Raw genomic sequence first — 72,089 nt, 5'->3', positions numbered from 1 at the left:
TGGAAGCTGTGACATATAATTTTACCTACGATGCACATTTATGGAATACACACCATCCCCAAAAGCTCAGGTTTTATTTATATGCCACCATCATTCTTTGATTACTGGCATAATTCATTAGATTTTTCTACAAACAACTATTCTATTTTCCTAAATTTCATGTCCAGTTGTGTGTGTTTGTTAATTCAGTACTCCCTAGCATTATACAGTGAAATTAAGATTCTAAGCTCTAATCTGACATGCTTTGTATGTTCTTAGTTTTACCAAACATCTCACTACAATAATATGAATCCTGGATTGCAGGAGGTTGCTAGTAATATCTGTTGAACGTATGAGACACGAAGGCTTAGATTCTTCACATTCCCCTGACTTTTCACCTGTTACTTGCTCTTGCATGGAATATCTCCATCAGGTGACCATCTGGCACACCATATCTTTACTTGTATGAAATCTTTAGGACCTTTTTAAACTAAACAATGTCTTGCCCAATATTCAGTTATGGCTAAAGATAATCAACTGGTTTGAGAAATACTTTTATCTCTTGTTTTATTATGATATTCATTTTCGATCTTATATACAAACTAAAGATTCATAGATAACTGTTAGTTAAAAACAGAATCCTAAGCATGATTTTGTTACACTTCATCTTGCTGAATTTTTATGTTTTCTTAAAAAGTATAATTGAGTTCCATGATTATTTTCTTGTTTTTTACATTCCCATTCTCTATCCATATGCAGCAACTGGTACATCTGGGCTCTCCCTGTCCAAGTTGAATCAAACCGGGTCATATTGATGAAGTTAATTCTTTCCATAATGTCTAGGGTAAATGAGACAAAAGAAAAGCTGAACTCACACAGAACCTTTCTGAAGCCATTTCATAAAGAGTTTCTGCCCTACAACAATTAAAATGGCACTCCAAAGAATGGGAAGTAGTAAAAACCACAGTCAGAATTTAGCAAGACCTTGACTTCAGTAGTGATGGAAAAGAAAGATCAGATGTTGATTTTTAAATTTTTGTATCTCTGCCATTTCACAATTATTTGCAGTTGAGATGACTTATATTCTATTTGTGTATGTTCTTTGGGATGAAGAAAATGTTCCCACAAATCATGGTGAGAAAACGACCCAGTTTGCATTACTTGGCAATAACAGTAATTAAAATGAGTAATGAGACCGCTGATATTCCTCTCCTCTGGGTACTCCACACCCAAGAGATGCTCATAAAAGCAATGATCTAGTTATTAACATCACACCTTTGGCCAGTGTTGCAAACACTACAATTCCCTATTATAAACACAGTTTACAGTTGCTACATGACTTATTCTATCTTCCTTGTATAACAGCAGGTCCAGTAATGATTACAGTGCATAAATGTGAGCCAGCCTAACTAAGTGTCCCTTTTAATAATGACTACACCAGCTATAAATAAGCTAATTTCACTCTTAGTAGCTCTGGATCACCAGCAAAGTGTAATTGGCTAAATGTCTGGGAGAATATCAATTTCAATGGTAGCTGGTCATTATTTCTTTAATTATAGGAGAATCCAGAGGAAACCAGTATTAGGCTGTGCCCCTAAGTTCTTCAGAGTAAAGAAAGCCTGGAAAGGGTATGTGTGAGCTGTGTTGTTCCTGAGGTTAGAAAAGCAAATAATGCTTCTTTCAGAGACACCTGGTCTCCGTTTGCAACCACTGACCCTCCAAAATTAGGATGAAATAGAAATAGTCGGACATTTTGGGAGTCAGGATATATTGTATGCTATGGCATACATTTCCTGGCCCTTTCATGAGAAGAGAGATGCAGCACTTGATTAAGGGGAAAAAAAAGATAACCATCTCAGACAGAGCTGTGCTTCTACAAATCATATGAAGCATTGAAAAGGTACCTGAGCATTGAAATCCGTAAAAAGACCTACAAATCCTAGACTTTAAAACAAGCAGCAAGAAGATATATGATGGTTTTGTCATGACATGTGGTGAACTTGAATTTTTATGTAACATTCAGTTATTACAGGCTCACAACTGATGCAACCATTGCAAGTCTCAGCAGTAACAAGGAAATCAGATTGTTACAGGCAGCTGAGCTAGTTAGAAATATTATAGGCAGTTAGACGGAGTTAGGTCCTCAAGGAAGCTGGCAGAGAGGACCAGATGTCTTGTGATCTTAAAGGAGATACACACACACACCTCTTGCTGTGGGCCAGATCTCAAGACAGAAGGCAAAACAAATGCAACCGTGCCCTAAGTATAACCATTAGGGGTTAGGTATGGATCACCTTGAGGAGCCAGGAGTCATCATCCCAGCTCCCTAAAAGAACAGTCAGAGTCACTGATCCATAAGAATGCTTGCAATAAATACATTCTGCTCTTAACCTCCATTGTTCCTAAAATTCATTTTTCAATTTTAGAGAACATGAACTCATACCAGACATCTAGTAAGTAGACTGGGAATTTTGTTCCCCTATATCAAAAGGATTACCAGTTCCATTAATTACCATGATCAAGTGTTTTTAGATTTTAAATATTAATTGTTATGATAGAAACAGTGCAAAAAATAATAAAGATTGAAAAAATATTATATTTAATATTTTCCATAAGCAAGGGAAATAATTCATTCAAAACCACTTTTTTTCCTGCAAGACCTAGTGGTCAGGGGAGAAAAAAACAGAAGGAAATTGCAAGCCTACAACTTGGTACATTTTATAGAGTACACTTTGGTTTTTTCTAAATTTCCATGTCAAAAAGAGCCAAAGGAATTCACTGAGAAGGACACTGGACTCAATATGTAAACCTTGTAGAACATTTCCCCTCAATTTCTTTGCCTCATCTTCTGTACGCTATTGGGTTATCACTTCTGTCTCTGCAGATTACCATTTATCTGATGTAGACTGAATAGCAAAATCAGTTTTCTCTCTTGGAAAAAAAGAAATATATGAGATGTAATGCTTTTAGATTCCCTCTTCAGCATTAATCTAGAGTTCTTAAATTACCAATAAAATCAGGGAGTGCTTAATCAGATATAATGGCCTGGCACTCGATTGATTGCCATAATCAAAGGCCTGAGGGGTTTGTCAGCAATGAAGTGTCATGGTTCCTCCACCTCAAAATATCATTGGGCCGATTTTCTTTTTGGAACCATGACAAATATTGAAAAGTTTGAAATTTTAGCAAGCATAGGAACTATGGTATAAGAAGTAAACATTCAAACATTTGAAATAGCTAGCTATTTTTTTTCTTTTAGATCTCAGATAGGATGTAGTATGATATGAAGATGAAATCTCAGTAATTTCCTAGATAAAATGATAGAAAACTGAGGCCTTTGTATGAGTTGGATTATGTGAGGTATATAGTTTTTAATTCATTTCAGTTTATCTTATATTTCGTTAACGATCTGTATTGTGATATCTGTTACCTGAAGTAATAATTCAGCATTTTGAAAACTTAGGTAAGGAAATCAAAGTTTTGCTAATGCCTTAGAGAAGAAAATGTAAAGACCTATGGGTATTAAAATGAATTCAACTGTCAAACTAAATTAATGCCCTTGTAAGAGAAAGGCGACAAGAGGAAATAAGAGATCCAACATGTTGTTAATTGCTTATATCTCATTGTTTGAGAACAGAGTACAAAACTCGACAGCCATTAAAACCATTGCATTGTGACCTACTGCCATTATATAAATACTTTCTAAAATATATAAAGTAACTTATCTTGCTATTTATATATTTTTCCTAATATTTTATTCTGCCATTTAGTTCTCCAAATTACTTATTATTAAAGAGATCCAACTATCCAAAATCTATTTTGTTTCCATTTTTGACAATGTTTATTCCTTTCTTCCTTAAAAATAAATATACAGAAAATATCATACACAGATGTGCTTTTATTTTTGCAAGTGCTTTTAAATAAAAAATCAGTTTGATTCTCCACAGTATGAAAATTTTAAATGATCAAATTGTATCCTGTGAAATTTATTGCGTTGTAGGTTTGTGATTTCTTTGTATGTTGTCTGAATTCTGGGGTTTTCAAAAAGAAAAGTCAGCGATAGCTACTGTAATGAAATCTGTGCTCTTTAAAATCCTGGAAATTTTAATAGGGTATTAATAGTGTAACAGTGTATTACTAGTGAAATTTAAATGTGTTTTCTTTCTTGTCTCCTACAGATGGCTCTCAAGAACTGCATGAAAGCATGAGCTTCTATAGGACACCACCAGAGACCTTAGAATTGCCTGATTGTAGACAAGAAAAGGTGAACTACAAGATCCAAGGACAATGTGAAGCATCTTGGCCTTGGACATAAGAAAACTAATTCCTGTGAAAAAGCAGTGTACTTTATTAGCTCTGAACCCATTAAAAGCCTTACACCGTGTGAAAAACGCAGGCAGTTCACCAAATGTCATAGATAGTATAGAGATAACCATGCTGAATCCTGTCTGTCTTAAATCTAGCTTGGCATGACTTTTTCTTAGATTTCAATGCTCAGGTACACACACAATGCCTCTTGCGCCCTCCAGAGTCAGTGTGTTCCTGCACCGGTATGCAGCTGCCTAATGGTCCATTATACAGATGTACATTACTTCATTATTCTACATTGTTTACCCATTCAACAAAGACATTTGCTTCTTTCTGTTTGTTAGCTAACATGAATAATACTGCTATGGACAATCATGTACAAATTTTTCGGTTTGTTTATATTCTTTCTCTTGATATTTGCTTAAGAGCTAAATTACTGAGTCATATGTTAACGTTATGTGCTACCTTTTGAGAAACTGCCAGACTGTTTTTCATTTAAAGCCCCTTCCCCAGTAATGCATAAGGGTTTCAATTTTGTCACATCCTCAACACCAGTTAGGTTCTAACTCTTTGAATGCAGACATCCCTGTGCATGTGAGATGTGGGATTTTGAGTTGCGTTTCTCTGGTAGCTAATTGGTGCTGAATATCTTTCCATATGTTTATTTTCCATATCTATATCTTCTTTGGAGAAATATCTATTCAGCTCCACAATTTATATTGAAATTGGATTTTTTTCATTAATAAATGAGGGAGAAAAGTTCCTTATTTTTTCTACGTAGTCTGATAAGATGTATGAGTTGAATTTCCTCCCTTTCTGTAGGTTATCCTGATTATATCTAATGAAACCAAAAGCTTCTAATTTAATAGTGTTCCATTTATTTCTTCCTTCTTCTGCCACTGTTGCTTTTTTCTCTAAACTATGAAAGCTCTGCACAAAGTCACAGAAATCTAATTATGTCCTGAAGTTGGCGATTTGTCACATCTGGCCTCTAATCTGCACAGCTCTGTGATGCAGAACGTTATCAGCACACGTATCAAAAGTTATACTCTAAAGGCAAATTATTTTCTCTCCTGGTAATTTCTCATCTGCTTAACCTGTCTGTTAATAATATTTTTATGCTTTATTCACCCCTCATAATTTTTTACATACTTCTATTTGCCAAAATACAAAATCTAGCAAAAAAATGCTTCATACTTTTCAATGTTTTTGAAATTTCCACCCTTCGTTTAAGTTTTATTGGTCTTGTTCTCTACTGTTTTGTTCAGCTTTATAATACCTAATGAAACAGACAATTCTTTTTAAGGAAGCAAGAGACATTATGGTAACCATTGTTGATAACCTTGTACTCTGTTTTTACATCATGTGCTATGTCTATCCTTAGTTTTGACTGACAGCTTTGTTTTGCCATATTTGACTTTATTCTCTTCCAAAAAAAAAAGTAATAAGAACTAAGGAGTAATAAAACCCAAAATGTGTAAATTTTGTTGTAAAAAAGAAAGGGAAAAAAAGTGCCCTAAAGGATACAACTGCAAGTGTGTTTAGGGGTGTTAAATAGCTGACCATATTAATGTTTTTGGTTGGATTATTGAACACAACTGTTTGCAGTCTCTCTGTTTGAATGTTCACTTTGTATGCTTTGATACTATGACTTGAGCAACTATCTCTAAGATGATAATGTGTAATCTATTAACTGGTGATTTCTTACTGGTTTTTTTTTTTTTTTTTTTTTTTGTAGTTCTGTATTACTTGCACCCTTACACTGCTTTGTTTTGTTTTGGTTTTTTCTCTTTTTTCTTTTAAATAAAATTAAAAAAAAAAAAGAAATTTCCACCTTTCATTCTGCATCTCTTTCCATGACCAAGTATCACTCGTCTTTTGGTGAAGGACCCAAAAACAGCCCTATTCAAATAAAGAAATGACACAGAATATATATCGAATCATTTTAGAGAAATTCTGTTGTGTATATTTAAAATATAGAATGTAATGTATGGAATACATACAAAGAGGGAAAGTGCTGCTATGGCAAAGCAAATCAATCAGCATCCCACCGTAAATTTAGTAAATTTGTTACAAGAGCAACTAAAGTCAATCTTTTGTCAGGAATCCCAAACACTGCATCATTCTATCACTTACACCCTCGTCCTGTATATTGTCTCTCTCAACTCCCTGCCCACCACTTTACATCCAGTGATTACAATCTCCCAATTTCCTCCCACCACTCCTATACCATGTAGAAATACAGTTGTGTTCTCTAGCTCTCAATATTTGACTGGGATTTTTGTTCTTTTGTTTTGCTTTGTCTGTTTTGTTTTGGTTTGGTTTGGTTTGGTTTGGTTTGGTTTGGTTTGGTTTGGTTTGGTTTTGGGTTTTTTGGTTTTCAGAACTTGCATATAAGCAAAATCATACACTAGTTTTCTTCTGAATGTGGCTTGTGTAACTTAGCACAGTGTCTTCTAGGTTATCCATGCTGTGGTACTAGCAAGAGCTCATTACTAAGAGACAATATCAACACAAAGCAGTCACAGGCAAAGACACATGGCTGCCCATTACTGCTCAGGTACCAGTTCGCATAATAAGTTTCCCATTAGCAATAACCCAAAAGATGACCTGGCTATGTCCAAATTCCAACTTTGTCATTTTACCACTTGAGAAATTTGAATAGATGAACTTGTGTCCTTCAGATCCCTTGTTTTCTGTTGAGAATACTTGTAGTAACTGCTGAAGATTAAATGAGCTAAGGTATGAAAAGAATTGAGAACAATGTCGGGAAATGACAATTTCTATTAGATAGAATCTATAGCTATTGCATATATTAGAAACAATTAGAGAGAGAGAAAATGATACATCCTTACAGCCTATGGCACTTCAGAAGTAAAACAAATATGAACTAGAAAGCCAACTAAAACAGTATTATTTGGTTATATATAGCACTGATCGAGAATGCAAATAAAGACCTATAGGTTTATGAATTTTTTAGAAGGAAGTATTATTACCACAACTACAGATTACTTGAGGCAAAAATCATATGCTACTATTAGAATTAACACTTAGATTTAAATATAAGATTTAGTTAGCAATCTTTGCATATAAATAAGACACATATTAGAAATTCTGGAGATGAAACACATACAAATAAGTTACTTTTAGTGTAAGATAATTGTTAATTAAATACTTTAAATATTATTTTAGCTTTGAATGAAAACATAAAATGTCAAATGACACTTTTCTCCAGGAAAAGCTTGGTGGAAAGTGAGAAATAAAATTCATTTACTTTTCAGAATTTTGCATTTATAAAATGGGCTAATATGGCATCCATTCATGTTTTCCAAAATACATAATATGGGGATATAAAACATATTATTCTGAAATTGATGTACATAATATGTTTTGAAAGGATTTATCACATTCTATTAGCATTTATAGAATTTTCGTTTCTGTAAGTAATACAAAAATAAGGTATCAGCAAGATATGTATTTGAAAAATTATTTTTAAAACTTATGATGGATGTGAAATTCCTAATCATATTTTTAAATGAGAAAAGTTAACATGCAGGTTAAAAATTGTTAACCTGGACTAGAAGCCAACCTAAAGGTCATTCACTAGCTGCAGAGAAGAGAACAAGAAACCAGCCCCTTCCTGTGAATCTGCACCAATCGTGGGCCACGGAAGAAAACAAGAAGCCAGCCACTTGCTGTAAACCCGTGCTATGCACAGGCTGCAGGGAGGACAACCAGAAGCCAACCCCTTTCTGTTAGCCTTTGCCATTCACAGGCCACAGGGAGGAGAACAAGAAGCCAGCCACTTCCTGTGAGTCAGCACCATGTGCAGGCCATGGGGAGGACAAACAGACACCAACCACTAGGAGCATGCATCCTCGGAGACAAAAAGAGCTAAGATTCACCCACTGGACCCTGTGAGCAACCAGCTGACCCACAGAAACACAGGCTGAGATGATAGCTATTAAAGTAAAACGCAACTTAATGCTTGTGGTAATTAGGGTTTCACTGACTTTGCAAGCCTAAGGCCAGTAATCTGATCATCTATTTAGAGCATAACAATATGCAGTATAGCGTCTCTTTCTGAAGATCTCTTTCTGAAGGTGATGTCCCTTGTTAATTCCCTATTGTCTTATTTTAAAATCCTGTACCATTTTCATTGTAACATGTAACAGCTTACATGTCTGAAGTCAGATACTCACTTTGTGTGTAGACAAGCAGATATAGAAAGAGAATGTAAGAATGATCTTTATGTACTTCAAATTTGAAAGAGACGCCAGTCCCTGATTTCACCAGCCCCATAAAGCACTTTGTTCTGATTTCTAATAAAGGATCTGCAGCTGAAGCCAGCTACAAACCTCAGAATGATAAATCACTGGGAAGCTAAACAGTACAAGCACCCAGCTCATGAGCATCTCAGTCTCTTTTATTCAGAGTCAGTTCGGCCTCCTTTTAATCTACTTCTGACATCACTGTGACACTTTGCTGTGCAGAGTATAACTGACAACACATAAAAAGTAATAACACCTGGATAAAGCATTACAGTTCCTGCAATGAAAGGAGTTGTGCCATAATGGAGACTCAGTTTCCATGTGCTCATCAGCCATACGCGGCATGCTGGAACACAGCACACTCTGATCTTAAACATACCTTATCTTAATACTCAACACCGCAGGCAAAAGCAGTCTCATAATGTATTCTCCCCGAATAGACAAATAGTAATAGCATTTTACATGAAACAGTGCTTTGCAGTTTAACAACTTTCATGAGTATAAAGTAGTACAATAATATAAAATTAAGTTTTCTATTTCACAGAACAGAAAACAAGGCCTAGAGACATTAAACTACTTTCAGACAGCTAATCAAATAGTAAACAGAAAGGAAAATGGCAAAAAAGCTTCCTTTTTCTGCTGTTTTGTTTTGTTTTTTGTCATTTTGAAACAGGGTCTCACACTGCAGTTCAGGCTGCCCTTGAGTTCATTCTGTAGCCCAAGCTGGTCTCTAACTTGCAATGACCTCCTGAGTGGTGGAATTAGAGATGTACACCCCAATGGCTGTGATTTCCCTGCTCTAATGTACGACTCTTTCTACAGTCATACAAGACCATATTTTCATTAAATACTCACCAAATTATATAAGCAAATTTCTGGTTTTTCATTATGATTGTATGACAAGAAAATGCATTATATGAACTACGTACACATTCATGCAATAATAAATATTAATTTGAGTGTGCTTTGTGTATTAAATCCTGGAAATGCAATAGAGACCCTTCCTTGAAGAATCAGATACGTGATAAACATATAAGTGATTTGTGTTGCTCAGCTTTCTATTCTTGTGACAAAGTACCTGAGATAATCAACATAAAATAAGAGAAAGTATGTTTGGCTCACAGTTGTAGAGGTTTTAGTTCATGCTTATTTGACCCCATTGCTGTGAGACCATGCACAGAAGAACATCATGGCAGGGAACACGTAAAGCAGTGTTTCTCTGCTCACAGTGGCTAGGAAGACAGAAAAACTGAAAAAGACAGAACAAAGGGTAATGGCCCCACCACCCCCTTTAAGAACTTGCCCTCGCTAACCCAATTTCTCCAAGTAGGCTCCCGCTCCCAATACTTCTATCATCTGCAAACACAGCTGTGAGCTAAAGACTGGCCTCTCAGAGACACTTCAGATCCAAACCACACCAAATCCCAAGGTAACGAGAGAAAGCAAGCAGACAAATAGGTGCTAAGTCAAAGTTGATGGTCCAAGAGGATGAGCAAACTGCTATGAGACCAAGAGTCAAGGAAAATGTTACAGGGAAAAAGAAACAGTATGTAAAGATAAAAACCAAGAACAGTCATGAAGCAGTTAGGGTGCAGCGAGTACACTGACCAGAAAGATCCAGAATTCGGTCTTTGAATCACCTTCTTCTTCTGTCTCTCTCTCTCTGTCTCTCTGTGTCTCTGTCTCTCTCTCTCTCTCTGTCTCTCTCTCTGTCTCTCTCTCTCTCTGTCTGTCTCTCTCTCTCTCTCTCTCTCTCTCTCTCTCTCTCTCTCTCTCTCTCCTGTAGTCAGCTCATCTGGTCTCACGTCTTCAACCTCTCTGTTCCTAAAAAACCAGATTGTCCTATCCGTCCCATCATTTAGCCAAAACCTTGGAATCACTCCTAACACTTTTTTTCTGACCTCATATCCAATGATTCAACAATAGCATACATTCTACCTTGAAATCTCATCATTCCCATCTGTGAACAGCTAAGTGCAACAACCTTCTAGCTGATCCTGCTTTCACCATTATCCACCCCTATTCTTCACAGGACCTCATCAGTGTGTCAGCCAGAGAAATTCTGTTAATACATGTAAAAATGTGTCACTATTCTTTCTACTTTACACTCTGCGAGGAAGCTCCGTTATATGGTTAAAGCTGTCCTTGCTGTTCACTCTGCCTCAAAGAGTCACCCCAAAATACAAGCATCCCTTTCAAGATTTTCTTTAATTCTATCTTCTTAAGCAGAACCTACTACCCATCTTATCTAAACTTTCACTCTCTTCCATGATACTACTTCACTTATTGCTTATTTTTCTACCAAGTCCTTTTCACCATCTGACATGATTTCTTTTACTTATTTATTGTAAATATCCAATGAAAGGCAAATTCTTTAAGTACAGTAATTTGGTTCTTCTCTACAATTGTCATTGGCATAGAACACATTCTCCGTGTTTTCTAGCTTAATGAGTAAATAATGGGAAATTGTGACATATAATGAAGATTCACAAGGCATGAGACGTGAGAACTAAGCATTTTTATAAAATATTGCTTATTATATGTCCATACTTCCTGGTTTTCTGGAAACAGATCTCTGTGATTTTGGTGCAATTAAGATTTAGGTTAGGATTGGGGTTAGGGTTAGAGCAGGGTTGGGGTTAGAATTTCATGGCTTAAATTTTTACTTTTTAAGCTCCCTTCAATCAATTTTGTATATGATGTTCAAATAGAGTCCCCTTACATCACTATATTTTCTTGTTGTATATATATTCTTGACATCCTTTTTTAACATTGGCTGATCATATATTTATTCGTTCATTTCTGGCCTCTCATCTATGTTTCATTTATCTGTGAATAAACTGCATCTATTCTTACCTTCTTAGTGCTTCTATTTCTAAATTTTCCTGAAATCTCTCCACTGGATTCATACACTCTCACAGAGACACTTCTGCCATGGATGTTTGTCAGAATTGATGGTTTTGTTTGGTTTGGCTCTGGTGAAGGTTTGGGGTGTGTTTGAGAGAAAATTTGGGATGATTTGATAACGAGAATCTTCTGTCATCTTCCTGGTATCCTAACAACTTAATTTTACTGGGGGAGATGTCTGTGTTTTAGTAAAATTATTTCTCTGTTTTTGGCTCACATATTCACCCCTAATATCATTGTGTTGGATTTAAATTAACTTAATGGCATATAGTAAGGTCTACTTTAAAAATTATGAGGAAGATAGTTTATGAAGCTACAAACTATAAAGCTAAGTAATTATCTTTTTACTACTGTCAATCTATGTAGATGAGAAGGAAGATACTATTTTGCTAGCTCTAACAAAGTGATAGACTGAAGGTTATACATAACCACCAAGGTAAAAAGCTTCTCTTTCTCTCAAGCAAAAGATAAAGAAAAGAAATTTCCTCTTCAACTCTTGATTTGAAGATTCGGTTGTCGTTGGCATAGATGTATTTACATTGAACGGATCTCACCAGCTGAAACATAAAATGATGCTTTCTGAAGAGTTGCAGAAGTAGATTAAAATTGTCTGCTATTGTATTTATAAATTAAATCTTTACATCATTGTTGCTTTAAATATGACCTTTGTTATTATTTCAGTATGATAAGGCCAACAGGACAGGAGATAACTTCCACAGAAAACACAATTTGGCATACTATCCATCCTAAAAGAAAGAGCCATGCCTCACCATTGTGGGCTGAGAAGCATGGGGGCCCTTCTCAAGGCAAAGAAAAATGAGGATGAGGAGAGCTTCTATGGCAATTCGTGTCTGAAATAGCAGGCAAGTAGACTAAGCTGGTTGGTGGTTAGTCTGAATCACTTCAGTAGGTTCTGAAGCTTGGAGTCCCTGGTTGTCTGGTGCCTGTCTCTGGAATCATGTGAGCAGGCAGACAGTGGCCCATAGTGACAGAGCCCAATTAAATAGCTCGCAGGTGTGAGCTCTGGGTTGGAAGGTTTACATTTGAAAGTCATGCTGCTGAATGACCTCTTTACTGTCTCTAGGGATTGGGTAACCATTGCTGACATTTAGCATCGATAAGAACTCAAAAGTTAAAGCATTAGAATGAAGAAAATAAGAGACGTGGTCAATGGATTTGCCTGTACTCAATTCCACCACTTGACAAAACATCTCTTTAAACATTATATAGTAATGGAGCCACTTTACCGACTTTCAAGGCAAATTATGAATTATTTGTAACTCAGATTTCACCAAGTGCAGCATTTCCTCTAGATTAGAATGACAGGAAGCAAAAATGATAAAAGAAATGATCCTCAAATTTGGTTTCTTTAGTATTTAATAAAACATATCTACAAATAATCAGATTACTGATCTACTGGTTTCATCTGTCAGGTACAATAAATAGTGTTTTTAAACACCGTTTAATATGTGGTAAATGCTATTCCATCTAGTTGGAAACACGTTATGTAAGAATAACAGAGAAGTTCCAAAAGTTTCTTTATGTCATGTAGTTTGTGCTTAGCTAAAGGATAATGATTTAATTCACTCACTTCTTCTCTGATTATAGACAATAATTCTGTTATTCTATTGTGTGCTGTAATTATATCCTGTACCAAAGAAATGAAGGGTGAGAACAAAAAATCATAATGCACATAATTACCAAGCCATTCACAGCTTTCACCTTTTTTTTCATTGTCATTGGCAATGATGATCACTTATTTTTACAGTTTCCTTTCTACAAATGTATTTTTCAACAAATTCACAATGTTATTTGTTACATGAGTTGCACAGATTTCTCGGCAGAATAGAATCATAGTAGGTATCATCAATGATGCAACATTTTAAAATGTTTCATTATTTTTGCAGGTCTAAATGCTTAATGTACACAATATGAGAATCACCAATTTAATAATACCATGAATCATTTGACAAAAGAGTGTAATTCAGGTGGAAAATTTTCTAAGTTAAAATTTAAATATTTTCTAAAAGAAAATCTGAGTCTCAGGTTCTAGATTAAAGGGCAACAGGATTACTTAGAGTTATATATACACTGGGAAATTTTCTGAGGCCTTATTAGAAAAGAAAAATATCAGACCCCAAACCACTGAGCTTGACACAATTATGGCATCTTCAAATGATTTGAATCCACTACTAAAATTGAGATACAAGGATCTACATAGCACACACTTTCAGTGTATTTGTATTAATTCTAAATGTATTTATTTATTGAAGTGCTCAGTGGTTCTTAATAGTTTTGATCCAAATATCAGAACCTTTTTCAATCATCAATTATAATTATGGCATATTTCTCATATAATCAGGAATACTTCAATTAACAGTATTTCAATATATAAAATATAAGTAATTCAATTTATTTCTGAGCTATTTGCCTCTATAATAAAGTTAATGTTCAGGCAATAACTACAAATCTCAACATGTCTTATTGATAAAACTGACATTGTCACACCACAGAAAGTCTCACAAGAACAGGAATAATAGTCCAGAAGCAGCACAATAAGGTCAGTGTGAACATTAGGGTAACGCTAAATTGATGTATTATATACCTAACCAATACATTCTCTTCCTTTTGCTCTTAAGTTTACTTTAAAACGAAGTATCTGCTTATATAAGATACAGGCAAGCCTGTTTCCAAAGTATGATCCAGAATATGCTTGCCTTTTGTTACTTTTTTTCTGATACCCAAAGTGAACAGAGGAAACATTTATTTTGCTCAGTTTGTAGCAGTTTCAGTTCATAGCTGAGTGATTCCGAGGCAGGATGGCGTGGCAGAGTGGCACCACACATCACGTAAGAGAAAAACTTCATGGTGGCAAGATTTAGGAAGGCGGGAGTAGCAAGGAAGCAGGGAGCAACAGCAGCCCTGTTTCTGTCCCTGATACTCTATCCAGGCCATGTGCCCTCAGAGTAGGTGGCACGCGTGCCAAGGGTGGGCGCCCTTAATCCCAGCATCACTCAGAACCAACTCTGCATCACATTCTTAACCCCAGAATCACACACTCTAGGTTCAATCACCTGTGAAACGCCCTCTCCTTGACCACATGGGGTTTAGTGCGACATCTAGACACAAGCTGTAACAATGCTGCATCCTCCAACCAGGATGAGCTCTGCCTCCTCAGAAACAGGTGTGCCCACTCATTTCTGTTAAGTTCTAAACTTAAACCCAACGATGATCCATCATTGAATAAAATGACCAGCCTATGATTCTTCCCATCACATCTCTCTTTCTATCTCTCTGAGATGTATTTTTAATGAGGTATCAGGGTAGCTTAGAGGAGGGTTCACCAGCCACTGTGCTTGGATTGGTTACGAGTGTGTGTCTGGTTAAGAACAGGACCATGTGACAGGAGGTGAATGTCAAGCAAGTCAGAGAAGTGTCATCTATAGCCGCAGTCACACTGCTGACTCACGTTACTGCTTGACCTATGTATCCCGTCCCATCAGTGGCAGCTTTAGAAAACCCTACTGTGAACTGCACCTGGGAGGGATGGAGTCTGCATACTTCTTTGAATTATCAAGGAACACCAGCTCCAGCCCCACCACAGAAAAACAGTCACTAAACCAGTCCCTAGTGTCAAAAACTTTGGGGCCACTGCCATAAAGAATTAAAATTCTTTACAAACATGTATTTGTAAATGTGTTCATTAAAAGATCTTATGTGCATAATTTCAAATTTCATGGGAAGCGAGAGATTGCATGTTCAATCTAATTTTGTCTTCTTGAATTGAGTCTAAGTTGAAAGCCATCAGAGCCAGTTAATGATCATTTAACATTCCTTGGCAGTCTTTTTTGATTTGTCATAGTCAGTAGAAACTATGACAAAATTCCATAGACTGGGTAGTTTATGAAGAGCAAAGATATTTTTCTCATATTTTACAGGCTGGAAGTCCCAGGTCAGGAAGCAAGCATTATTGCATGCTTGTAAGGATCTCCCTCTGGGTTGCGCACTGCTATCTTAATGAGAAGTACTCATTTAAAGGTAAGAGACTGACAGAACTGAACTCTTTTTATAAGGGAACTAATCCCATTCCCAGATTGCTCCATTCTCATGATCTAATTAATTTCCAGAAGTTTCTCCTCCTAATATCATCACATTGGGGGTTAAAATTTGAACATGTGAAATTTTTGGTAACACAAACAAACACTTAAGCAATTTCAGGCAGAATTCCAAGAACTAGAGATAGTGAAAGACTGAATAATTAAGTAATGGTTTATTTTTTTAAAGCTTTGCTTTCAACAAAATTGAATGATAATTTAATCAAGTTATCAATTGAGGGGCCATTTAACATAATTTTGTTATTAGGTAATTATTCATTTTTTGGCTGACAGCTCAGAAGGAGGTCACGTAATCAAGCAGAATTACTATAACAAAACTTCCTCTATTCTTGTCTACTTAACTGAATAAACAAGGCCTTGAGTGTTTTTTATCTAAGCAACCAAATATAAATAAAAGATGCTCAAATTTATTTCATTCTAAAAAAGAGTAAGTTATTTAGAAATCTGTAAAACAACAAATTTAAAGAATGAGTTTATTCAACTATAAGGAAATATTTATAAATTATTTTTATTCTTAGTAATTACCTTTTATAATATTCTTTCAATATTTTGATTAATATTGCACTAGTGTTTAACCTAAGTTTCAATCAAATGTGTAGCAGTCTGTTATTTTATTTAACATTAAGAAATCAGAATGTCACCAATCAAATGCGTGCAATTTCAAAACCTGTGCAATGTGAAAATGTCTGTATCTAACGACCAATGAAATAGAGTAACAATTATAATAACTACTAAGCATTGAATTGTGTCCTCTAAAATTTATATGTTAAAGCTCTCACTCCTAACCTCAGTATGACTGTGTTTGGAAATAAAGTCTACAATGAAGCAATTAAATTTAAGTGAGATCATAAGAGTAAGGTCTTGATTCACTCTGGTTCACTAGAATTATGTCCTTGTAGAAAGGAACAATTTCATTCTCTCTCTTTCTCTCTCTTTCCCCTTTTTCTTCTTATTCCTTCATGAGAAGACAAGAAGGGTAACTGTCTACAAGTCAAGAAAAGAAACCTCAGATTTAAACCTATCTTGCTAGTACCTTGACCTTGGACAGTCTGCCTGCAGAATTGTGAGAAATAAGCATTATTTAAGGCACCAGGCTGTGGTAATTTGTTATTGCAGCCAAATTCTACTAAATTGATAACCTAATCCAGGAGGAAAATTTTAAGATGTAGTCCTATAGTGTTGGAAAATAAAATTCATTAACAAATGAAACTAAATTTTGAAGTCATCATGTTCTCCTGGCATATGTATTTTAAGGAGATGCAACATAGAATGGTTAATGTCATGCAGTATTTTTAAATACGTGTATTTTATTTATAAAATATTCTGTGAGTAAAGAAATGGCAAGTTCAGGTGTAAGGAGATGTTGAAGCTGGAGATCAATCACACATGTGGGGCTAAAGCAAGAGCAGCCCTGAAAACACAGACATCCCGAAATGAAGCCACATAAACAAGCTGTTCCAGCTCCAAGAAGGCAAGGAGCCCAGGCCAGCCAGGCAAACAAGTTGCTGGGCAGCGGGGTGAAACTGACATTCTTCTTCAGGAGTATATAGAGTATTAAAAAACGTGCTATGAGTGGCTGAGCAGTTCCTTCTCCCCATCAGGAAAGTAAGTGCTCCACCTGACCCCAGCTTTGTCTCTTTATTTTCTCAACCTCTCACCTTCCTTCCCTGCAGGAACATCTAGAGCTACAGCCGGTCACTACATTCAAGGAAGAAGGAAAGCAAGAATGTTCTTCGATATTGAGATATTGGTTAGGAATGTTTTCATTGAACAATATTGCACAAGAGATGACTATTTGTCCTTCAATTTTATTGGAAAATAGAAAAGGTAATAATTTAATTTTAAAAATGAAAGTGTTTAAAATATACTAGAAATTATATTTATCTTTGTGTTGGTACTACAACAAATATCTAAGATAATAATGAGCTTATAAAGAGAAAAGGTTTTATTTGGGCTTCAGGTCTTAGACACTGTAGTTCATGATTGCTTGGGCATGTGCCTCTTGAGCCCATTGTGAGGCAGCAGCTCATGGTGGTATCACGGGGCAACATCACCTATGGCCAGGATGCAACAGAGAAAGAGATGAGGGCTCACAGTACCCTGCAAGGGTGCAGGACCAATGACTGAAAACTGCCCATCAATCCTACCTGTTAAGATCTCCGCCATTTGCCAGGAAGGCCTCCCACTTCGAACCTACCCTTTAACACCTGGACCTGTGGAAGACATTTCAAATCCAAATTATAACACTATATAAACATTGATCTATTATTTTAGACCACCTCTCACGGAAGTATGAGCCCACATATAATTTTTGTAGGATTATAAGAAACAGTGTGCTGGTAAAGGTCAGAAAAATCTGCCTCAGTCCCAGCCCGTTTTTCTTCACTCATTTGTCCAATTCTGCTTTTCACAGACCTTAAGTGAAAAACACCGATAGTTGTTTAACCTGCATGCCATGCCTCCCTGCGGGTGGCCTCACCATCTGACTGAATGACACAACAATGGTGAACTCAGCCAACAAATCAATTTAGGGCAAAAGTCACCACTGTTTTGTAACTTTCTCCTCTCACCCTGTTTGAAACACTATGAGTTTCAATTTTTTTCCTTCTGTTGAGCTGATATAGTGCAGCTTCTGAGAGAAACGTTTTTTATTTAAAAACACAAAAATGATGAGACATATGGAATTTTTAAAAAAAATAAGAAATTAACAAAACAATATATCACATTTTCTCGTCTTAAAAGTAATTATTCATATGACAAGATTTAGGCATGAAAAAATGATCAAACAATCACACAGTGAAAACACAAGCTGTTCTTTTTGATTAACTAACAGAGATTAGCATTATAGTTATCTGCCTTGTATATAAATTTATATATATACATGTATATGTGCATACATACAATCTTTCCCCTTTCTCTTCTCTTTTCCCCTGTCCCTGTTGTTCTTTTCTTTTGAGCACTTTGCCTCTCATTTAACAATATCTATTGTATACTTTTTATCTTATTTACTCTTTCAGGTTTTTTTCACTAGGGAGACAATACAATATTTACACATTCAAGTCTGAGTTATTTCACTTACAAGTATGGTCTCAAGTTGCATCCATCTATCTACAAAAGCCTCAGGGTTATCCTTCTTTATAGCTGAGCACTACCCCATTGTACAGAAATACCACATCTTTTTATTCATTCCACAGTTGGTGGGTGTTTGGGTTGTTTACAAGATTTAGCTATTACAAATTGTGCTGCTGTAAACATGGGTGCACACGTATCATTGTGGAATGATGTTTTCAATTCTTCTGGGAAAATATTCAGAAGGATAATAACTGGATTGAATGGAAACCGCAATCCTAGTTTTTGAGGAATCTTCACACTGATTTCCACAGTGGCTGTACCAGTCTACACTCACACCAACAGTGGAGAAGGGCTCCTTTTTCCTCACAGCACTACCAACTTTCGTTATTGGTTGATTTCTTGATGCAAGCCATTCTTTCTGGACTGAGATGATAACTCAGTGTTGTTTTAATTTGCATTTCTCAAATCACCAGTGAAAATGAACATTTCTTCATGTATTTACCTGTCACTAGTATTTCTTCATCTAAGAAATGTGTGTTTATCTCAGATGCCCATGTTTGGATTGGGACTTTGAATTTAGAGGGGCTTGATGTTTTTAATTCTTTGTATGTTCTGGATATAATTCCTTTGACTAAGGTACAGTGGGATAAATTTTTTCCCATTCTGTGGGTTCCTTTTCACTCTGTTGGTGATTTCTTTTCATGCACAAAATCTTTTTAACAATATGAGATCCCAGTTGTTAATTCTTTGAAGTATTCCCTGTGCAGTGTGTGTTTTGATCACGAACTCTTTGCCTACCCCTTGTCTTCAAGATTTCTACCTACCTTGTCTTCCAGTAGATTTTTGTATTTCTGTTTTAATATTTAGATCTTGAATCCATTATGACTTTAGTTCAGTGCATGATGATAGACATGGATCTAGTTTTAGTCTTTGGTTCGTGGAAAGTCAATTTTTCAAGCACCATTTATTAAAGAGGCTGTCTTGCTTCCAGTGAACATGTTTGGCCCCTTTTGTCAAATATAAGGTGACTGAATGCCTCTGTAGTTGTGTTTTCATCTTGTAATCAGTTCCACTGATCTTAAAGTCTGGGTTGTTTTTTTGCCAGTGCCATGCAGATTTTATCACAGTAGCTTAGAAGTATAATTTCAAGTCAGGGATTGTGATGCTTCCTGCCTTACCTTTGCTGCCCAGGATTACTTTTGCTATTCTAGGTCTCTTCCATTTCCAAATGAATTTTAAGAATGTTTTCTCTAGAATGGAATGTTTTCTCTCTAATGGAATTTTGATCAGGACTGTGTTAAATGTGTATGACAGTTTTGGGAGTATACTACAGTTTTCAATATATAGATATTTTACATACTTTATTAGATTGAATCCTACATATTTCCTTTTTTGAATGCTATTTTTAAAGGTGTTGGAAACAATTTTTTAAAAAATAAATTCAGGATCAGATTTGCAATACTTAAAGGAATGTACAAAATATTCATAAATGTGATGTTCTAGGAGGAAAACTGTGGGACTCTACCTTTGATGATCCACTTTGTGATAAAATTTTACCTTAAAAATTATTCACAAGCCAGTAGCTATGTGAAAAGAATCCTAAAAGTTTTTACTAGTTGGGGAGATGAAGTAAGAACCTGGAAGAATGAAGTTTAGCAATGTTTAAATATTTTCTAACAACCAATAAAGAAAAAATGGAAACAAGTTTTTTCAATACAGTGAAAAAAATGATGTCTAACAAAGAAGAGAACATTCTATAAGCTGCCAGGATAAGCCAGAAGTATTTCAATCATTGGGGATTTCAGAAACTTTACCTCAAGACTTTCTAGTTTGGAAAACTGTAGTAAGATAGGCACCTGCAGAAACCAACAAATCCGTTCAGAAGCTAGAACAGATGATGTCAAAAAGATCGGAGAGAAGGGATGTGAGCCACGCAGATAGCCTAGAAGGTAAGAGTTCAGACTGTACAAGGAACAGACCAGACAGCTCCTAGAGGAATCTTTCCAGGGGTAAAGTAGAAATAATCAGTGTTCTGATTTGTGCAATCTCACAGGGAGAAATGTAATAGTTCTGGCAAGAAGTTTGGAAAGGGCTTCATACTATATATTTAGGCAGTTATTGATTCCTAGAAAATAAATGCAATTTTAATACAACATGGATTTAGAATGAATTGTGTTTAAATAATCCTATGAGTATAAATCTTCCATGATCTTTCATGATATAATCCTATAGAAAAGATGAGAATGAATAACATCATGGGTCTTGGGTGAAATATACATATAAGAAATAAGTCCTCATTTCATATTACAGGGAGTCAAATTATGTATAAAACCAAGAAAACAAAAAATGAAAGATAAAGTTATTATGGAAAAGTTATTAAATATGAAAAATCTCTTAAAGTTCTGGAAGGTAATGGTCACTAGGTAGAAGAAATTAAAGGTGAAAAGTATGCGTTTTCTTTCATATAAGTTACTTTTGAATCATTAGTTTAATATTTGGATCATCTTAAATTAAATAATAACTATGAAAAATAATTTTAATTAATAATAAATGCTGTATCCCCTTTCTTTTTGTACATTTTTGCAGTACACAATATTTACATTTCTTGTGTGCAGTTGGTAAATGTATGTTTAAGGGAGAAGGAAGAAAAAGATAGTAAAAAAGGAATTATGGTGTGTTACATATATGTAACTTCTCTCTACAAGGAATGTAAACACTATACACAACATACATGTACTAATAAAAAACTTAAGTGGCCAGACACAGTAGCACACTCCTGGCAATCCCAGCACTCAGGAGACTGAGGCTGGAGGATCCTTTCAAGTTTGGGACCAGCCTGGGCTGCATAATAAGACTCTGTCTCAAAAAGACAAAGAAGAAAGAAAACTTAAATGATTAAAATAAATGTGTGCTATAGAACCTGGTAATAAATGCAAGCATCTTATGAAATGTGATCCAGGTTCCCAGGAATAGTTTATTTTAATGGCAATGGCTCAATATGAAAATTTAATTTGTATTCTGAAGATTAAAAATATTTCTGATCTTTGATTCAATGCACTGACTCAAACTGGAATCTAGAACAAGAAAACAATCAAATATTAAGAACCATGGTTTTGCAATGGTGTTCAGTTAATTAAAATATCAGTGGTGGGTGATTGAAAATATCCTAAACATGTAAAATTTAGATAAAGGTGGTTGTATTTAATAGATTAATATGAGTAGTCATTTTAAAATTTATATTTTCAACTAATGTATAATTACATAAGAGAGTATTCAAAACCTTCTTAATGGAGAAAACAAAACATATTTTGTATATAGTTTCACTATGAAAATAATATTTCTAATTAATGAACAATATTTAGCTTGTTCTAGCTTTAAGTTCCATATTGCTTGCAAGAAGCAATTTTCAATTTTAAAAAATACACGTAAAATATTTTGATTTTTCTACAAAAGTAAATCACAATCCATATTCCCATAATGTTTTTCAAGGAAGCTCAACTTCTTTCCCTTTAAAACTTCTACTGTTTTTCTCTAGATTCTCCCTCCATTTTCTACATCATGAATAAAATCCACATGATGCAGCAGAACCAATATTTTAATAAGAGTTTGGACAGCGCCATCGAGCAGGAGGACTCACTGTCACTTCCCATGTGTCGAATTTCTACTAACACACATCTGTATCTGTTCCTGTTTAATTATACTTCAAATTGCTCATGTACTCCTCATGTGCAACTGGCCTCATTTCTGAATTCATTTTTCCAACCCAGTATTTCTCATCCTTTCCATGGTACTGCCTCGCTCACTCATTTATATGCTAGATTTCAAAGATTCTGGTTAAAAGATCTTGTTTCTTTTTTTTTATTTAAGGAGAAAAAGAAAAAAAAACAGAAAAAGGGTACAAGTAATACAAAATTTAAAAAATAAACAGTAAGAAAACACTAGTTAATAGATTACATATTCTCATCTTAGAAATAGTTGTTCAAGTTACAAAATTGAAGCATATAAAATGGACTTTCAAACAGTGAGAGTGCAAACAGTTTTGTTCAATGATCCAAAAAACAGTAATATGGTTATCTATCTTATACACTTAAACATATATGCAGTTATAACCTTTAGAGCGCTTTCTTTTCTTTTCTTTTGTACAATGACAATTACACATTTTGGGTTTTATTACTCCCACAGTTCTTACTACTTTTTTTGAAGAGAGTAAAACCAAATGCGACATATCAGTACAGAGTCAGTCAAATCAAAAGGATGGACATAATAGATAATGTAAAAACAAAATACAAGGTGATCAACAATGGTTACCATATTGCCTCTTGCTATTTTAAGAAGAATTTCCAGTTATAATAAAATTTAACTAAACAGTAAAGAATAAAATCAAAGCATTGGAGACATTACAGGACTTTAAAAGAAAATAATAGTCAACCGGAATGGTCATCATAATGATTCTTATTGTTTTCACAGTTTTGCCTATACTTTCGAACTTGGTATTATCAAGCAAAGCAGAATAGAGGAAAATCAGTCAAAACAAGATGGTGAGGGCAATACAGGATTTCAAATCAAGTTAATAGGAAATTAAAGTAGGTTACTATAATGTATCCTGCTATTTTTTATTTATTTTTCCCCTAATTAAAAAGATAAAGAGAAAAAAGTAAATAATTTTAAAAAAAGAGGATTGAGATAAAAGAGGGCATAACAACAGAACAGCACAGGTCAAAACATAGCCATTTAAGCAAAATAGTGTTTCACCACAAGATATCCTGACATAAAAATAGTTACCATAGTGTCTCTTTGCTTGAAATCTTTGAGTATAACTTCGTATACTGTAGCACCAAACATATAAAACCATTCATTGATGATCACCTTGTATTATGTTTTTATATTACCTATTATGTCCACCCTTTTGACTTGACCGATTCTGTCCTGTTATGTCTCATTTGGTTTTACTCTCTTCCAAAAAAGCAATAAGAACCGTGGGAGCAATGAAACCCAAAATGTGTAATAGTCATTGTACAAAAGAGAGGAAAAGAAAGTGCTCTAAACTATATAACTGCATGTATATTTAAGTGTATAAGATAGAAAATGATATCACAGAGTTTTATTGGATCATTGAACAGAACTGTTTGCAGTATCATTGTTGGAATGTCCACTCTACAAGCTTTAATTTTGTGACTTGAACAATTATTTTTAAGATAGCAATATGTAATCCATTAACTAGTGATTTCCTACTGTTCATTTTTTTCTTCTGTAAATCTGTATAACTTGTACCCTTTCACTTTTTTTTTCTTTTCTCCTTAAATAAAAAAAAATTCAAGAAAATGACATTATTACAGGGTATTCAGAACCAGCTAACAGAAAATTAACAATGGTTTCTGTATAATCTCCTTGTCTATAGAAGTTTTTGCTTATATTATCACATATAATAAAATCCAATAAGATACAACCTTTTAAGACCAAAGGAGACAGAAGAATACAAGTTTGATGGGACTTCAAAACAAGATGATACTAAATCAGCACTAGCTATTATGATGTCTTGTTTTCTCCAAAACAGCTGTTCCTACCATCCAATCTTCTCTGCCTCATTTCTGTTGAGCTCTTTTCTGTCGTTTGTTGTCAGTTTGTCTTCTTCATTTCATTTTCTGCTCCATTCATCGTGGCCTCTCTGCCACTATTTCTGGAATCTTGGTATTTTCTTTTTTTAGACTATCCTACAGTACTCTCTGTAGAGTTGAATTGGTGGTTGAAAATTCCCCTAGTTTCTCTTTATCCTGGAAGCACCTTGTTTTTCCATCAATTTCTAGGGACAGTTGTGCAGGATATATCAATCTTGGCTTGAATTATTTCCCCCCACGCTCTTCGTGATTTGATGGTTTGTGCTGAGAAGTCTGCTGTAATTCTGATGGGTGTTCCCTTGTCAGTGATCTGTTTCTTGTCTCTGAGGGCTTTTAATATTCTGTTCTTATATTGGATTTCTGGAATTTTGATTATTATATGCCTGGGTATAGCTCTGTTTGGGTTGTAGGTGGCTAGAGTCCTGTATGCCTCATATATCTGAGTATCTTTACCATTTGCTAAATTAGGGAAATTCTCTTGGATTATTTCTGTGAATAGCTTTTGTAGTCCACTTGTTTGTGTCCCTATTTCTTCTTTTATGTTCTTAATTCTTAAATTATAAATCCTCTTATCATCTTCTATCCTTTGTATTTGTGCTGTTTGTTTTTTTGTTGTTGTTGTTGTTATTTTTAAGAAGTTTTTCATTTCACGCTCCCACATTACAAATCTGCCCTCCAGTTCAGATAATCTATCCTTAGTTTCTTTCAAGCTGTTATGCCAGTTTTCGATAGAGTTTTTAGTTTCCTGGTAATTGAACCTGCTTCACATATTCTATGTTTTCTCTGTTTTCTCCATCAAGCAATTCTCCCCTTTTTTCCTGTTCTTCCATTCCACCATCTGTTTTTTCTTGGGTGGTGCTTAGCATTTCTCTAACTATTCTGCTTATGTCTTGCTTTAGGTCATTAATAACTTCATTTCTGAACTCGTCTATGAGGCTCTGGAGACAGCGCTTTATGTCTATTGGTGCCGTGTCTGCTATTGCATGTTTCTCAGGATTGGGGGCCGAGGACCCTTTCTTGTTGCTGCCTCTTCCCATATTCTTTGTTCCTTATATACAAGCATATGTAGGAGGCCCAGCTTCCTTCCCTGTTGACCACAGTCTGTTTGAATTGCACCGGCTGGGTGTTCCCGCCCACCACAGCTCACCTGGGAGATACGGAGCGGGCAGCCTATGCCAGCCTGCCCCTCCAGGTCAACCTACCGAAAGCTTCACTGCTAGTGCGCACCTCCAAGCTGCTGGGACCTGGGTTGGGCTAACCTACTGGGTCTCAGCCAGTGATGTCACGCAGGCCAGGCACTCTCCACCAATCCCACTTGAGAGGAGGATATGTGACTGAAGTCACTGCAGCATCTCATTCCAGGTAGTCTGCCCATGTCTTCCGCTGAAGCCTCCTTCTCTATGGAAGGGTCCCGATCCGCTCAGTCACCGCAGGTCGATGCAGGACACCCAGCCAGTCCCGCTCCCAACTCCATTCAATGCTTCCCACTCTCAGAGCTTTCGCGCCTCTCTCCCTGATGTGCTGACCAGGACGCAGCAGCAGCTGCAGGAAATTCAAATCGCAGCTTCCAGTAGTGCCGGGTCCAGCTTCCACACTGAGATCTTATCCGTTACTGTTATATCACTAGGATTGCGTTTCCAGTTGGTTTCTCTTAATTTAGTTCGTTCCTGGGTCGGCAAAGCATATCCCACCTTGCCTAGGATTTCCTGCCCGGCACCATTCCTGGATTTCAAGTGTGGTTTCTCAGAGAGCCTACGAAGCTGCTGCTATCTATCTGCCATGTTCTCCCAGAAGTCAACGAATTCTTTGTTCCTCTGTGCCCTTTCACCAGATGGGTTGTCACACACTACTCTGTCAACTCCGAGAATTTCTCTCCAGAGTCTGAGCCTTTCACAAGGACCCGGCAGATAATCTCCACCTGGTGTTTTTCTGGTTTGGTCTTAAGTTGTCCAACCAGAGAAAATGGCTCAAAGGCTCCAGTCCCTCAATTTCCCCAAAACACAGGTGCAATCCCGCACATTCAAAAGATCTTGTTTCTAACCTCAAGGACTGGTAATACTACCTGTTCTAGTGACACTGGAAGAATGTGGTAAGTCCATTTCTTTATCTTTGTTTATTATTCAAAAGGTGATGTGGGTGAAAACTACTTGGGAACCATTTCATACTGGTAAAAAAAATTGTCCATAAGTGTAAATCAGTAAATTCTAGATATTGAGCTGTAATCTATGGAGGCAAAACCCTCAAACATGCATTTTTTAAAAAGCTGAACTGGAATTCTTGTGCATACTCAGATTCAAGGCAAAGTTCAAGGTTTTCTAAAAAAAAATTTCACATATTTCATATACATGTTGGGGTTAATAACACACTTTTAGAAACTGCCAGATTACCTCTCCTTGCATTTCTTCTCTTTCAAGAACTAAGTCAAGCAAATAGAAATTGATTCCTATCCCAGAATCTGGAGCTTGTTCTGTGCTTAGCCTATTTTAAACCAGACAGTGGAGAACCTCAGCAAACTCTATATATGAAAAACCCAAAGAAGCCCATTTCACACAGCTGTGCCTTATGTGATTCTATTCACATCCCCTGGCAAAGCTATAAAGAAAGATAATAGGTGTTAGCCGAAGCTAATGTAACGGGTATGAATACAAAGGGAAAGCTTAAAGTGATAGACCTGCATTTTGATTGTCATAAACATATGCGTGTTTATTTAAAGGTCAAACTATACATTTTAATGTCTGTTGCTTTTCTTTTTAAATCTTAGCCCAGCTTTTTAGTGAACTTACCTACAAATACAAGAATCCATTCATTCATATGTTGTAGACCCTCGTGATGCTGTTACATTTTTCAAAAAGCTTTAGATCTCTATTATGTTGTTTTTCTAGCTATACAAATGTTTTCTACAGTGCTGTAGACTGATATTGCCAAATAGGAGACTACTACAAACAAATTTTAGAAACTCATTATTGTGTTAGGTTAGGCAATGTTCTTAAAGTGATATTTAGCAGTAGGGAAGGTGGTATTTTTTTAAAAAATTATCACATGGAAACAATAACTTGAGGAAAGACTGTAAAATTAGAATTAGGAATTATAAAGAGATCTGCATGTTATTCTGGAACTATCATTTCAGGTAGATTTTGACCATCTAACAAAGGGAATTCCTCTGCCATTTATCTTTCATGTCACTTTTTAAATGTTAAATTTGGTGATTCGAGAATAAACATGTATAATACAACTCAATATAACAAAATTCACCTTTTTTGACCTTTTGTAAATATTTAAATGATTTTAAAATGCCTTATGTAGTATCTAATAATAGTTAAGAGAATAGCCTTTCATTTGCTTGCTGTATATTTGCCAACCTTGCTTGTATTTACCATCCTAACATCTTTGAGATTAATTTCAATTCACAGCTTTCTCCCTTTGTTGCAATAGTTTAACTATTAAACTCATATAGAAGACTCAAGAAATCAGCCAAAAACTCAAAAAGCATACTAAAAATAGAATGTAGTGGTCATACATTGGTTATAGCTTTTTAACTTTATTTTTGTTATGTACATTTGAGGAATACAACATAACATTTTGCTATAATATGCATACAAGATGATTACTTCATCTGCTACTACTGTCAAACTATTTTACACATCCACTACCACAAGTAGTTACTCGTGTGTGTGTGTGTGTGTGTGTGTGTGTGTGTGTGTGTGTATTCATTAAGGACACTTAAAATCTATCTATTTGCAAATTTCTCAGCAAACAATACAATTAGGTATTATTAACTAAAGTCCTCATGCCATACATTAGAACTCTGGAATTACTTCTTCTACATAGCTGCAATTTTTATGTCCTTTAATTGACATTTCCCTACTTGTTCACCACGACTGCTATGTTAACCTTCGTCCTCCAGAGTTAATATTTTGTAGATTCACATAAAAAAGAGATCGTGTAATAGTTTTCTTTCTGTGCATGGTTTATTTTCCATAGTATAGACTTTCTAGTTTATCCATGCTGCTATAAATGGCAAAACGAAAAGGATTATAAATTTTAATGTAAGTTCCATATGCTGCCTCTAGTTGGTGGTGTAAATACCAACTGGAATAAAGACAATAGAAAAATGAAAAATATTCTTGAAAAACCAAATCTCAGCCAGGTGCAATGGGAAACACCTGCAGTCCTATTACTCTAATAAAAGGCTAAGGCCGCAAGGAGCTCAGCCTGGACAACTCAGTGATTGAGAGAGAACCTGTCTCAGAATCAAAAGGGGGTATATCTCAGTGCAAATGCTATGGGTTAAAGCCCAATAGTGAAAAGAATGTTAAATCTTGGGGACTGAGGGTGATGTAGCACTTGCCTAGTATGTTATTCAGTTTTCTGTCTCTGTCACTGTCACAAAATAACTAAGAAAAACAAAGTAAAGAAAGGTTGATTTTCAAAGGCTTCCGTCCAAGGTGGGTCAACTGTTTTGGGGCTGGTGGTGATGAAGAACATCAAGGCATAAAGCATGTGGGGAAATGAATCAGCTCATCTCTGGGCCAACAGGAAGCAGGGAGAGGCAGAGATCATCCAGGGACAGCATACAATCCCCAAATTCCCATGACCCACTCAGTTAAAAGAAGTCCTGCTCCTAAATAATGCCACCAAATCATGGATCCATTGGTGGCCAAATTCCCTATGAACTCAAAGTCCTCATGATCCAATCACTTTCCCAAAAACCCACTGGCAAACACTACTGTGTTAAGGACCACAACATCCATACAGGAGACTTGGGGGGACATTCCAGGTGCAAATCATAACACCTAGCATGTGATACATCCTGCACTTGATCCCTAGCACTGGAAAGATACAAAGCTTTAAATCTCTTTATCAAGGCACACAAACCCAGTACAGATTAGAGAAATAAGGCATTACTTAAACCCCAAAATTTCTTATTTAAGATTATAATTTCAGTACGTGAAGAGCCTTGTGAAAGGTCACTATGCTTCATTTGATTATTTCTTTAAACCAATATTCCTTTACGGCATAGAATGCTGAGACTAAAAATCTATTTCCTCACTGTAAAATGCAATATGAAAACATAGTCATAAAGAGAGAATCAAGAGAAAAGAACTAAAGTGAGAAATCACATTTGTAGAGGTAAGTATAGTTATTAGAATGTGAAAGTCAATGGGGAATACCACGATTTGGGGAAAACCTTGTGTGGCACAGAGTATAGTGCAGTATAGAGAGCTAGCGTGCACAAGGTCCTGAATTCAACCCACAGTACCACAAAAAAATGAGGAAAGCATGAAAATAAAATACATTAGAAGAATTTGAAATAAGGTACAGTATTCACAGGAGAAAAACTAAAATTTCTATTAAACTTCAACCCATAAAGTTCATGACCACCCTCCACTGAGCAGTTAGATTAACTGAGAATATAAAATTCAGATTTTATCACCTGGTTAGTTGTCCTAAAGCATCACTTCAGTTTTGGCAGAGACACATTATGAAAGACACAATCAGAAACAGAGATTGAATGTCTGATTTAGTCGATGGTCGAGAAAGCCACAGCACCTATATCTAAAGGCATAGCTCACCAGTTGAGTGGGTATTGTTATATCCGGATCCAACACTGTATCCCAGCAGATCCCCACAACTGTTTGAGTGAACCCAAGATAGATGTTATCACTAAAGAAACCAAAGATCACTTTGTCTGGAGTTGAACATTTAGTAGCAAAGTCCATAACTTGCACCATCTGTCCAAAGCATTTTATACACCCCTGCTAGAGGCTGTGGTGACCAGGAGTTTCTTAATCTTTGGAATCTTCACTGCTCTTAAAATTGTTTGAAATTTACTGACTGCCTGATTTCCTTTTAATGCATTTAGTGCCTATAATAAAAAGCTACAGAAAATGCCACCCAAATCTTTGTTACAGGAAATCTGTAATTTAACCATCAAAAATCAGGTTTCTAAATAAGCAGAAACATTTTTACCACATTAATTATTCTGAGATTCAAGGAATATTGTGGATTCACAAAAGGGATTAGCAGTACTGTATGAACTGTTAAGTTAAATATATGCAAAGATTTTTCTCCTCACAAAGTTTTCATAAATGATGGAGGCCATTGTAGATATTTTCAAAACTACTGCGAATTTTCTATTAACCACATTCCATGGAATCCAGAAATGCTTATTCCTCATTAGAAATGTTTAGATCCTCATTAGTAATCTACTCCACATTTAAACACTAGTATTTGGTGTTTAGGACTCATTTGATATCTGTCGATTATGAGGAACTGGGTTTTATAGTTTTGTGTATTTAAGGATGGCCAACACCTTCACTAGCTTTTTAATTAATTTTTACCTTCTTCAGCATTCTCTTTTGTAATTGAATTATAAACTATGTTTAAGCTCCAAGCTTATAGAGGCATTGATGTTAACCAGCATGAACTGGGCAATAGGAAATAAAAAATAGAATGATATGTTACCAAGAGTCAACTTTGTGGCATAAAACACAGTTTCCCTTAAGCAACTATCCTCAAGATAACTTTCCAGATGAGCTCACCATTCTAGGTTCTGTCAAACACCTAACTGCAGACCAGCACTCAGAAAGACAGTAGAATAGTACCTCAGTCTTTTTAATAGATACTTACAACATTTGTGAACAAATTCTTCTTGTTACATATAGTTAAATCATTCAGGCAACTGATTTACCTTATTTAATTGTTCTCTAGGATAAGATTAGTACTATTGGGAAAGGTCCAGTCACATGATTTAAACACAAAATAATGTATTATAACCTGTAAGTTAAAATCAAACCAAATACATTATATCAGCCAGCTTTCTCATCGCAAAAATAAAATACCTGACACCCACAACTTAAAACAGGAGAGAGGGTTAATTTGGCTCATAACTTCAGGAAACTCAATCCACAGTTAGTTAGCTCCAAGCTAGAAATCTTATGATGGAAGAGCATGGGGAATCAGAGACACCTCATTCACAATGGCCTGGAATTAGAGCAGAGAAAGAGCTTAAGCCAGAAAACCACATAGAATGCCAGGAACCAGTAAAGTTCCAAAGTCACACCTCTTTGGTGCACCCTGAAACCTCCAGAAATGTCTTCCCACATCCCTTGAATGATCCCTTAGCAAATCAAGTTGCCACTTCACCCTAATCACTGCAAATAGTTCTTAGATTTTTACTTAAGTCCTTAAAATGTTTAGAGAAGTGCAACCGAAGATGTCATGGAGCTCAGCATGTATTTTGGTAAGATTAATGAAAAGGATATATTCAAATTCCTATTAGTCCTTTGATTTATCAGATTAAACACACTTTAATACAGAAATTCAAATCTTAAAAAGAGTATCAGGGAGGCCATGACTAACATTAAGTGGAAGAATACGGTATGACCTGTAAAAAAGTGTGCTAATGCATTTATTTATTTTCTTCAATAAAAATGTTTGAGAATATCCAAAGGGTATTCAATTGCTTATATTTCTGGTTTTGTCATTTTGTCATTTGTGGAGTGTAATTTGGTCAATATATTATATAATGAACAGACCTCATAGTACAGCCAGGAGATCTGAATTCAGGGTTTAGCCCTATATACTGTTTGTCTGCCCTTACACAATAACACCATTCTGTACCTCAATGGCAAAATTATAAAGAAGTGGGAAATACCTTGACTAATTTGTGAGGCTTTCTGAGGCTCTAAGATAATATGAATGAATGTTCAGTGACATCATAAGGTACCATATGAATACATATTAAAATTGGGAATTTTGTTCACCTCAAATTGAACTCTTCAAAATGATTAACTACAATTATTCTATATTAATTCAATGAACCAATTTATTTGATATTCTAAGCAGTGTTTCTTAGGCATGAAATACTTTGGAATATTCTGCTGCTCCATTGGTCATGGGGGGAAAAGGAGGAAGAGACAAGGGAGTAGTTTAAAACTTTCTCTGTCTAAATGTTTCTCCTTGATCCTAATGCTGTTGCTGCAGTAATGGCACATTAAAAAGCGTGATTTTAGAGATGCATAAAAAATGATACTCAATTAATTTTAATTGAATTTCAAATTGAGCTAGTATGTGATATGCTGGTCAATACATCCAGTCATTCTGTAGTATTTGAGATTCAAAAGAAACTGGTTAGATTTTATATTTGGGTTTGAATACTAACATGTAAATCAAACTAGCTGAGATGTCACCAAATCTCCCCTTTAATTAACTTGAATGACAAGGCTGTCTTTTAGTCATATATCAAACTCAGTCTCTATTTTACCAAGTTTAAAATACTGTTTTGATTGTAGGATAAAACTGAAAATACAACTATTATATAAATTTAAACAAAAAATAGACATTCAAATCACATGTTCCATGTTAACTTGGTTAGTTTTTGAGAAAAAGTATCAGGAATTTTCCTCATGACAAAAAGTACTGGCAAAAGCACCACAGCAGTGCATATTTTAAATAACAGTCAAGACCCTAAAGGATGAACTTCCAGAAAGTTCCAGAAAGTTCTAGAAAGGATGAAGGTGATGCATTTCAAAGTGGGCCTGATCTACTCTCTTCAGAGTCTGCATTTCATCAAGCACCAATTTGCAACCCCCCAAAAAAAATACAATCAGACTAGAAATGAACAAGGATGCCCAAAAAGTTTTGAGGAATCAAGCATACAAGTCTGGTACCTTTGACAGCAGCAGCCTGGAAGAAGCTGCTGCCCATCCACAGCATGTCCTGTGACCAGGGAGAAGCCCATGATGACCCTAGTATGAATAAGAAGGAAGCTTTCAGGGAAGATTTCATGACACATTATCTAGAGGAGAACACAGTAGCAAAAATAAATAGAATTTATTTCTCCTATCTAACTATAAATTATTAGCCATGAACAAATCTTTCCTCATTTCTCCTTCCTTTGTTCTTTCCACCACCTCTGGTGACAAAGATTCTCTGATCTACTTTTATGAGATCAGTGTTTTTAGATTCCACACATGAATGAGATCAGATTGCATTTGTCTTTCTATGCTGTTTATTTAAATTAAAATGTCCTCCAACTCCACCCACATTGTTGCAGATAAAATGATTTTATCCTATTTGGCCTACTACTATCCCACTGGTATACCCCATATACCATATTTTTAAAACCTACATCTGTTGACATACACCTAGGCTGATTAATTTGGGGGCTGTTATGAATAATCCTGCAAAGTATATGAGAGTTCAAATGTCTGTTGGATATGGTTATTCCATTTCTTTTAGATATATACCATTTATTATTTAGATCAAGGGAGAAATCTCTTTAATTTTCCAGATCTCATTGGAAAAAAAGCAAGAAGAGAATATCATTCTTGAAAGAAGTTTGATTGACTAACTAGCAAAGCCAAAGAAAGGTTCTTCTTTATAGATTTTAGTCCCCATAAAGAGAAGTAACTGCAGTGTCCTCAAAGTCTTCATTTAAATCAGACTCCAAATTTAATGCTCCAGTTATAATACTTCCCAGCAACAGCAAAAAACCATGCCAGTTGTTATACCGAAACATGTTTTTAGTCCATAGGAATTTACTGAATGTCCTCTTGCTTCATAAAACATCACACCAGTATTTGAGATGTAGATATTAAAGAATTTATAGATCAAAAAATATCTCGAGCTAGAAGCCAAGTCATTACAGACACACCAACAACCAATGTAAATATATGCAGCTACCTGCCATCGTTATAAAACGATGAGTGAATTCAGTGCAATTCAGGGAGTTGTAGTACCAGTGTGAGGACATGTAAAATGGTGCAGAGGAAGTGTACTTCCGGTTCTGACTTAAGACCAGTCAGGCTGAGGCACAGTACACAGATGGCAAAGGAATCTTTCCTTTTGCATTGTAAGCAAAAAAAGCAAAATTTTATTACTAGTAAGAATACACCAAAGCCAGGATACCTTTTTCCTTTCCCTTTACTTTTTTTTTTTTCTTCACTAGCTTTCTGTTTCTGGACTGTGCAATTTTAGACAGCTTACACATCCAATCATTCTAAGGCAGGGCACAAAATCAATTTTGACATTTATGGAGAATCCTATTGCAAAAACACACCGTATTTGATATCTGCGAATCTCTCAGAGACAGTTGTATGACTGACTGTTCCTGAGAGAGCTGGAGGAGGTGAAATTGCACAATAATGTGATTTCTGCATCCTCTCAGTAGGTGGCGATGGAGAAGTGACCTCTGCAGCCCATGCCTGCACCTCATTTCAGATCTCAGAGTCTACAGTCATAGACTGATTCTTAGATACCACTAAAAAAGCACAAGTCAAGTAGTTCCATCTTGAGACTTGAAAAAATTATTTTCAAAGGCTCTCCATGTCATGGGTGGGATACTTTGAATTGAACATCAAAATAATATCTTCCCGTTTCATTAACAGTATCTTTATTGAAGACCTAGTACTGTGTACGACATTAACATCACACTTTAGTTTGTGACAGTTCTGAATAAAACGAGTAAGTTCCCTTCATGGAGTAAGAGGTCTTCAATCCTCTCAGAGGCTACAGGAGTCTACCCTGATTAGTAGTGAGTAAAGAGCAAGGTTTCAGCCTCAAATTGACGCAGACTGGAAACTGCTTTGTCATTTTCTAGCTCTGAGACCATAAACTATCATTAGAGCTTCCTGAATTCCAGGTCCTCATGTGTAAAATGAAGATAGTAGAAACCAGAGTAAAACTAGCCTCATGTGATTTTTGAAGTTATAATGACATGTCACAAGTCTATCAATAGATTAGATAGTAGTTCTTTTCGTCCCTTTGCCAATAGTTTTTTCATGTAAGTGACTTTAAAAGCACACTAGATTGTACCTAAGATGATGGCTTCAGTTAAAGTCTCAAATAAGCCCACATTAGATTTTTAATGTCATAAGACACCAATAGATAAAAATTTATACTTTGTATAAATTACTCAAAGGTAATTGTGCTCTATTAAAGATGCACAGAAGGTCCATTGGCAGGCTGCATGGCTAACTGGCTGGTTGGTTGACTGATTGGTTTTAGCCTGTGATTTATTTCCACATGTGTCAGCAAAGAGTCATAGGTTGTGCATGTGCCCTGGACAAAACACTTTCAAAAGCTCTGAGAAAAGCCACGTCTCAGTGGAGAGACACTTGTAGAAAAACAAATATCGTATGCGCATGTGTATGAAGTCTTCCTAGTTTCTACTGTGCTTCCCACAGCTGAAGTTATTGGCAAAAGACCAAAGACATAATTTCATTGGTTAAGGCAGGAATTACATCTTAGAGATTTATTAAACGTCAGCACCATTCATTTATTCTGATGATTCATGAAGACTGTCCATGCTTATCTTTGCAAAGGAAAGAAAATTTGTGAATTGTAATGGATTGATCATCTTCCTTAGGCCTCCATTACTGGGGAAAGTTATTTTTGAGAAGGGTTGTTGCCTTGAATTTTTTTTTTTATTTTTCATCTGAATGGCAGGGCCAGCGTGAATCTTCGGAAGTATGGTGTCTTATGGCTAAGATTCCTCTGTGCTGAGAAGGATCCATTCTGGGTCTCTCTGGTGAAAAATTGCTCGCACATCGACATTCAAACAAATTTTAATAAGATCTACAGAAGCAGAGGAGAATCCTGTGATGCTAAGAAATTAAAATTGAGAACAAAGCTATAGAAGAAGGAAACAAATGCAAACAAATGTCAAAGAAAGAAGGGTCAAAAATCATTTGATCCTTTCTTATACGCAGAAACAATGAAAGTACGGTACAGGACCCCTATATCTATTTGATACTTACTGCAGTTCTGCTATCTTTATATTCTTAACTAACATAAGTTAATCGTAAACACCTTTATTAGATATTGCCATTAAATACATGGGTGGCAGAAGGAGTGTCATTTAGAGAATGTTTGTCAGCCAACCTTGTGATAGTGGACAGATTTTAGATGCCTTCAAAGTAGACCTTACAGAACACTAAATATTTAATAGGATATCACGAAACAAGTTTTCTATCAAAGTTAGCCTCGGAGAACTCTTGGGATTTTAGAACATTCTTAGGAATTGAGTGGGTAAATATTCATATTTTCAATTCCACTTGTAACTTATCACTTCTGAGTAATAAAAAAATTGGAAAGCCTAATAAACTGAAACAAGAAGGTAGATATTAGTGAAAGAAGTAACGTTTTTGTTACATAGAATGTGAAAATGTTAAAGTTTTCACTGCTTTGTTTTTAGCCCTGAAATACGTGAAGATATTAATAAGGAAAATATTAAACAGCACTTTTTTATGAAAAAAATGAAACAAATTTTTGGAACAAAATGCTGAATAACAATACTTACAACAGTGAAACTTTCAGCAATCATGAGTCAATTAATTTATAGAGACTGTGGTAGGCAGAATGGATATTACTCTGCTCTCCAGACTCAAGAAAGGGTTGTATAGCCAGACGTGGTAGTGCACGCCTGTAACCCCAGAACTTGGGAGGCTGAGGCAGGAGGATCATTGCAAATTGGAGAACAGTCTGGGCCACAAACTAAGCTCACCTTGTCTCAAAAAAAGACAAAAATAAAAAGAAAAGGAAAGAGAGAAAGAAAAAAAGAGAAAAAGAAAGGGTTGTACAATGTGATTCTGTCAATACAAAACTCAGTACTAGACTAACTCAAATTCAAGTAACTTTGACTTGCTTTCCAAAAGAATTCCTCAGAACCATCCTAAAATGTGGAAAGAAGCTCTCCCTCTCCCTTTCTCCATTTCTGTCTCTGTGTCTCTCTGTCTCTCTCTCTCTCTCTCTGTCTCTCTCTCTCTCTCTCTCTCTCACACACACACACACACACACATGCATATTTTCCCTCTGGAAGGGTGTTCTGCAGATAAGTGGACTTCAATATTCAAATCATGCTGCTCATTTCAACAGGTTGTATCCAGAAGTAAATCTTACATATAAAAACTGGAGCTTTAGAATTACAAAAACCCTGCACATTTGACTTTGTGAGATGACCCCAAATCATAAAATGGGTAAATAGTAAGCTTGCATGCACAAATAGCTCAAAGTGAAGATTAGTTACTAGATGCCACCAAATGGGTGTTTAGCATCTTTTGTGCATTCATTAAGGAAACAGTCCAGATAATCTAGTCATATGTATTGAGTTTCTAATATGACAGAGCACCAAACTTGGCTCAGTTTAATACCAGATATCATATGCAATTAAAAGGTTATACCGAGCCACATGGATCATCTCCAACTCTAAATGTAGCACTGAATATGCTTTCAACTCTATGTAAATTTATCTGTAAAATAAATTTAGTATTTCCATTTTTGTGAATTATGTATACATACTGGTGAATCAGTTTCTAGCTTCAAAATAAAATAGGAAAGAAATTTTTAAACTATGAATAAAAGGCTCTAACCTGGTAGCACAAAATCAAATTGTTTTGAGAGAGTTTTTAAATACAAATTTCCAAATGCCATAGAAGGTTTTCTCACTGAGTTTCCAAGGGTTAGATATGAATATACATATTTTTTAAAGACCACACGTGATAAAAGTACATTTCAGTTTCAAAGATATCTCCAAATGACATCAGCTAGCATAGACCATATTCCGATTGCATGAGAAGACATAAATTTATAAAATCTTCCGATAATATACTTTTTCCTTTTAATAGATCTTGACATCTCAGTCTTCTGTCCGCTTCACAGATTCCTTTTCTCTTTAACACATCATTACAACTTCCACATCGTTACAACTAGTAAAATCTCTGTGACATTCTAGCAGCCACATAGTAACTCAGGCTGGAAGGCTTTCTCCTGCAGGGTACAATCTGTCCACCCTGGCTGTGTAAAAGATGGTCCTCCCTCTATTGGTGCCTTGTGATATGAGCTAGACACATGTGAGTAAACGACTTGTGTTTATCAAGGCTCGGATTCACAGGCAAGATGATCAAGGTAGATCATGAGTAGAAAGATGATAGGTCTATAGATAATTAGATAGATGATAGATAATTAGATCATACATAGATTACAGAGAGAGATTACAAAGAAAGATTACAGAGAGACATTACAGAGAGAAAGAGAGCACGCACGTGTGTGTGTGCGTGCGTGTGAGTGTGTGTGATAGTCTGGAAAACTGCTTCTTAAAATGGAGGCCTTATACCACACTGGATGCTTCTGTTTTCTAACTTCTGAACCTTACCCTAGATGGAGCAAGTCAAAACTTTTGTGGGTGAGACATAAGAATGGACATTTTACATCAGCTGCTCAGGTAATTCTCCTGCATACCACTGTTTACAAAATCTGAGATGTCTTCAAGTCTACGTCCATGTTAGTCATCATTCAAGAATAGTATGAGATTTCTCAACTTCCATTTGTTGTTCTGACTGCTGTAAATTTCATTTACTTTCCCCATTCTCTTCTAGCTTACATGCTTAATTTCTTTCCATTCCTCAGTATGAGTTACCATTGGCTACTAGCTTGTTCCTACCTGGAGACATTATTTCTTGTGATAACACCTGCTTTTATTAAAAAGGAAAAGTAGATATTATTACACACCCTTGAAATGTATGTCTTCTGACCTTTTTAAAAAAGATATGTGTTGAATGAAATATGATGAAGATAATACTCTTCTCTGAAATGGTCTCTGCAAATAGCTTTTACATTTATAGCATTAGAAGAATTATGTGAAATATAATCACTTGGAGGCACAGTATTTAATTAAAAAAAAAAAAAGCAGAGTTCAGCCAAGTCCTCCATCACTAAGAATATTTGAACTATATGGAAAATGGTTTCAACAGGAAGACTGAGGTTTTTTTTTTTACCTTGCTTATAAAAGGGGCACTACTCTCTTCTCTAAATGAACATAGAGAAAGGCTGATATATCTTCAGAAATACTCATTTGTTATAGCCCACAACCTTTCATAAGCATGAAGCTCACTGCCAGATATTGATTCTATAAAGATCATGAAATTTCTCATCATTGTTTCTAATGTGGGTTTTTCTAAGCTACAAAGAAGACACCTTATATAATTTGATATCAGGGATTCATCACTTTACCCAAGACAAACTCAGACTCCCAAAGAATGTGTGTGTTCATCAAATTATATCCCAGGGTATTAAATAGTGGACAGTATACTTTATTGTAAATGATTAGCCTTTGGGAAAGCCCATAGAGTTTAATATGCACTAACATGGGAATAAATTAAAACGTCTCTCGTGTTTTGGGGTGGGGGAGATGATAGAAGAAAATGATATGAAGCTATTGAGATGGGACTGGCTGTTTTACCAAATGTTGTAGTTCCTGAAAAATCTCTCCTTTCCCTATCCCTTTACACCTGACTTGCTTAATTAATTCACAGTTTGAGAAAAGTTCAAATAGAAGACTTTTTCAGCACTAGATTACCCACCGTACATACCCACAGAATTAAGGATTATTGGCCCCTCCTTGCTCCTGATGGCTGTGTGTGAGAAAATAAATCCACCACCCCACCATTCAGTGTATTAGAAAATATGCAAACCAAGAAAGAAAACTTCAGTCAAGAATGAGACTATTATGCAAGCTGAGACAAATTTATTGAGAATTTGAGAGACGCATCCACATCTCTTTCAAAGAGGGATGATTGTATCTCAAAAGTAATTCTTGCGAGCTGGTTGTCAAGTTTTTGAAATTGTCCCAACACATATTATCTGAAGAAGTCATCTCGAGGCATCATCTGGTTTTTCAGTTTCCTCTTTGGGGTTCTGATGCCAGGTCTGAAAAGCAGCCACTTGGAGGTCGATGATCAAATGAGCAGAGGTAGGTGGAGCAGGAAGCTGGAGAGGTACTACTGGCCTTAGGAGGAGAGAAGATGCCATGCCTCGGGGACTTCAGGAAATCAGTAGAGGGCAAATGGCCAGTAGCGCCTGTAGCCAAAAGCCCCAGTGCCATTGTAGCCATAGCCCATGCCGTAGCCCACGGGGGAATAAGTGCTACCATAGCCACAGCCAACGCTGTACCCCAGAGGGTAACCGTAGCTGCCCCAGTGGCACCCAGGGAAGGCAGCGCCAGGGAAGTCGTTGAAGCACATGGTGTTGGATGTGAAGAGCTTGAGTAGCAGGAGAAGGCAGTGTGATGGATTCTCTGCTCTCACAACCCTCTTTATATACCCTGGCTCTAAGGTGTGGTGGAAAAATACAAGCCCTTCATTTTCATTCTTGATACCAATTTGCACTACCAAAAGCTCATTAATTTGTTGTGCTCTTGTTTAAGACTCCTCTCATGTGACATGATGCAGGGAGAAAATTACATTAAACAGAATATGGGCCTTGCTAAAAAAAATTATTGCAGTTACATCAAAGCACTCGATCTTATAGACCCTATATATAATTCTTTGTAAGTAGGCTTTCGCAACACCAGGAAAAACTATGATGTTGTTAGCTCTTATGCAATCTTCACACTTTCTGAATTTTCACAGCAGTGCATAGTTGGAACTCAATAATATGTTGGGTACATTCACATATGCAGTAATAAATAGATGTCCATCTCAAAAATCAAAATAATTCTTAGTATCCACTTGCTTAAAGAATTCTCTTTTTGGGACAGATGGTATAAAATCCATATTTCCTTTTTAAATTTTTCCATCTACATCTACTCTGTTTAGGGAACAGGTTTAAAAATTAATCTTAATTATAATGATCACTTGAACTATAACTAACATCATAGTTCTAAACCACTGCTTGGATTAATGATCTTGTAATTAAAAAATAGTATATTGGTCAGCCTCAAAACTTAATGTCAAACAAGTATGATCTGTGTTTAGTAGTAAATATGGAAAATAAAAACAATGGAAAAAAATAGAAAAATGAATGAGAGATTTTATCCTAAAATGTAGACTATTTTTCCATTATATCTCACAAAGCCAGGTAAGTTACAAATGTGATGTTCTTGTGAAAGATCAGGTGAATTACTAAATTAATATGATTTCATTTTTAGACTGATTGTGCACCCCAGGATAGAAAAAAAGAAAGTCATTTCTCTTTAAACACATATTTAAAAGATTAAACACATATTTAATCCTTATTTTATTTTCCTGTGGGCTAAATAAAGAATCAGGTTGATCAAATCTTGATGCTGGACCTGGTAGCATACAGCTGTAATCCTAGCACTGGGGAGGCTGAGGCAGGATTGCTGTGAGTTCAAAGCCAGTCTTGGCTACAAAGTTGGTTCAAGGCCAGCCCAAATTGCACAGTGAAATCCTGTATCAAAAAAGAGAAAAACAAAACACAACAACAAAAAAAAAACTATCTTGGTTCATATAAGACCTAATAGATAATTCCCCAGTTCCTGTGTTATGATTCCGCATGAGGGCATTGACTGCAGAACTTCCCAGAAAACACACCAAATAAATGGATGTTGCACAGAAAAAGAAAGATCTGAGGGAGTCATTTTAGATGTCTACAAAACACAGAAGTGTTATAAGCTGGCCCCAAAATTTTCCTTCCTGTTCCAAAGGTAACTTTGTTCCTTTCTTTCAGCACAAGGGGCCCTGGGCGGACTCCAAAGCCAAGGTGAGAACCTGGGGAAATACAAAATGATGCCCACATTCCAACCACTAATTGGCTAATTACAGCAGAGGCATTTTTGAAAACACCTACAGTGTTGCCCCACCACACTGCCTTATAAACAAAGATACGCGGCTGCCTATGGTGATTCAATGTTTAAAACTCAAGCACGGCAAGTGATTTATAGCGAAGTAAAGCCAGGGAATTCAAATTCGCTTCATTCCTAAATATAAAGATAATCAACCTCTGATCATTTGCTAAGACACATACAATAATCTACATTCTGTTTCTACCTTTATCACGTTGCTGCATTTCATAATTAAAGCACAGGTAACGTTTGACAAAAAGAGCAATTTTAAAATCTGTTTCCGTATAATGAAATAGAAACCATCTGAGTTAGGGCTGGCGTTCAGTTATGACGTCCTGTTTAATTAACTCTGCTCGCACCTACCTACCCAGGGTGACAAGGTAACTTTGCCCTCTACAAGTACACAGCCCTGTATAGGAGCAGAAATAGTGAATAAAATTGAAAATGTGTCATTGTTTATAAAACATCAAAGGTTTTTAAATAAAGAGGAGGAGAGAGGGCTAAAGGGACGGGGAGGGGAATAGAAGCAATAAAATATATCATGTACAGCTATTATCTTGTCCTATGATGAAAGTTATCATTGTGTATAGTAATAATAAAATAAAAAATAAATAAATGAATAAATAAATAAGCAAAATGTAAACCAATATACAAGGAACAGTGGGACTTTTCTCAAAAAGATTTCACAAAAAATCCTAACAAGAGAAGATGGTAGAAAAGCTGATTTATCAACAAATCATTAAAAAAATGAATACCTGCCTTAACCTTGTCTAGGATCAATGGAAAGTTTATTTTTATATTTTTCAAGGGGGAATCTAGCCTTCATAGATCCTCTTTCAATACCGAAGGCCCTCTTTAAGAAAAAGAATTCAGTTTAAGTAAAATTATGTATCTCTGAATATGCAAAAATAAATTAAAAAGTAGCACCAACAAAATCATGAACATGACACAATTCAGGTGAAAATAATTATGTTACTGCTTTATTACTTGATCAGCTTCTGTAATATCTCTGTTTCCCGTAGACTAACTGCTGGCCCCCTCATATGAAGTTGCTTCCTTCGTATCGACTGTCATACTGTGCTGGATGCCAGGAGACAAATTCATCTGAGGATACAGCTCTGGTCCTTTGCCCTTGTGACATACGTTCTGGTTGAATTGGGACAGCAGGTGGCAAAGAATTGTTGAAACTCATCTCCACACAAGGATGACTTCTTAGCTGGTTAGAAAGGAGTATAATTGGATATGAAGATGCCTACAACTCACATAAATCTATTCTTTAAGCCTATCTCTAATTCAGCTTCTTCTCAGTTCCAAAAAGTCCTTCAGCACCACAAGATACAGGAGCCCTGGGTATGAAGAGCACCAGTCTACTCCAGTTAAAGTGTCTCCTCTTGCAAATTCCCTCCAATATAGACTCAAGTGATATGGTAGTTTGCTAAAGAGAAAAGATACATTCTCATGAATAAATGATGTAGGATGGGAGTAATCTTTTTAGATATTTGACTGATATACATTTCAATATCCTTTTCTATTTTAATAGCAATGCTAAATGTTTAATAGAAATTTTGATTTCTCCTTTCATGTTTCTTTGACTTTGAGTAAGGTATGATAGGGATAAATACAGTGAAAAATCTTGCTCTTTTTTGCCTACAAAAGAGTAAGAAACTAATCATGTACAGATTTCACAAATAGTCAATTCTGGTATGCACGCAACATTTCTTGCCCTATGAGCCTAAAATATAAGGTTTAGAGGTTCAAAATATTATAATTCATTAGAATCACAGAAGAAATAGAACAGAATGTTTCATTTGTGAGAGCTTTTTATTTTTAATTAGTTTATGTTTGCAGTACCTAATGTTTACATTCCTTGTGTGGAATTGGTTCATGTAACAGAACACATCTCCATTCTTCTGTTCGTCTCCTTTACCTCCCTCCTGTATCTTAATTCCTTTCCTTTTTGAAAAAAGGTCTGTCTCCCTACTTTCTGTTGTTTATCTTTTTTTAAGACTTTTCAATTTTTTTTTTTTTTTGTCTTTTTCTTTTTTATTGGTACCGGGGATCGAACTCACAACTGCCTGCTTACAAGGCAGGCGCTTATGCCACTGAGCTAAATCCCCAGCCCCCTGTTATTTATCTTTTATTTTGTTCTTTACTTATATTTTGCGTTTTTCATATAAAAGAAACCATGCAATCATTAAGGTCTTGAGTCTGATTTATTTCACTTAACATTATGATCTCAGGGTACATTCATGTTCTTACAAATGACTCAAGTTTATTCTTCTGTGTGACTCAAGTTTACTTTTCTTTGTAGTACGCTGTCATATATGAATGTGTCGTTTTCTTTATCCATTTATCTTTTGAAGGACATACAGGCAGTTTCTAAGACAGGCAGTTTCCATAACAGCTAAAGCTGTTGTGAATTGTGCTGCTATAACATGCGTGGACATGTATCACTGTGGTACACTTTTAATTCCTTTTGGAAGGTACTTAGAAGGGTAATAGCTAGGTCAAATGGGATTCATACTGTAATTTGTTGTGGAATCTTCATACTGATTTTCATAGTGATAGTACCAATTTACATTTCCACCAACAAGGAAGAAGGGCTCTTTTCTCCCTACAGCCTCACCACCATTTGTTATTATTTGATTTCTTGAAGATAGCCATTCTTTCTGCAGTGAGGCAAAATCTCAGCATTGTTTTAACATTTCTTGACTGATTGATGACATTGAACATTTTTTCATGTATTTATTGACTGCTTTTCTTTATCTAAGAAGTGTCTGTTCATTCCAATTTCTGACTGAGTCTTTTAATTCGGGGATCCTAATTCTTTTGAATTATTTATATATTGAACATATTAATTCTTTGTCCCAATAGTAGCTGGGAAAAATTTTTCATTTTATAAGTTCTTTCTTCATTCCATTGGCTGTTCCCTTTGCTGTGTAGAAGTTTTAGGTTTAATATAATCCCTTTTCTTGACTCTTAGTATTATTTCTAGTGCAACTGGAGTTCTGTTCAGAAAGTTCTTGCCTGTGCTAGTCTTCAAGAGTTCTACCTATTTTGTCTTCCTGTAGTTAGTTGTTTCTATTTTAATATGTGAACCTTTGGTCCATTTTTATTTTAGTTTATTATGTGGCAAGATATGTTGATCTACCTTTCATCTTCTAATAATGATAATTTGACTACTTCCTTTTTTATTTCTTTCTCTTGAATAATTGTGCTAGCTAATACTTTAAGGACTATGTTGAACAGGAAAGGTGATAGTGGAACCCTTGTCTTATTCCTGATTTTAGCAGGCTTTCAGGTTTTTCTTCATTTAATATGATGTTGGCAATAAGTCATAAATGGAAATTTTAAGTTTATATCTATCAAAAATTATGCCAGTTATAAAAGTTTTAACATTTAATCCAAAGACATAGAACATGAGAATGGATGACAAACAATACCATGGTATTTATTTTCTACAAGAAACTCTTTCCTTTCTTAAGTGAAAATATTTAGAAAGGTATTCTATACAAATAGAAAACATGAGAGTAGAAATAGCTACACTTACAATATACAAAACATACCTTAAGTCAAGAACCATAACAGAAATCAAATTAGATCAGTACATATTGATAAAAGGGTCAATTAATAAATATAATCATTCTCAATATAAACATACTCAACATCAGCACTCCTAAATATCAAAAGAAAGTATTCATAGATCCAAAGGGAGAAATAGAAGGTAATATAATTGCAGCAGGAGACGTCAATAATCCACTTCCAACAGTAAATTAAATTATTCAGATGGAAAGCCAGTAAGAAAACACTGATGAAGAACCTTCACTAAATGGATCTGATAAACACAAAATACATTTCATCTAACAGCAGCAGAATATACATTTTTTTCAAGTACATGCAGAACATTCTAAAGCCACAAAGCAAGTTTGAGAAGTTTAAGAAGCCTGAAACCATAAGTATCATTTCCAACTACACTGATATAAAATTAGTAACAAAGATAAACTGAAAAATCATAAATATGTAGAATAATATCTTTTTTCCAATGAGTCAAAGGGAAAATCAAAAACTATCTTGAAACAACACAGAAAACAAACATACTAAACTTTAGGTACTGCATCCAAAGAGTTTTAAAAGAGAAACTTATGAAAATAGTAAACTATATTGAGATAAAGAAGATTTCAAACAAACCACCTAACTTTACATTTCAAGGAACTAGAAGAACAAACCAAGACCAGTTAGTAGAAGAAAGGAGACAAAAAATAGAACAATAATAAATGAAGTACAGTTTAGAGAATAATATAAAAGATGAATAATATTAAGAGTTGTTTTTAATGATAAACATTATCTAGACAAAAAAGAGGAAATATTAAAATCAAAAATGAAAGAGAAAATATTATAACCAATGCCATAGAAATATAAAGTCATGAGACCAATATGAACAAAAATTTGGATAACCTAAAAGAAACGGATAAAACATGAAACTGACCAACAATGTATCACGAAAAGTTACAAAATATGAGCAGTCTAGTACTACGTAGAGACTGACTCATTATCGCTCAGAAAACTTCAAACCAGATGACTTCACTGTTGATTCTACAAATATTTAAAGAATACCAATCCTTCTTACTTCCAAAAATTGAAATGATAGGAACACCTTCAAAGTCATTTTTATGCCGATATTACCCTGTTACAAAAGTCAAAGAGCTCACTGAAAAAAATTACAGACCAATATCTACTCCTCAGCAAAATATTGGCAAACCAAATTCAACAGCTCATTAAAAGGATCATACACCATGATCAAAAGGCATTTATTCCTACTATTTAAAAGCACATAAACAAATATATGTGATAAACCCTATATGATCATCTCAATAGATGTAGAGAAAAAATTTGACCAAAATTTGACATCTTTTGTAATAAAAACTGGAAAAAATAAGCAGAAAAGGAATGCACCTCAACATATTTAAAATAAATATCACTTTTAGAAGAAAACATATTTCAATAACTCCCATTGATTTTCAGGTTTTGTTATTAGTAATTCTATCTAAAAATCTCCAGATCACCCCACTTAGGTCCACTGTTTTACTTATTCAACTTTGGCCCACACCTTTCCGTTCTCTGGTATTGTCACATGCTATTTGCTCTGCATGGAATGACTTTCCTTGCTCTTTTCCTGGCCAGCTCCCTGGGCCTCTCAGGTGCCAGCTCAGTCACTTCCTCGGGGAGGACCTTATGCCTTCCCTGCTGAGCTGAAGTTCGTCTATGACCCATGACAGGCCACCACCATTCTCACACCTGTGGCACCTGGTGTGGTCACCATGTAATCTTTAACTGTGAAACTGATGTCTGTCTTCACAATATGCTTGCTTCCATGACAGCAAAAATAATATTTTTAGGCATTCTTCATTTTTCAGTGCCTACTCCGCTACTGAGCAGAAAGTCTAGGTTTTCATTAAGTAGTCATTGAATGAATTAATTAATGAAACAATATTCTAAAGCAAAGTTGGCTACTCACTTGCTGTAAGGATTTAAGCAAATCACTTTTGGGGCTTAAGCCACTCAGCTATAAAATGAGATGTGTTGACTTCTGGGAACTTACTGGGAACACATTGTATGACTCTACCATAAAAATCACTGATAAGCCAAGATTATACTGCAATCCTCTCTCATTAGAATTTGGTCAATTAAGCATCTGACTCCAGAGAGCACCTCATTCAACTTATTTTGTAGGCTGCTAAGATAAACTAATGAGGTTCCAGCAGCCCTCACTTTAAAAACGAAATGCAATAGTAGGAATCTCAGAAGAAAATTACTGGAATCTCTAAATCATACTAGTTTGAAAAGGTTAGTCAGTGCAAAACTCTCCAAGATGGTTGCTTAAAATGCAGACTTTGAATTTTAGAATGTGGCAGTGGCAGTGGCAGTAGCAGGTGACCTGAAACTTCACCGCTGGCCTGCAGGTCTGGAACATGGGGCTCAGTGAGCCAGGACGGATTTGTGGAGGCTTGGGATGTGTGGAAGAGGGCGACAGCTGCAGAAGAACTGGCCCAAGAGGAGGTTTCACTATGTTACTCAGGCAGACCTCGACCTCATGATTGCCCTGACTCAGCCTCCTGAGGAGTTGGAGTTACAGGTGCACATCACAATGCCTAGAAATTAATGTAATTTTAAAGCTGCAGAATCAATGTATCACCAAGCAAAAGATGGCCAACGAAAGGTGCCAGAAAAAGTCCTTTCAAGATAGTCTTGAAAACATAAAGAAGCAAATGTAAGAGAAAAGAAATAAAAACTTGGCCAAGATTGGAAAACGCAGATCCTTCATAACTGCACCAAGCCAGCTAATCACTAACACTCATACACTGCTGAAAAATTACCAAGACAATAACAGAATCTCAGTTTTAGCCCTGGAAAATGAAAAATCCAAAGTAAGAGAAGCTCAAGATATCATCCTACAACTAAGAGAAGAATGTTACTACCTTGCATGTCAAGGTAGTAACTTAAGGAAAAACTTACTTCACAACCAACAGAAGACTCTGCTCAGAACTAAGGAAGGACTCCAGTGATGACGACAACCCCAGGGATTTATTTGCAAAGGATTTACCGAAAGTTCCTTTTCAAGAAATTGACCTTCCAGCAATAGAGAATCATTCCACCTAGAACAGCAAATACTTTCTACTCCTCAAGACACAGTGGGATCTGATTTTGATTCAGGTGAAGCTAAGCCTACTGATAACGTCTTACCTAGAACCGTATTACTGGGTCACCACATAAAGGAACTCTTAACACTTTAAGTCAACCTGATACTTTGGGTGATTTTGAAACCAGTCATTTGGAAGGGCAGTCTTTTGAATTGGAAAGAATCAGACATGTAGACTCAGTAGTAAACATGCACATACCAGGAAATGAAGAAAAAGTGTCTGTCAGTGGAGCAGAGACAACATTAATTTATCACCAAGGCTGATTCAACCAGCAAAGTTTACCAAAGTGAAAGAGGTCATTTTAGAATCTAAATCTGAAAAACAAAGTAAGCACAGAGATGTACAACTAAGGGGAAAAAAAGAGAGAAGAAAAGCTAATAGAAGAAAATCTAAGTCTACATCAAAATATAATGGGCACAAAAGTAAAAATCAAAAAACTGCTCTCAAAATTTGGATGAATCTGTCAGTTCCACTGATGAATATCATTTGAATTCGGAAGAGGGCACTCATCTCACTCCTTTCCGACAAAAATCAAACACTGATTCTGATAAAGAAGAAAACAACAGTAAGTCTGAAGTGAGCATCTCTGAATCCAGCAGATATGAAGATGGCTCTGGCGATCTCTATGTGCCTCACTGCAAGTACCCTCAGAGCCTCACGAGCACATCAGACAGACCCATCATCAGGCCTCTATCTAAAAGAGCGGTAATCTACACAGATACACAAGAGATGGAGGATTCAAAGCCAACAAAAACTCTTACCAGTGCAACAACTACGACTCGCCTGTCACTCCCATCACCTTATTGTAACCTGAAGGATATCACCAATGTTCCGTTTCCTGGAAGAAAAATCAGGAAACTTTTTCTTTCTCCAGAAAAGAATCAGAAAGCACACCATGTGTCTCCCCAAGCGCAGGTGCACAAGCAGCGTGAACCATAAGGAGCCAGCTCTAGCTTCGGACCTAAGAAGAAAAGACCCTTTCACAGATTTGCATTTCTTGAATTCTCCTGTTTTCAAGCAGAAAAAGAATTTGAGAAGTTCTAAAAAAAAAAAAAAAAGTAGGTAAATGCAGTAAATCTCTTTTTGGATGCTGTTTAAATTTATCCTGGATCCTTTCCTCCAGCAGAGAACCTGTAAGATAGTACACAAGTGGGTGAAACTACTGCCATTGAATATTCTCTTCCCAGGAACCTGGATATGAACATTTCTTCAGAACCATACTTTATAAATGTTTAGTTTTCTTATACTGCATAGACCCTTTGATTTGGTTCAAAATATGTCTTACACCAACATTTGAGAAATTATATCATTTTCTGGTATTTTTTAATGTTTCCTTTAGGTGGGGGATGCTGTTTTTTAAAACTATTACAAAGATCTTTTGAAACTGCTATTTAATTTTTGAGTAAAATAAATCCTTAACATTTGTAGAAGGTATACCCTAAGTTTATGGATTCTTATACTGCTGCTGTATTTGATTCCTCAGATGAAATGTTTTCAAAGTCACAAGTTTTGGTCAGGCTTATGAACTAGTTTAGGGACTAGTTATCCCTGAGTATGTGTTGAACTTGGCACCTTGGGAAAACCACAAGTTACCATGTCATGGACTCTCAGAGCTCCTGACTGAGGCAAAAATCTCAAATGTTAACTATGTGAATGCTAAGGGCTTTTTTCTGTTTTAGATCAACTAGTGAGAAGAAATGAGTTCAATTCATAGTGTTTGACATCTATACTTGTATGCACCTCTTTAAACTTTAGACCACTGTAGGTGGTTCACTTTTAAAGAATAAAATTTGTATAAGATTAAAAAATAAAATAAAATAAAATGCAGACTTGTGCCTCCATTCTTACAGATTCTGATTCCAGGATGAGAGGGTGCAACTAAGGAACCCTCACTTTTAAGAAGAGGCCAGGTGATTCCAAAACAGGTGGTGTTTTAGTGATAATCAGATACCTGTATAGTGTTCTGTAATAAAGTACCTGGAAAGCTGTCCTCTTTAAAAAATAAAGTAATTAATGTGAAATGGTAAAGGATTAAAAAGCAAAGACCCTCTCGGAGGCTTAATAACCAGAGTTGATGCGACTCATCACTATGGGCACCGTGGCTCACTGGGGACATGTGGCAATGTTCAGAGAGAATTGGGAGTGGGGGGGTGCTACTTAGCATTTAAATGAATAGAGACCAGGGAAGCTTCCAAACATCACATAATGTACCAGAACTTCATGAGAATCATCCAGATCAAAATGTCAATAAAGCACAGGTAAAGAAACAGTAGTTTAAAGTCAAAACCACATCAAACATAATTGCCAGGCCGTATAGCAAAAAAAAAAGCTAGAAAAAAAAACAAGGCCAGAAATTGCTGACCAGGTCTTGGGGCTAATTGAAGGCATAATTTCAATAGCTTGTTATTGCTGTACTTTTGAGGCTAAGCCACATTTGTGAGGCTTTTTTGTTAACTGTAAAGCAAGAGCCTCATTAATAAAGCTTACTATTTGATGTGGAAGTCACATGGTTTTCTTAAGACTCAATGGGGTATCACAGCACCTCATCTGTACAGAGTCAGGGACTCCTGTCAGAAACGCTGCTCACAGGATTCACATTCGACATGAAAACGATCTTCCAAAGAAAGTGCCTTTTTGCTGCAAGATTTTCATCACTGCTAAGATAGGAAGATCACTTTGAGCATCTATTCCTCTGTTCTTGGGGGTGCAAAAGGGAAGACTTTGCTGTGTCACAAAAACAGCATGACATCTAGGACCTAAAATGTGGAGCTGCAGGGTGAATTCGCTGAGAGGGTAAATTACAAGACATGATGATGGGCTGTGGACTTCAGGGCTAAGACGGATTCACTGATGTGTGAAGCTTCGCACGCCCCTGCCTCACTCGCTGGGCTGATCCCCGGGAGGCCTAAGGGTACATCCTTCTCCTGACCTTCAAACCACATTCCCATCACTGCTAAATAACAAAGGGAATGGTGAACCCATCCTACCAAAAGCACCACTATTCAAATTCTTTGCTGACCAAAATGAAATATAAGAACAAATGTAAGTTTAAATTCAACTATTACTTTAAAAGTCTGTCTTAAAATTTAAGACTGCTCATAAGGAAAAAAAGCTTAAAAATTCTGAAGTCACACCCCAAAGCATTCAATCCAGAACCTTCAAAGTAGAAATAATAAAGGCACACTTGTAAAGCAGATTACCGAGGGGGAGCAAGAGTGAACAGGAAACAAGGAGGAACAGGATACAGTAATGCCAACACCATTGTCAAACAGCCTCAGAAGTAAGTCACTAAACAGAAACTGCAGCGTGTTTTCAGAGACAGCAATGCTTAATGCATTCAGGAGTTTTATAGAACACCCAAAGAGCTCCCTGCCTGGCAGTTCTCAGAATCAAGAAATATTTCCCTTTATCTAGTCATGGCCCTCCTGCCACAGTTTTAAGTATCTTTTCTCTATTCTCAATGGAAATGAAAAAAACATAATTGAGTTTTTCTGTACATGGCAATAAAAAAATAGACCAAAGGTACAAAAAATGACTTTAAGGAAGAAAAGTTTCTTTTTCATGAAAATAGTAGCATTTCATTGGCACTTTAAAGATGAACACTGAGGTGTTGCTCTGTCTCTCCAGCTCCTTTGGGATGAGAATCCTAGTGCTCAAATTTTATGGGCACATAAATCACCAATGGATCTTCCTGAAGTGCATTTAGTACAAGAGCCACCCAGGAATCTGTACTTTGGACAGGATCGCATCTGATGCCCAAGTTTCATTATAAGCAGAACATATTTTAAGTAGCGAGGCATTGGACTATTTCCCTAAGGTATTTTAAAAAATTATACTCATTTAACAAACATTTACCCTGAGTGTAAATAACATTAAATAAAACATGGAGCTTGATATCCAGAAATTTGCAGAATAACAGGTGTTATGGGTGACACATTGTGTCAACTTGAGAAGTTTAGAAGTTTGACTAACACAGTAGGGAGCCAGGGTCCTTACTTTGTGAATATCCTCAACCTGTGCAAGAGGAGGGCACAGAGGTGGTGTGAGTGCTACACTCAACCCGGGGGAGGTGGGGAGCCTGCTTACAACACAAGGAAAGAGTACAGCCAGCTGATTATGGACTGAAATCCCCACAAACAGTGAGCTGAGTAATCCTTTCCCTCCTTCATTTTGGGTGATGGATATTTTGTCCCAGCAATAAAGAAAAGTAATCAAGACAACAGGTTAGTCAGGAAATCAAGGCTGCAAACTAATGATGGCCCGGCAAGTAAGTAAACAGCAACCGGAAGGGTGCCCATGGCAAACCAGAGCATTCCCTTCTTCCTGTGCACCATTTCCCGAGGCCAGATTTGATGAGATCACACTGCAACAGTAAGAAAAAAGCAAGACCAGCATGTATCATGTCTGAGGAAAAAAAAAAGGAGAATGTGAAAAACAACAAAAGCTCCACATCGCCCTTGTAACTATGTATCTTTACTAATTACAAGTTTTTCCACCCCCAAAATGAAAACTATTAAAACAGCAATCACAAAATTAAGACTCCTTCTTGATAGCTCTTGTAGAAAAAATAATGACCTCCCAAGGGAGTCACAATCCAATCGCCAGAAGTTGCAAATATGCTTATTAATGACAACGAGAAATGCATATATGGAAATTATCCTGAGTTATCAAGATGGTCTCCATGTAATCATGAGGATTCTTGGAGTGGATGAGGAAGACAGAAGAGTCACTATCAGAATCTTGGAGAGAAGTTAGAAGATGCTTTGCTGCTCTCATTAAAGAGGGGAAGGGGGCAGTGGCCAAGGTTCCTGAGGCAGCCTCTACAAACACACCAGGGCAAGGAAATCCCCTCTCCTCCAGGGCTCCCAGAATGAATGCAGTGCTCCCACCATTTGTTTTCACCCGGTAAGAAGTACTTTGAACTTCTGATATCCAGATTTGTAAGAAAGTACATTCGTGTTGTTTTAAGCCAAAAAAAAAAAATTGGCAATTAATTAAAGCAGGAATGCAAAACAAATGTAATACTCAGTTTGGGAAGAGTAACCCGACTTCTTTTAGTCCTTTCAGATCACACAGTTCAACCCCAAATCCTATTATAAGCCCCTCCTAACACCCTCTTACCGTTTTGCATGGTCCTCTGTCTCTTGCCACAGCAAATTGATCAACTCAGCTTGATTTGACTATAGGCATATTCCTGTGATCCTGGTTAGTCAGCATCCATTGTGCAATTTACACAGCATAACATTAAAGTTAACAGAGATAAGACTTCTAACTGAGCAGGACCACATAAAGAGTCCATAGTTCACTAGCTGAAGAGTAGACCGGCAGGGAAAATGAACCGAGGTAGGGCCCTTGCAGGAATGAGTCTGCTAAGCAGCCTGTTAACAAGTTTGCTAACAAGCGTGTTAAAGAGAAGGAGAAAATGAGACTAGGAAAAGTGGTAGACTTCTGATCTCCTGATTCACCAATTTCCTCACAGCGATAAGAAATTTTAAAAGTCATCAAAGAGCCTATAAAAAATAAAACAGCTACTGATACAATTTATAGTTTAAGAGATTATTGTGTTTACAGCATTGAAGAATAATTTAAGATGCCCAAGAAGACCACATAGGGGGCAGCTGTGGTGATTCACCACACCAGAAAGGATAAAAGTGTGAATTGAGGCAGAAATATCAGAAACAAAGAAATGCTTGTCAGCATTTCTTAAAGAAAATGAGGAGGGAAAAATCAAAGGATTTGCTGAGATTAAAAATGGAAACCTAATAGTTCTTCAAAAACCCTGTTGATAATCTTGAGAAAATGCTTAAGGATCTTGATAATTGCAGCTAGTGTCAACTAGCAAACACAGAATCAATGTTTTTGTCTTGTAATTCATAGCAGAGCAATTGGAATGGAGGGAATCAGAAGACTTTTACTTGATACATTGGCTCAACTCTCAGTTTTCCCAATTGCTGAATATTTGCTCCTTTGGACAAATTACAAATCTTCATCAGTTTGTTCATAATGCCAACATCCTAATATTGTCAAAATTAAATAATATTCTATTTACATATTTTGCAAACTATAAATCATTATGTGAATACAAATGTGATTATCAACTGTGTAAGTGGAATCATTGCAAAAGGGTATTTCTCAGGAAGAGCTCTGTAATGTTTCGTATGCTATATAATATTTTCTCAGAGTAAAGGAATTATAGTCAGGTGCTCCTTAGTTAGATCTTGGTGTTTTTCTTTAAAGATGAATGATATGGCCTCAAATAAAGATTTAAGTTTCCAATTTTGGTTTTCTCTTCAGTAATATGGTAGAAAATGAAATGCACTCCTATAAAATGTTATGCAAATAGTAAATTATCTATTATTCTACTTGTCACATAGTTACTGCAGATAAAAAGGAATACAAATTGTCGTTCTGTGTTTTAAATCCTTTTATGTCCCTCTTTAAGGGATTTTTATTTATTAGATTCAAGGTGGCATACTTTCCATAAGATTTCTCCTTTTTCCTTTTTTTTCCCAAAGCATATTAAATTATAGCAAAGGAGTGAAACCAGAAGAGGTCAACAATGACATAGATAATTCTAGGGACAGTATTGCTTGAAGAGAGTTTGACTGAATTTCTTTTTTTTTTTAATTATAGAAGCTATATTTTTAATGCAATATATGCTCAAAACCTTTCTTTTTTTTTTTTTTTCTTTTTTGTCTTTTTCGTTTTTATCGGTACCAGGGATCGAACTCACGACTGCCTGCTTGCAAGGCAGGTGCTTATGCCGCTGAACTAAATCCCCAGCCCCTCAAAACCTTTCTAGACAGTATTTTAAAACATAAAATATCTCCAAAATATTCAACTAATGATAACATAGATAATTTTTTATGTAAGTGAAATGTTACAGGATGTTAACAGTAAAGTTCTGATCAGATTTTTTAAAGCCCAATGTACGGAAATTTGTGAGCTTCCCGTACAAAACAGCATAACCTTACTCATGAGCCAATCTCACAGTAACACTGGGAATCCTCCACTAGTTCCTGAGTGCTTTCTTCTGGCTATTCGGGTTGCAGACTTATTTCTGCTTGTTCCTTTGGTTTTTCAGTTCTTCTGGCCTGAGACACTTTCCCATCTTAGCACGATCTCTCTGCTTTTTCTCATAAGGGCTGACTAGTCTCCTCTTAGCATCCAGCCTGTAGGTTCCATGTTGCTCAGCATCATTCACGTCAGTAACCAGCAGTCAAAGAATTTCCTCAACCTGGCTCGCATTTTGCTTATGTATTTTGAACTTCTGCTGTGATTCTACTAGCCGTATCCTCATGGAATCGTTGCATTCATTTTCCCCCAGGAAAAACAAGACAAATCTTGACAAAGCTTCACAAGAACAAAAACCCTTAGTTTCACATACTTGTGCATGTGTCTTCCACCATAACATCAAGAACCAAAGAAGACACAGTGTAGTATCTATGACAGTTTCACGAATTTGAGCACCACGAAGAAACTAGAAGAGTACAAATGTAACACCCACTCAGAAATTGAACTAAAGTTAGTTCATTTTCCTGAACGTCTAAATGATGGGGAAAGATGGAAGGGAACCAGAAAGTAGGAGGAAGCCACAGCAAAACCCCTGGGAAGAAGGTGATACAATCAAGGGGTAAGCCAGTGTTGCTTTCAAACTCTCAGACAGAGAGAGACTCACAACACTAAGAAAAAAGCTAGGATTAAGCAGAAACAGAAATGGTAGTAAAATGCAAGTCCAGTTGGAGAGTGGGAACGGGCTCTACTCAGGCTTCTCATGTGGTCACCTGCCATTTTCACTCTGGCATTTGAAGATACCCCACTGGCGGAAGGTCAGCCTCTCTCCCACCTTACAGTGACTCCTGCCAGGAAATGAACTGTGTCACTGCACACTGAGCTCTGATGCAGTTTCAGAGTGTGTCACTTGAATCTAACTGGATAACTAACACCAGAGCAAAGGCTGGTATGAGTATGTAGTGGGGATCTGCATCTAGGATACCACAACAGTGAGCACATTTGACATCTGTATCGTAATTTGGTATGCTTGATAGTATCAAGTCTAAGAGTAGAGGCAACTACTCTGAAGATGACAAGATGCAATAAGATACCCATTCCAGGGGCTGGGGGTTTAGCTCAGTGGCGTAAGCACCTGCCTTGCAAGCAGGCGGTCGTGAGTTCGATCCCCGGTACCGATAAAAAGGAAAAAGACAAAAAAATATATATATTAAAAAAAAAAAAAGATACCCATTCCACTTTGATTATTAACTGCTTTTGAGGTCATACAATGTCTCCAATGTTGTGTTTTTATTAAAATAGCTATGTAATGCTATGTTCAATTATAGTATGTCTGATGATGTAGACAATTCTATTGAAAATAACAAGACACAGCATAGTAACTACTGTAGATCACCTAGTATTGTATATGTATGTATTTATGGCTTTATATGTATTTTTCGTTTCACGTTTTTCTAGGATTTTGTTTTGATCTGTTTTTCTCTATAATACAGAAAGGACAGGTATACATATAGAGATTCACACATGTGTAGAATTTCTAAAGAGTTTACAAAAATAGATTATATAATGCACTATGTAATGAACAAATACTCTGAAGAAGACACTAAGATACCCAGTGCTAATTCTGTAGCATTATGATATAAAATCCAGCAATGCTATTATTCACTGTTCAGTGATATTAGTCTAATCTCATGTTTAATTTCAACATACATAAAAATATGGACACCTATTTCGAAGAGAACAAGAGACATTATGGCAGCCATTGTTGACTTCCTTATTGTCTGGTCTTGAAGACCTAAAGTGCCTTCATCATCCTGTTCTGATCAGTTTAGTATTATATTATTCAGTATGTATGCACTGTGTGTGAAGATGTGGACAACTATTTGGAAGAAAACAAGAGACAATATGATAGACAGTGAAGATCTGCAGTGGTCTTGCTTTGAAATCTGTGTTTCTTAAATTGCTTCCTTATGATCTTTTTTGTTCTGTTTTGTTATAATTTTACCCTTTTTAAAATAAAAAATTTAATAAAAAAAGAAAACTAAGAATCCATTAACTCATACTGACATATATGTCACGACAAGCAAGCAAACAAAAATAAATGGAGAGAAGACAAAGTGTTTTTCTTACAGTAAAATGCCAAATAGTAACTGATAATTTTGTATTTTTATAAAATCAGAAACTATAAATGATTCCTAATTAAAGGTTAAAAGCTTAATAAGAAACATATTTATGGAGTATCAAGAATTGACATATGAATTATCAGCTACAAATTTATAGCAAATTAAACCTGAAGAACACTACTTTCATCAAGTGACAAAAGTTAAGATCACCCAAACTCACAAAAATGAGCGTAACGCATTCCTGATGTCATGCTCTGAGGATGCAGCTTCGCTTCTGTGGCATTTCAACCCAGAAAAGCATCATGTGAAGCTAGTTATGAGAAAAGGTGGGCAGGCAGAATTAAGGGACTTTCTACAAAATAATTAGCCAATATTCTTCAAATTGAATGAAGTCAATAAAGAGACAGGTCAATAACTGGTTAAAGAACACCAGAGAGACATACACTGTGCTGCACTGGACCCTGGACTAAGGAAAAGAAAAGGTCACTGACCGTGGACTAAACCTGAGTATGCACAGAGAATTAGGCACTAGTGTGATATTACTATTCAGTTCTCTAACTTTCCTAATGTTCATGATTATACTGTCCTTGTTCTTAGGGTAATTGTCATTATAACATAATGCCCACTTCATGACAAACATTTCATAAATGTGGGCATGCAGGACCTTTATATATATAAAGATATATATGTTGGCAGATATATATATGTGTATATATATATATATATATATATATGAACACATTCATATATATATGACAAACTGTAAACAGCTAATAAACCACATACGCAGGATTTTTGCTCCATTAATATAACATCTGTACGTCTGAATGTTCAAATTTTTTAAAAAACTGATGCAATATAAGACAATTATGGCGTAGGAAAGTAAATGTTATCTGTAATGACAGAATCTAGACATTTGAGATTGGTAGAAGTCCTAAATTATCCATTCAGTAGCTTGTACTCTGGAATGTATGAAATTTACCAGTGATGACCCATGCTTTTCCAGATAGCTCTAGTCTTTTTTTTAATTTCTTTCTTTCTTTGCAGGCTTATCTGTCTTGATATATTCCTTGCTTCTTCTCATGACCATATCTATTTAACCAAACTCCCAGAATGAAAGTTTAAGCTATGTGTGTGTGTGTGTATGTGTGTATGGGGGAGGGGGGGTCTGATCACAGGGTGTCCCACACTTTGAGCTCTGGGAAGGAAATGAGAAAGAAATATCCTTCTTTGGACAATTACTCATAGCCCATCAATTGGTTATAAAATAGAAGAATATTAAATACTGTGTAATATTAAGTATATCTACCTCCTCAGAGACAGAACTGTGTTTTATTTATCTCTGTACTTCCAAACCTTATGATAGCATTTGTTGGTAGGTATCTGTCGAATGAGTAAATATTTTCTTAATATTTATTGGTCAGTTTCTTGGAGCAGCTTATACCTTGCTAAGGTGTTTTTATCACTACAAAATTCTTAACACAGTGACTAGAATCCCATAATTTGGGTGCATATTATGAAATTTACAATGAACTATACAATATTTTACACCCGTAAAGAGAGATTTAACGAGTCAAGTCAATAAGCAATTAATTGAGCAGCTGCTTAGAGGCAAGAGTGCAAAAGTACTTCACACGTGAGTGAATGGGCTTTAATTCAAAACATAAAGTACTTTGCTTCTGTAGAGTGTTTTGCTTCTAAAAAGAGACATTTCTCTGTAAGCAAGACAAGGACCATTTTCTAAGTACAGACCACAAATCATCTCAAGTACTTTTGATAGCAACTATCATTCCACAGAACAAATGCCTCATCTTTTATCACCAGCTATATATATAATCAGAGATGAAGAAGGTGGAGATAATAAAACCCATCTATTGAAAGGGGGAGAAAATATGATGTAATGTCATAGTTGGATTTTCTTTATTGAGCGAATTCCTAAAGATATAGCCTCTTACCTAAGTTAATTTAGCCATAATTTTCCCAAGAATTGTGAGGTTCACTGGCCAGAGATGAGATTAAAAACTGAAAAGACAAAATGAATCAAAATGGAATCACATCACCAATCAAAGGAGAGAAGAAATTTATTTCTTAGCATCTAACAACTAACAAAGATTCCTGATCATAATCACCACAGAAAAATAACAACTGTAATGTACTGGGAATAAATTTGAGACACACCTAAGGGATGTTTGAAATTGAAATCTCTATATAGGGAGAAAAAACAGCTATGAATCATTCCAACCTGTTTGCGCAGTCTAAAGTCAAAACAAAAGTTGGGTAAAGTGAATCATTACAGGTTTAAAAAGCTTAATGAATTCAAGAACATAAAAACACAGTAAAATAAATGGCCAGGACAAAAATGTGCATGCTTAATTAGATTTATTAAGAGACTAAAAGTAAAGTCAATGCCTTCCCACACCCAACTGCAAATACATTGATGCTGATATAGAAGTTAGTAATACATGAACAGAGCAACCCCAGGAGGCAAACTATCGCTTCACTGCTAAGTTGAGTGTCTGAAAGATATATCTTGCTTTCTCAGGCTGTAAATGACAGTGAGCTTGACATCCGAGTCCTGAGTGACCTGTCCATTAACATGGAAGAGCAAGACTTGGGTAAGCGACAGTCACATCTCTTCAGCACATCTCTCCAGCAGGAAGATAGTTGCTGCTCTTCAGGTTGGTCCTTGTGTAGAGAATCGATCGGGAGGCCTGTGGTCGGCAGCGCCACTCACCCATCAGTAGGTGCTGTAGCCGAAGCCAGAGCCGGAGCCCCATGGCCTGTAAAAGCTGCTGCCATAGCAACCGCCATTGCAACCTTCTAAGCAGAAGTTCCGGGAGCTGTAGGGACTCCATCCAAAACCGGAGTGGAGGGGAGAGCCCAGAGGCACAACGTTGTTCAGGGTGGTGGCCCTGTAGGTCCCGTGGAAGTTGGTTCCATAGCAAGGATAGCCTGGGAAGTAGCTTCCACAGCAGAAATAGCGAGTCATAGTGGAGGGAGTTGAGAAGGAGTTGGATAGATTGTGAAGGACAAGAACCCAAGAGCGAATGAAGGTCTCCTCTGTGCACGGGTTTTTATACCTCCAGCTGCTGGGCGGGACATGCCTGTCTACGCATCTTCCTAAAGATTTGCATAAACAATCCTATTATTTTCTAACAAAATGCATATAAAAAGCCCCACAGACTGCTTGCTCATGGCTTTCCTGTCTCCAGAGGAATGCACACCATCTTCAAAGCGACCATCCTTGACATGAAATGGAATTTGTTTCATTAGTGTACCTCAGTTTACTACATTCTGGTGGCATTAGGTGAGACTCTTTCTGTCTTGTGATTACAAACCCTCCCACCTGACACAGCCAGGCTAACAGCTTTGGCAAGAATACAAGCATTTCAGATCAAGACTAAGCCATATAGTAAGGTATTTTGAGACTTGAATAACATCATTTCAAAACAATTCGCTGTTCTACAATCTCTTGAAATTCACTTCCTGTATCACTCTTAAACATTGGTATGCCAACTGTTTTATGAGTACAGAATTTCTTTTGTAGATGAAAAAATTAATTTAGAATTAGGCAGAGGCTGGGGTTGTAGAATGTCATGAATTTACCAAATACCACTATATGCTTCATTTTCATGTAGAAGTTATTCTAGATTAATTTAAAAATAGGTACATGTGTTCACAGTCTTTGTGATAAGGCAGCCCATGTATACCACAAATCTTAAAGTCTTTATTCAACCCTTTTCCTTCCCTCCCTAACATCCATTGATACCCCTCCTTTTTTTTTTCTTGGTACATATTGCAGTATATAGTGTTTACATACTTTATGTGGAATTGGTACATGTATTTAACACTTTAAATGGCTTGTATTGTGTTATGTAAATTTATCCTTTTTTGTCTTCAAAAGCATTGCCACAAAAATCCATCTGACAAGTGTTTTTACACAGCCTGCAAGAGTTCCAAATAATAAAGAAGGTATGGACAATCTACTACTAATTTTCTTCAATTTCATTTATGAGCATCTTGCTTGTTAACACATATTTCATTTTTTATGGAGCACACACAGCCTTTTGCAATAAATCATCATCGATGATGCAAAACTATTTTGTTGTGGAGTTGCCATGCCGGTGTTAAATAAAATGATGCTCAATTTCAAAGTCATGTAATACCATGCTGGGTTTTTATTGAGTCCTCATTAAAACAGGCCCTAATGCCTAATCTGTTATGGGATAAAAGTTATATTTAAGAAGGATACATTTCCTTATATTACTGTTCAAGTTGTATGACCATTCCTGACGATAAAAATCAAACTGGGAAGAATCTGAGCTCAGCAAAGCTAAATCTATCCCAATGCCTAAGAGATAATCTATTTCATATGCAAGTATGAGTTTGGAATTCCTGAAAATAAAAGAATAAAGAGACCTAGAAGAGCAAAGGCAATTCTAGGAAGCAAAGGCAAGGCAGGAGGCATCACAATCCCTGACTTGAAATTATACTACAAAGCTGCTGGTATTGGAATAGAAACAACATGGTATTGGAATAGAAACAGATCTGAAGATCAATGGAATAAACTAGAAAATACAACCACAACTACAAACACACTCAACCACCTTATCTTTGATAAAGGGGCCAGACATATTTACTGGAAAAATGACAGTCCCTTTAATAAATGGTGCTGGAAAAACTGGCTCTCCATATGCTGAAAACTAAAACTAGACCCATGCCTATCACCATGTACTAAAATAAAATCTAAATGGATCAAAGATCTGAATATTAAAACAGAAACACTAAATCTGTTGGAAGACAAAGTAGGTAAACATCTTGAAGACATTGTGGTAAGTGGAGAATTCATGAATAGGAATCAAACCGCAGGGGAACTACTTCCCAGAATCAGTAACTGAGATCATGTCTTATTAAGAAGTTTCTGCATGTCAAAAGAAATCTCCAGGATAGTGAAAAGAAAACCCATAAACTGAGAAAAAATCTTAGTGAACTGTCCCTCAGACAAAGATCTTCAGTCTAAAAATATAAAGAATTACAAAAAAATCAGACCCCCAAAATTCAAAGACCCAATCCAAAAATGGGCATCTGAGATGAATACATAGTTCTCAGATGAAGAAATACAAATGGCAAATAAATATATGAAAAAATGTTCATCATCATTAGTCATTATAGAAATGCAAATTAAAGCAACACTGAGATTCCATCTCACTCCAGAAAGAATGGTCAGGATCAAGAAAACCACCAACAACAAATGCTGGAGAGGCTGTGAGGAAAAAGGAACTCTCCTGCACTGTTGGTGGGAATATAGACTGGTGCAACCACTGTGGAGGTCAGTCTGGAGATTCCTCAAAAAGCTGAAACTGTAGGTCCCATTCAATCCAGCTAATCTACTTCTAGGCATATTCCCAGAAGAACTGAAAATATCAAACCACAGTGATATATGTGCACCTATGTTTATAGCAGCACAATTTGTAGTAGCCAGATTTTGGAAACAACCTAAGTGTCCATCAACTGAGGAATGGATAAAAAGCTGTGGTATTTTTATACAATGGAGTACTGCTCAGCTGTAAAGAATGATCACATTGAGATATTTGCTTATAAATGGGCACAACTTGAGACCATACTCATAAGCAAAATAAATCAAACTCACATGTATAAATACTGTATAGTCTCCCTAGTGTAAGAAATGGTAAGAGTACATAAGAGTTTATGGTAATCATGATTCCCCATTATATTGTTTTGAAACCTTATCATGAACACATTGGTTAGTTGTAATGGGTTTATCCTTGTTTGTTTATTAACTGTGATGGTATGAACAGCTAATCTGAGGGAAACAAGTCATTATAAGAGCCAGTACCGGAACAGTATCACCTTACTATGAAGTCCTACCATGCTTTTGCTCTTCCATTTCCATTGGCTCTATCATATGGTACCTTCTTGGATTGTATTACGTGTGAAAGTATAAACAAATTTCCTATGGAAAATGAGATAATATAGTAGCCATTGTTTGTTTTCTGCTATTTGGTTCTGAATGCCCTGTGATACTCTCATTCTCGTGAATGTTTTCATAGTATTTTGTTATGTTTGACACTATTGTACATGAAGTTATACTCCACTATTTCAAAGAAGGAGACATTGTGGTAGTCACTGTTAATTACGGGTTGTCTTCTAGTGAAATTGTGGGTTGCTTACATTGTACTGTTCTAATCTGCTTTTTTATGTCCTGTTTTGTCTTAATCCCTTTAAAATAAAAAGAGGAAAAAAAGAAAAGAATAAAAGTTCTCGACTACAAGTTTCTTTTGCTTCTTCCTCCTTCGTGGACAATCATAGTCTCCCACAAGCAATAGTGTTCCTAGCAGTCATCTGTCTGGGTACTAAGATTCTACTTCACTCAGGTTCTCTGACAAGAAGTTGTGACTGGACATTGTATAAATAGATTTAATTTCTTTCATTCTATAAATTTCTTAGGTGGTGAGCGAGTTTATATTTAAAATATAAAACCAAAGCCTATCTTCAAATTAAAATTTTAAGAAAAAGAATAAATTGAAAAGCAAGTTATCTCACGTCAAGCACATGAATTTAGCTCTTTCTTTAAAAAACCCAGAAAACTGAAAAGTACCTTTGTGAGCAGAAGAGGACAATGATGACTGCAAAGTAAACGTAGCTAGATGTGGTTACTTGAAAATTTGAATTTTGCTGATTCTACCATGCCAAAGTGGAACCTGCAATTTGGATACTGTGCCACAAGGTGGCAGTAGGATTTCGGTTACTGGTTCTGACCTGCAGAAGGAGATGGAGTTGTAATATAAGTAGGCAGAAAAATCCACTTTAAAAAAAGTTCGGAATTTAGACTTTTGAGGAGCCCTTCTCTCCTACCACCATCGCGAGCTTCTAGAAACTTCTATTTTTAAGGAGCATCTCAGATAATTCTCATGAATAAACCATCCTGCTAAATCCCAGGCCCGATTTTTCATAAGATTGCAAAAGCAACCGGCTTTGCTGGCTGTGTGAAATCACCCCAAGCCACTTATCTCTCGTTGGCAGGCGAGCTCGTCTTCAGGCTCTGGCGGCCTTTTTCCTTTTACTCCGAGTGATGGAGATAACTAAGAAAAATGCCCGAGCTGGTCTTTGCCTTTCCTCTGTGTTCTCCGCTTCTTGTCAGGTTAGAAAGGAAACGTAGCCGCTAAGTATCCAATCAGCTTCCCAGAAGTAAAACCCCTCCTGACGGTTTCTGATTTCGTTATAGTAAATCAAAAAACTGAAATGGATTTTCTCCCTTGCTTGTGTCTCCACCCCCATCTATTAGACTTTCCCAGAGAAAATTCTCTGGGAATTTGTTATTCAGTAGTTGTTTCTATTTTAAATATTAATAACAACAACAAATATTTGTGGATGGCTTATACTGTGCTAGGCTCTTCTCTAAATCCTTTATGTATATTACTTATTTCTGTTTTACCTGTGCATGTAGCATGGGAACTTACTATACACTCTTCCAACCACTTAAAAAATGTTACTGTTTATAATGATCTTATGGTGCAGACATTATGATATTTTATAAGAAAATTGGTTGCAAACCATTTTGGTAAACTTCCCAGAGTCCTATGGTCAGCAGGCAGCAGAATCCTGTTCGAAACTCATGGCATTTCACTCCAGAGCTATGCTGTCAGGTGCTTTATTAAACTGAACATTTTACAGCTTGAGTTTATAAAGTTCTTCAGATATACAATTCACCGTGTCTGTTTCTAGAAGAACATATCAGTCAGGAAAGGCTCATTTGAGCTACGGGAACAAACAGTGCTGAATCTCTGTGCTTTGAAAGATCAGAGTCCATTTCATGCTTATGCCAACATCTTTCTGGGTTGATGAATAACTTAGAATCATATCATTGTCATTCAGAGGCTTAGGGTAACAGAACTTTCATTTTTCTGAAATAGACGATGGAAGAGAATGGAACACACCACCTACAGACACACACTGTCCTAAAGATGTTCACCAAATATCATGTATTATTGCCATGCTTTTATTCATTTCCTAAAGCAAATTACACATCCATGTCACACTTCCAAATGATGAATAGCAACACCACCATGTACACGAAAGGAAAAAAATTTTAGTGCCTCAAGACATTACTGACTTCCATGGTTTTCATTCCTTGCATAGAGTAAAGTAATTTAACATAGCTTAAAAGGGCACAGTAAGATGCCTGAGTGCAGAAGTACAGTATCTGCACTGAGCACACACTCACAAAGGGACAAAAAGTAAGCAATCAACTATGTGCTGACTGCACGTCCTTGGGAAGAGTAATACATTAGCACAGTGGCAGAGATACCCTGGATCATGCAGACTTGGAAAGGTCACACAGAACAGATTTCCTCAGTTCTACACCTCCAACCTCCATAGTAAGGCACAGCTCAGAACCAACAAGGAATTCTCCTGGAGAGAAAAAGATAAGCCAACGCCACTCATAAGTCTCTATTTAAAAAAAGAAAGAAAACCTGGTAAACTGTAATGTTTGCTGGCTGAGAATTCTGCAGTCCTCACAGACTCTGAACCCAGGCTAGGAATCTGCTTGAAGTACAGATTGCATTACTGCAAAGAAGGAGACCACATGGTGCCTGCTGCCCCATAGCTGTCCACAGTACTATCCTGAGATTATAGTCATTGCTAATGTGTCCTGATGGGGGCATCAGTAGCCACCACATCACCCAGCACTCTGGCTCTACCAGCACTGCACTATGCTAACCCAAGTGGCTAGAGTGCCCGAAAAGGTGCTGTGAGGTTCAAAACCCTGAGGGACAACCATGACCCTACACAAGAGCCCACATGGCACCCTACCTCCCATGGAATGAGAGATTCTTCCCAGTGAGAAGAAAACATCATTACCCAGAAACCAGGCTTCTGTGCTCAGGAGCCTGTGAAAACCCTACGCAGTGCAGAGGAGACTACACGCCACTCAGTGGAGACCAACCAACAGGCAGGTGGCGCTTGACCCCATGGACAGTTCTCCTTCACCCACATGGCCTCCAGCAAGGAGGTTGCTCTTGATCCAGGGGAGCTGCTGCCCAGACTCGGCAGCCCAGGCCTCTTAGAGCCTCACAAACTCTGCTGTTGACCACGGCTGAAGAAACCGAATGGAGATTGCATAATGGCACTTACCTGGAACCAAACCCAACACACACTATCCAATCGATGCATGGCTCCAAGTAGAAATCTCTCCCCGTGAAAGCTGCCCTATATAATCAGGAAATATGACCGTGCCACTAGACGTGTAGACATCGACCAAAAAACAAGAGAGAGAGAGAGAGAACAGGAAGCTTGAAAGAGCAAAGAAACACGCTACCATCAAAGAGTCACAATACCTATCCTATCACTGAACCTTAAAAGAAAAACTTACAAATTGCTTTTAAAAGAATTTTTAAAAATAAATAAATAATCCAGAGACACTCAGTCCGATGGGCTATTCAACAGCATCAGGAAAATAATCCACAATCTACGTGAGAAATTTAGAATAGGTTGCTTCAACAGTTGAAATAAAAAATACAACTGAGACCTTCAATCAAAAATAGGAGAGAATAAATTTCAGAATTTGAAGAGGTTATTTGAAATAACCTTGCTAAAGGAAAAAGAATGAAGAAAGCAAAGAAAGTCTGTAAGACCTATGAGAAACCATCAGGTCAACAAATGTTCACATTATTGAGGTTCCAGAGGAAAAAGAAGCAGAAAAAGGTACAGAAGCCAAATTATTGAACTAATAGCTGAAAACTTCTCAAGTCTTGGGAGAAGTATGGACATTCACATCCATGAAGCTCAAAGCCTAAATTATAATCATAGCAAAGAGATCCTCTTCGAGGCACATGATAATCTGTCAAAAGTCAGAAACAAAGATGGAACACTCAATCAACAAGAGAAACATGTCAACTCTTATATAAGGGAATCACCATAATGCAGATAGCAGATCTCTCAGCAGAAATCTTGCAGGTTGAGAGACTAGGATAATATATATCCAAAGTGCTGAAAGGAAGGGAAAAAACCAGCAAAACTATCCTTCACAAATAAAGGAGAAAATAAATTCCTTCCCAGACAAGCAAAAGCTGAGGGAATCCATCACTACCAGATCAGCCTTCTAAGAAGTATTTCAGGGAATGCTTCAAAAGAATGGGAAAGGGGGCTAATTGCCATGATGAAACTATGTAAAAGTGAACAATTCACAACCAAATTCAGAATTATCCATCATTGTAACAAATCTCCAGCAAAAAAGGTTAAAAACAAAACGATCAGTGATAACTAGACCTGAACGAAGTTTTCAAGGAATATGCAGTATAAAAGGATGAAAAATTAAAGTAATAACATTTGGAGAGAAATACCAAAGTACTGAATATTTATATGCAACTATAGTAATTTCCTTAAATAGCCTTTTACTACTATAGGTCCCAGGGTCACCACAAAGACAAAAAGTAGAGCAGCCCACTTTCAGCAGTGGACAGATGATCCTGATGGAGAAAAATGTCAGGCTTACACTGCACTCTACTTCCAGTGGACCTAAGAGGCATGCACATGACACCCCACCCAAAGCAGGGGGGCACAAATTCTCTAAACAAAAAGGGGCATACTCTCCAGGACAGAGGATATGTCAGCCCCGAAAAGGGTCTTAACAAATTTAAAACTGAAGTCATTTCAAGTATCTTCTCCTACCACAATGGCATAAAACTCAGTATCTATAGTACAAGACATGTTGGAAACTCTGCAATTAGGGGGAAATTAAACAACATGCTCCTAAACTACTCATAGGTCTATTAAGAAATTTTAAAATAAAAATTTTTAAATGCTAGAAACAAATAACCAAAAGTGAAAACACAGCACATAAAAAGCTATGGGAAATAGAAAACACTGTTCTAAGAGCTGCTTACAATAATTAAAAAAAACATATTAAAAGAGAGAGGCTGAGACAGAGAAAAAGGTTGATTTCAGATAACTCTTAACATTTAACTCAAGGAGTTAGAAATACAATTGAGATCAAACTCAAAATTAATATAAAAGAAAAAATCAGAGCAGAAATAAACAAAACATTGAAAGAAAGTACAAAGGATCAACAAAATGAAAATTTGGTTTTTGGAAGAATGAACAAAAATTACAAATCCTCAGCTACATTTAAAACAGAGAGAAAATGACAAATATGTAAAATCAGAGATGAAAGGAGATATTACAATTCCTATTACCAAAAAGCAGGTATGGCAAAGATCTTTAGTGAATGCTGTAAGCAACTGTATAGTAACAAAGTGCAAAAACTAGAAGATATGGACAACTAGAAAACCTACCCAGATAGAATCATGAAAAAAATATAAAACCAGCAGTCCAATAAAAAGTAAAGAGATTAAATCAGAAAAAAAAAAACTCCCACCAAAGAAAATTCCAGAGTTTAATGAATTTACCACTAAATTCTACCAAATATTTAAAGAAGAACAAAGACAAATTTTAGCAAACTGTTTCCAAAATAAAGAATTCTTCAAACCTCACTCGGTGAGGCCAGCGTCACCTTGGGAGGATAAAGAGAGATTGGTCAGTCCGTACAAGCTTACAATTAGGTAGGTGGTGTTACACAACCCACTGTTATGAACAAAATAGTCTACATTTCTAAATAGCTAGAAGAGTTTTTGAGTGCTCTTCCCATAAAGAAATGATAAGTTTAAGAGCTGACAGACATGTTAATTATCCTAGTTATCCTAATTTGATCATTAACAATACATACATATACTGAATTATCACATTTTACCTCCTAAGTATGAAAAATAATTTTGTGTCAATAAGTACATACAACATACCTTAACATACTTTAATATTGGTTTGAGACATTCCAAAATATTATGTAATAATAGGAAAAGAGATATTTAAAGGTTTTTAGGATTTAAGTGACATAATTTTAAAGGATTCTGACACTGGACAAATTTAAATAAGTTTCTTAGAGTCACTCACTACAAATCAGCACTTGGGGTAGATTGCTTGATGATTTTTTTGTTTGCTTCTCTTCTTTTCTCCATTTTCACTTCATTGCCATGTAATCTAATTGAGAAAAAATATTTCCTTACATCTTAACCTTACAAGGAAAATTCCTCAGTGCTAATTGATAAAGTAGAATTCAAAATATTAGTCCCAACACCAAATTTTATTCCACTTATTTGAATTATCTGAATATTCATCTTTAAAGATAGTGTTTGTGTAAGAAAGGAACCATGTTACACAGTCATGTGAGTATTAAATGGACATAGGCGAGTATTATAAACCACTTCACAGGTCCTCTCAGCGTCTCCTACCTCCTAAGTAGCTGCCTCAGAGGAATCATCATTGTGTAGGCTCCAACCCACCTCCAGCCAGCACCAAATGATGATGTCTCTCTTCTTTCCCTCACCAGACATATTTCACCTCCTACCGAAGAATTTCATCTTTAACATCGGGGAAAGACACTGAAAAGCATTTGGGTCCACGCTTGTACAGACAGTCCTAAACATGCAGGGGAAGCAATGCCCTGTGGATGAACCTTGGATCAAAGACAAATGCGAGTCTGTAGCTATATTTACTCCCTTGTCTCCATCAAAGGATCTTGGGCCCCGTGGGGTCAAGCACACAGCAGTCAACTTGGCAAGATGTGCTTTTCCGAGTTCTCTACCCTCACTCACTCTGTTTTGATGTTGTTCCTGTTTCTTAAGAACAAGCACACATAAGCCCTTCATCTGAAACTTTGCTTTCTGCAGAACCCAGGCTGAAATCATATCCCAAACATTGATTTAAATAGTCTTATTAAAATAAAATTCACATGGGATACAATGTATTCTTTTCCATTAAATAGATATCAGTATAATTACCATCACTATTGTTCACTTTCAGAGCGTCTTGGTCACTCCAAAAGGAAATCTCATGACCACTAAGATTCATTCCCCAGTCTCAACTATTAACTAGCTCTTTCTCATCAGAAATGCCTATTTTGGATTTTCACATCAATGGAATTATGTAGCATACGCCCATTTATGTTTGAGTTCTTTCTCCCAGCTCAGTGATTTCAATGTTCATTCATCCTGTAAGCACTGTCCAACATTTCATTCCTTTTAATAACAAATAGCATGTATCAGTATATCAACTGTCTTATGCATTTATTAGTTGAAAGACATTTAGACTAATTCCAGCTGGTCATTAAGAATACTACTGTTATGAACATTCACATACAGATGATTTTAAATTGCCAAATTGTGATCTAATTTTTTCCTAGATGGCTATTCCTTCTCTAACCATTTCCATCTCAGTAAATAACATTGTGGTCTAATTGCTCAGAATGAAAATGTAATCTTTTATCACCATCTCTTCATCTAACATGTTACCAGGTTCAGTCAGCTCTGCCTCCAAAATACATCTCAAATTCATCAGCTTTCCCATTCCTGGTGCTGTCTCCTACTATGATCTTTCCCTGCCTCTCCTTCCCACTGCTAGTCATCTATGGGATTAAGGGTTCCTCTGAATATCAGCACTTCGGCTTTTTCAAAGTAAAGCATGTTTTACCCTAGTCTGAAACCCTTCAGTGATTCCTATTGTCTGAAACCCTTCAGTGATTCCTATTGTTCTTGGGAGAGAACAGCGAAACTTCTTACCAGGTCATGTTCCTGTCTAACTTTCTAGCCTGGCCTCATCTGCCCTTCCTAAGTACAGCTATGGTGGTCTCCTTCTCCTGCAGCACTGGAATCCTCTGACAGAAGGCAGGGCATCTGTCTCGCCCACCACTGTACCTCCAGTATCCTGTATTGTTCCTAATTGCTAAATAGATGGAACCTATTAAAAATGTCTTACTATCTTAAACACATGGATAAGGTGATTGTTCTAAAGTATCTTTAAAGCTATATCTGAGTTCAGCGGGTGGAGGAAAGTGGGATGTTACATAGAAGAAACGTCAAAGGAAAGGCAGAGCAGAAATCACTGATGTTCTTTGAGGACTCCTGAGTTGATCCTTAAAACTGAGCCTATGTAGGAAAATTAAACAGATTTCTTGTAGACAAGTACCAGATTTAAAAATGTGATGAATTTATCTACAGAATCTTTGTGGGGCATAGATCAAGTACAGTTAATTGAGGACTTAAGGTGATTAGAACTCCCTTTTGCAGAAAAAAATTACTAAGTGTGTTATAGTCAGGGGTTGTGAGGAGAAAATTAGAAACAAAATATGGAATTTATAATATTATTTTATGATGGTCACCCAGAGTTAACACAAGAGACTGCAGGAAATCTATCCACAACACTAAAGACATAGAATATTCAACCAAGGGCCTGAATCTCACAGCGATGTCCTGCATGAGTCCAGGTGAAGACCCAGAGCTCGTGACAATGCCTCCCATAAGTCCAACTGGAGGTCTAGAGCCCACAAGAAGG

At 36.3% G+C, this 72,089-nt stretch overlaps 2 protein-coding genes, 1 long non-coding RNA gene and 1 pseudogene across 3 annotated transcripts; 1 reads left to right on the top strand and 3 right to left on the bottom strand.

Moving 5' to 3' along the window:
- Positions 1 to 17,383: 17,383 nt before the first annotated feature.
- Positions 17,384 to 29,906, bottom strand: LOC134476700 (uncharacterized). Its single transcript, XR_010048512.1, has 3 exons — positions 29,841 to 29,906; positions 17,728 to 17,793; positions 17,384 to 17,634 (listed from the first exon to the last, which is right to left on the bottom strand). It is a non-coding gene; the product is annotated as an uncharacterized LOC134476700 (long non-coding RNA).
- Positions 29,907 to 39,771: 9,865 nt separating this feature from the next.
- Positions 39,772 to 40,347, bottom strand: LOC100717177 (keratin-associated protein 8-1). Its single transcript, XM_003467272.3, has one exon. It carries the CDS (start codon positions 40,287 to 40,289, stop codon positions 40,098 to 40,100), a length of 192 nt encoding a protein of 63 aa, XP_003467320.1. The 5' UTR covers positions 40,290 to 40,347; the 3' UTR covers positions 39,772 to 40,097.
- A 7,387-nt stretch (positions 40,348 to 47,734) lies between these two features.
- LOC100720229 (shugoshin 1-like) lies at positions 47,735 to 50,369 on the top strand (annotated as a pseudogene).
- Positions 50,370 to 60,045: 9,676 nt separating this feature from the next.
- On the bottom strand, positions 60,046 to 60,740 carry LOC100715221 (keratin-associated protein 7-1). Its single transcript, XM_003467266.2, has one exon. The coding sequence runs from the start codon at positions 60,670 to 60,672 to the stop codon at positions 60,421 to 60,423; it is 252 nt and encodes an 83-aa protein (XP_003467314.1). The 5' UTR covers positions 60,673 to 60,740; the 3' UTR covers positions 60,046 to 60,420.
- Between the last annotated feature and the right edge of the window lie 11,349 nt (positions 60,741 to 72,089).

This window comes from Cavia porcellus, unplaced genomic scaffold, assembly GCF_034190915.1.
Source record: "Cavia porcellus strain 051 isolate PalLab524CR breed Dunkin Hartley unplaced genomic scaffold, mCavPor4.1 scaffold_7, whole genome shotgun sequence".
NCBI classification, from domain to species: domain Eukaryota; kingdom Metazoa; phylum Chordata; class Mammalia; order Rodentia; family Caviidae; genus Cavia; species Cavia porcellus.
This window is presented reverse-complemented; position numbering and strand designations above follow the sequence as displayed.

Excerpts from the sequence above, each read along its gene's own strand:
- LOC100717177 (XM_003467272.3), bottom strand. The coding sequence starts at position 40,289 with ATGTGCTTCAACGACTTCCCTGGCGCTGCCTTCCCTGGGTGCCACTGG.
- LOC100715221 (XM_003467266.2), bottom strand. The coding sequence starts at position 60,672 with ATGACTCGCTATTTCTGCTGTGGAAGCTACTTCCCAGGCTATCCTTGC.